The sequence below is a fragment of the Crinia signifera genome, chromosome 3 (assembly GCF_055691185.1).
Source record: "Crinia signifera chromosome 3, ASM5569118v1, whole genome shotgun sequence".
NCBI classification, from domain to species: Eukaryota; Metazoa; Chordata; class Amphibia; order Anura; family Myobatrachidae; genus Crinia; species Crinia signifera.
Window position 1 is genome coordinate 89,802,616 of NC_139219.1, and position 72,089 is coordinate 89,874,704.

The 72,089-nt window shown below is 44.1% G+C and overlaps 1 protein-coding gene across 3 annotated transcripts; it reads right to left on the reverse strand.

The window, feature by feature from the left end:
• Positions 1-40,331: 40,331 nt before the first annotated feature.
• On the reverse strand, positions 40,332-56,531 carry ZBTB2 (zinc finger and BTB domain containing 2). Of its 3 annotated transcripts, none has more exons than XM_083176197.1 (3): positions 56,116-56,531; positions 50,884-51,072; positions 40,332-43,161 (listed from the first exon to the last, which is right to left on the reverse strand). In XM_083176197.1, exons 2-3 carry the CDS (start codon positions 51,054-51,056, stop codon positions 41,793-41,795), a joined length of 1,542 nt encoding a protein of 513 aa, XP_083032323.1. In that variant the 5' UTR covers positions 51,057-51,072; positions 56,116-56,531; the 3' UTR covers positions 40,332-41,792. The 3 variants fall into 3 exon arrangements, with proteins under 3 accessions (XP_083032323.1, XP_083032324.1, XP_083032325.1); XM_083176198.1 differs by lacking the exon at positions 56,116-56,531 and adding an exon at positions 55,259-55,625; XM_083176199.1 differs by lacking the exon at positions 56,116-56,531 and adding an exon at positions 55,201-55,625.
• Positions 56,532-72,089: the final 15,558 nt, after the last annotated feature.

Below are 72,089 nucleotides of genomic sequence, written 5' to 3' on the forward strand. Positions count from 1 at the left end.
TGTATATGAGTATTCCCCATGAAGCCGGTCTAGAAGCTATGAGAGTATACTTGTAGAAGGAAGGTTTACAGAATTTTTATCCCAATTTATTTTTGACCCTGTTGGAAAGGGTTGAAGAGGAATTACTTTCTTTGGAACATTCTACCTCCAAATAAGTGGGTGCGTGATGGGGAGCAATGTATCTTCATCGTTTGCAAATATCTTTGTTCCAGGGGGAACACAACATTTGCTTTAGAGACCGCAATACTTCCAACAATGTCTGGATGTATAGTCATTACATCAACTACGTGTTTTTGGTCTGGACTTATGGAATGGAGTCACTACTTAACATGGTGACAGATATCAACAACAGAGACTCATCCATCAAAGTCACAGTACAAACCAGCACGACAGCTATCAACTACCTAGACGTCTGGGTCTACATAGAGAATGGGAAATTAAACTCCTCAGTTTATTACAAACCCACTGACAAAAATACTCTTCTCAAAGCATCGTCACCACCCAAGGGCATTAAAAATGGGGTTACCCAAGTCACAATTCATCCGTAGTGCCAGGATTACCAGTGACCCATCCAAGTTGGAATCGGAACTGAATCTGGTAGCACATAAATGTATACAGAAAGGCTATGATCCCAAGTTGGTATTCAAACAAAAAGAAGAAGTTCTGCAACTACCTAGGGAGTCATTACTCAAGACTAAAACATAGACTAAGGGAAATGTCCCGTGGGTGAGCAATTACTCTGCTTCTAGCCTAGTTATCCTTAGAGCTACATGAGCACTTTGCCCCATAGTGTCAATAGATCCGAATTTACCAGCAATCAAGAACAAAAGACCCATGTCATGCTTCACCAGAGGCAGAAGTATTAAAGACCTAGAGGTTCATACCGATATTACAAATTTCAAAAGTATCACAGAAGCGACAGGTTCAAGCAGCACATTCTTGAAAAGAACACCAGGCTGCTATAAGTGCCTACATTGCACTATGTGCAAATCCATGATTGTTGGCTCATACTTCAAACACGCTCAATCCACCAAATTCTTTAAGATTAGACATGAACTATCATGTACCTCTAAACATATAGTTTACTTGTTGACAAGTCCATGTGGATTAAGATATGTGGGCAAAGCTGTCCGATCATTACGTGAACGCGTGGCACTTCACCGGTCAGCTATTCGGGCCGCCACAATAAGATGGCCGACCAACCAGTGGCAAGGTGCTTTGCCCTAGCCGGCCATTCACTAAATGATTTGATAGTCATAGACCACATGCCATATGATTGGAAAGGCGGTGACAGAGCAAGTAAACTACTTAATCTTGAAGCCAAGTGGATTTTTGACCTGGGAACAGTACAACCTCAAGGACTAAATGAGAAGATGCCTTGGAGTGTCTTCTAACTACAAGGGAGACTGGTTATAAGGACACCATACTTAATAATTTGTTTACCAATTCCAATGTGTTTTTCTCTTTTCTTTTGTCTTTCCCCTTTTTCTTTCTAGTGGGCAAATGTACAGTATATGGCCATTTTATTAGGTCCAGTATTACTATTTTGTGTTCGGTCCACACAACAATAATGTATGTAGATTGTGACCATGCAATAATCTGGTTTTGCTATACACTTAATATTGTCTGGGACCTGAATTCACTAATTCACTAGTTTTATCTCAGGTTGTCCACAGGGTGCCTCACAAGCTGCTTGCTCACGCATTCTGCCATCACTTTTTGTTATCATTTACTTCAGTTTCCATAACCACGATCTGTCTATCACGTTGCGTCCTTTCTGGGAGGTAGGGCCGGAAGGGAGAGAGCTAGGTCCCAGCCTCCGGCAGTGATGCCACATCATGGGTAACAGGATTCTACACATCTTTCCTCCACTATTTAAGGTAGGAGTCGTAATGTTTTTTTTTTTTCTGCACCTTGATAAAGGGGTTTGTATACCCAGAAACGTTGGGATATCACTGCACCGTTTTATGAATTAACTTTGTTGTAACCTGATGTCCAGTCACTGAATACCGCTATTGCCAGCTTATATATATATATATATATATATATATATATATATATATATATATATATATATATATATAGTGACATAGCCACATAGCCAGCATTCCCCCACATGAAAGTAATGTGTAGGATCCAGACCAGGTTTTGTTAGCAGTAGCAGAATCCCATGTGTAATCAGCAGCACCTGGGATTTCCTGATATAAGGGTTTCCAGGGCAGAGTCACCTTGCCCTGGATGGTGGAATGTCTACCTGAGTGACAGGCCAGGTTTTTTTTTAGCATAGGGCCCATTGGAGCCTTTCAAGAGTCTGCCATGCTAAGAGTGCCTGTTTGCTACTGCCTGTAATACCGACTGCATGAATTTAACCTGCTGTGCTGTAACCTGCTTTTGAAAATAAACACCAAAAGTCTTCATCTGACTCCCCAAGTTTGGGATCCTTGTCAAAATTGCTGGAGACTGCGAGCAAAGATCCATCTCTACAGAACAGGGTGTACAGCATGAGCCATGGGTGAGAATTCAGTGTTTAAACTGTTTAAAGTTTTTCTCTTATCTGGTTATGCATTGTGCTTGTAGCCTTAAAGGGTCATCACATTATAAACAGACTGTTTGCTGTTGTGTGGTGAATAGTCAGCAAAGCAGGCAGCTGTCAGCTTGGTCTGTTTAATAAGCCTTACACATTATATTAAACCTCCTAGGTTTGCTCCTAAAGGGGAAGAGCAGGGCAATATGGAGTACTGTAAACACTAAAAAAGTTAACTGACATGGCTGCTGGCCAGCTAGCCCAGGTCCAGATGATTATATGAGGGGCAGCAGTAGATGGCTGCTGGTCAGCAGCATCTGGCTGCAGGTCAGCAGCAACGAATTCAAATGTTGCAGGATGAGTTAAAAGCTCAAAAAAAAGGCGAGCCAGAGCGGGAAAGGCTACAGAGACTCACCCCAGTTGATTATAAAGGGGGTTCTTCTGGTTCACTCCCCCATAGAGGCTTTCCTTTGCACATTTTAGCACACAGCCACATGGTTGGGATGCCCTGCGGAGGAATGGTCTTACAGGCTGGCTCCCTGTTTAACAGGGGGGCACAGTGAGCGTACATGGATATGACTGTGGCTTAGGCATGCTCCTATCCTAACCTGAAAAAGGCTATACTGGACAGGATTGGAGTGACGGAGCCAGCAAGGTCCAGGAGTTCCATGACTGGTGGCTAGAGGGCTCTGAGCCTCCCAGAATTCAGCTGGCCAAACTAGCCCGACTTGCAGCCAGATAAAAACTCCACAGTGAGGATTGTGGAGGTAGTCCCACTGAACCAGGCTATGCGGGTGTTAGACCACTCGGTGTATGAGTGGGCCCTTCAGGCTGACCCCCAACCAATTGAGGAGTTGGCAGTGGTGATTGATCGGCATCTGACACTGCAAAAGCTGACTAAAGCCAGGTCAGGATACGTACAAATACCTAAGCCCAGAACTCTGGTCCCAATGGTTAAAACAAAGGCTCCACCTCCCTTGGTGTGCTTTGAGTGCAGCAAGTCTGGTCATGTGCGGCAGGACTGCCCGAAACAAGGATTGCAGTGATGGCTTGGCCGTTGGTCAGCATTGCGAGTGCAGGTTTATCCCAAGCAAAGTCCCCCCTGTTCTGGGTGTTGGCTGAGAGATCTGGGTCCTGGCAGATACTGGTAGTGAGCTCACCATTGTCTCTGTCAACGTAGTTCCTCCAGGAAATGTCAAGGTCCTGCCTCCTGTCAGGGTGTTGTGCATCCATGGCGATGTGGATGAGTGCCCATGTGTCGACTTACCCCTGACCATTCAAGACCGGACATTAAAGGTGGTAGTGGCAGTGACCTCCAGACCACCTTATCCACTGATCCTGGACCGTGACTTGCCATTACTGCAGGAGCAGGTGACCTGGCATGATACTAAGAAACCGTCAGCCATTGATGCAACTCAGGAGCCAGAGGCCATAGATTACCAAAGTTTGGCTCCTAAGGAGGGGTTTAAGCGATAGGGGTAAGTGTGCTGTACCGCATACAGATGGCTGCCTTCTGGTAGAGGGATGCCGCCCTCAAATAGGGAGATACAAAAAGGAAAAAACCAGTGGGCGCCTTCTGTACACTAAAACAATTTATTACACAAATAACACACAAAAGAATATATATTGATAACGCAGAGATTTGTTTGATAAGATTAGATATGATTGATAACCCAAACCTTTACTTTATTACCTTTAAATATAACGGCAACGCTGAAATGATTGCACAACCACACAACCTTGTTATAAAATGTATGACAATGCTTTACTTAAAGAATAGCTTCATTACAGGTATTTGCAAATGCAGACTAACACAAGAAACATAAAATTGATTAGCTAATACTTAAACAGTAATTCTAAATCAAATCAAAATGGACACCTTTCAAGGACAGTGATCAGCCATGATTAAACCTCCTTCATAATTACCTCCAGCCCCCTGTGCTTCCTTGTTCTTCCTCAACTGCCTTACCCCTCCTTCTCTCACTCTGATATTTAAACCTTAATCACATTAATTTATTAATTACTCATAAGCATTGAGTCTTATTGGAAAGCTCTGCTTTCAATCATGATGTCATAATTAACCCAACACCCAACTTCAGTGGCCTTGGGGGTCTACGCATGTGTGGCCTTGTTCCCATATTATTCAGTTTGTGGAGACTAGCTTTCTGTCCTTGCTCCATTATACTGTCAACATCACATTCTTAAGCTTCTAAAACCAAAAACAATTCTCTATAAGAAATCACTTTTACAGCACTGTTCTGAATGATCAGCCATTTTATAATGTTATTATGCAAGTCATGCCTAACAAAATGGCCGCCGTTTCTGACATATTATAACTGTTTAGCGCAAAGGGAAGGCCTCATACGCAGTGAATAGTACATTGTGCAACAAGCTAAAGTCATCTGCAGCAATAATAGCAGCAGTCAGGAAAACAGAATATAATAAAAGCATAGATTTATTGATTCGTTGATTTTCTGTCTTATCAGTCCATCCTCAAATTTTTTCATATCTCCGAAGAAAGTTCATATCTCTCGTACTGTGCATCATTTGTTTCTCTCTTAATACATCGGAAAACCTGCTTGAAGCATTTCACTAGTATACAGAAAAATCAATAATATTATCTTGGCAAAAACATTAAACTTCTTAAAGCATATATAACTTTGACTTATGCGAACCAGTTATTGGGGTTCAACCAAATAAACCAACTGTAGGGAATCACATCAATCACACCTGTTTATTAAACTAATTTTTAACCCAAATAATTTCATTCAACTTTCCCTTTAACGTCACCATCAGTTTAGTATTTGTGATGCTTGTACCATATTTTAATTATATTTACAAATTCAAACACAATTTTATAAACTTGGGATAATGTAAATAAGTGTGTTTCTTTAATATACCATGTGTTACTTTCAAATCTTCATGTTGAATCACCACTGTATTAATTAGTAAAAGTAAATTTATTACAATAGATCTGGTTTGTAACCATTTAGAAACCTTATAATCCTTGTGGTAATGTCCATGGCTTATGAGACAGTATGTTTGAGAAAACATCTTAAGAAACAATTTAATGAGTACCTTTTTTTTTTTTTTTATCTAGATTTTATACTAGCACACCCAACTCTGTCACATGATAACTACACGTTTTGTTGTACTCCAAAATATCTCCTGTTATTACACTCTTTACCAATTTTAAACCTAGGGAGAGTCAGTAACCTTATAAGATTCACTTGTGTAAATTCTACATAGAAAATTAAGTGTTGTTTGATTTGACTGCAAATATAAGTAGCCATTAACCCAACATTATCAGAGTGATACCGTAGATGACAATATAACCAACCATCAGTTTACCTTATTGTTCTTTTTATCAGCTCATGATGAGCGTCTAAGGAAGAAATGTCAGTTTGCATATAGATATTATGTTTGCACCATTGTTACCATCCTTACTTAGAATGCCTCTTCTTTACTGATACCTTACTAGATGTATTCTATCAATGGTTCTGGTGTGGGCGTTCTCAGTTACTTTTATGTTATTACTCATATATTTATTTTAAACCTTCTAATTAGTTTAACATATTGGCTATCAGTATTTTATTACCATCCTCTGATGCATACCGAAACCTGGGAGCATCAGTAGTATGATGTATATGTGTGTCTGTTATGATTATACTTGTGGGATTAAATTTAAAAGCAGAAGTAGAATACACCACCATGACTCTAGTAATACCTCTTTGATAACTATACACACTGTCCTTGCCAGCAACCAATCCCTCATTCACTATAAAAAGATGAAAACTTAAAAAAACAAAAATGACTTCTTCAGTTAGTTAAGTTAGTGTATGGGAAACTTGGTCACTCATGGGGATCATTGTTTTACACCTTGTCCACAACCCGCAGGGACACCACTAAGGGTATCCCCCGATTCTGTGAACCTCTTCTTGCCCACAACCCGCAGGGACACCACTAAGGATGCCCCCGATTCCGTGGACCTTGTCTTGGTCTGTGTGGGGGCCCTGGACAGGCCCATCATCAAATAAGTTTATTAAGTTAGAATCAAAGTCACAATATTTATCTGCATCAGTATCTTTTTCCTTCAACTGATATTACCACCAGGTCAGAAACCTTCTTGCAGTGAGACGCATTAATTCAATTGGTTTGTTTCACAGGGACGGGTCTTGCCTTTGATCTACGACATTTAATTGTAAGAATTTTCTCACCATTGCATAGTCTCCAGGCTGGACCTTATAACAACATCCCTTCATAAGCTTGTTTGCTTTTCTGGTAAAGTATTTAGATGATGTGAGAATTAGAGTGACAAGTCTGCTGCTGGATGTTGAATAGGGTTTGCTGGTCTCCCAAAAAATAAAAAAATGTATATATAAATTAAAATAATGATCTTATAAGGGGACAGGTTCAGTGGCTGCTGAGGAGTAGTGTGAATGTTATACAAAACCGAAGACAAAACTTCAAGTCAACTCATGGTAATTTCCACACCCACCCTAAATAATGTGTTCTCAATGTGCATTTGTTAACATGTTCAATTTTGACTAAAACCTTTTAGTGTATGGTGAGTGCAACCAAATTTTCATACCCATATATTGACTTATTCCTTAGAATACCTTTCCTGTCAAAATATGTACCTCTATGATTTTTTTAATACCATATACCTTATGGGATAACATATCTGAACACACATTTCTCAATAAATTTCTTTGCTGTAAAGGATGCTGTACATGGGACAGCTGGGATGTTCCTTATAATCAAGATAACATATCAGATACCATTTAAATATAATGACAATTTTGTATGCATGTAAATTCAATACATTTATTTTTAACCTTAGGAATGGACCAGTGGTAGGAGGGATGTGAGATGGTTCTATAGGAATAATTTTCCTGAGTTCATTCTTCTGCAGATGAGTTTGGGACTCCTTTTCTCTGCATAAGATGAAATCAAAATACATGCCCTCTCTCTTCTTACATGGGTCATCCCATGGGCAGCTTCTGCATATGCCAGGAGGAGGGGTTTGGGGAGCTACTGGTCTGCCCCCACCATCTTTCCATAGGCCATTAGCCTTTTGACTGCATCCATTCATCATCCATTGGCACATTCCTGTTAAATACACAACTCTTGATGCTTTATGAGCTTCTGCTAAAAAAAACATTAAATTGTATAGTGGTGTGATTCACAACAGTGGCCATCTTATTTTTGTTACCAAGTGCAACAAGATCACCTTATAACATGTGAGCTTGACACTTAACAACTACTGCCTTTGCAGGGAGTTGCACAGCCTTAATTAGCTCCTTTACTTGCTGTGATATTAGCGTATTATATCATAGCAAAATCACGATGGAAAATGAGGATCTCTAAATCCAATACTACCGCATATCCCGTATATGGCCATCCTGAGTCTCCTTGTTAGTGACAACTACAATCTTTGTAGATGGTAGTGGCGTGTCAGAGATATCAGGTCTAATTGGAGAAATTTTGCTTTAAATATTCCTCACAATCATGTTCTAAATCCTGCCTCTCATCCATCCTCTGGGACTCCCGGGTCCCACCAGGTAGCAGAGTAGCAGGATTTAGCGTACCACACCTGACAATGGTCAGGTCATGTGGCGCTGGGAGCAAAAGTTCCCAACGAGAGAACCATGCACTGGAAAGTGTCTTGTCCGTGAGGAGTTCTTTAGAAAAAATGTAGCATTAGAGACACATAATGTGCGGTGTTCTTTAATTTCTATATAAAGGCTGCAGCAGCCGCCACAGTCCTTAAACATGTTGGTAAAGCAGATGCCACTCAGTCAAGTGTGCAACTGTTGCACCCAATGGGTCTATGTGAACCCCCATGTATATGTGTTCAAACTCCAAAGGCCGCTGCTTGTTGTTCATTACAGTAAAAACATATGATAAATCTAATATATCCAGTGCTGTGGCTTCTGTTAGTGCGTGTATCAGAGCCTCAAATGAAGCAATGATGTCAGTATATTGTACTTTGTCAGCTCTGTGTCAGTTAGATTTAGTAGTAGTAATAGAAAAGGTGTCTGTAAGAGAATCCTGTAAAGAATTTAAACACATCATTAGATCATAAACATATTGAATCAGCATTGTGGTGGGAATCATGCAACTCATTGTGGGACATAGTGGGGCTGTCCATAAAACTTTGTCTTAATTGAGTCCACGTATATTGGACTGTGCTGTAAATAAATGTAGTAAGTACTGACTATCTGCTATTTGATTGTAAGAACTATGCAGATCATAAATCAATGATTAGATGACTGTATTACTTCCATAACTGTAAAGTGAATTGTTTTCCACTAAAAAAATAATCAGAATAATCGCATTGGGTAGATAACCTGCAATAACGGAGTGTTGCAACTACTATAGGTATTAGATAATATGCTTTGTTGTAAAATCTGGAAAAAAAACTTGTTACAGGATGAGTAGTTGAAAACTCATCAAAATACTAATTGCTTAATGCCCTATGAGCATCACTCGTATCCTCTAACCCCATGAGGGTCCTCATATCGGTTAGTGCCTTCTGACAGCAGTCTCTCATGGATTCCTGTTAATAATACACAATTTCTTCCAAACCACTCTGAGAAAAAAATAATCATTAAATCATTACAAATATTTGAGAGAATATCATGATTAGTTGTGCAGCAAAAGCGATTACTAGTAGCAGTACCCAGTAGTGCTGCACCTAATTGTGACCTCCATTCCTTATTTGTGGGCTCATATGCATGACCAATGGATCTAGTAAAGTGGCAACATGCAATCAGATAAATCAGTAAGCATAAAAATGCAACTCAATATGCATCTTATAATAATCACTATAAAATCTATATTTTTCAATAAGGGCTTTGATAAGGATTCTGCAGATGTACCTGCAGACTCAATATTTTTTCTAAATAATTTCTAGTGGCTCAGTAATAATAATAATAATAATATTTTTTTAAAACACTTGCTTTTTCTGTGCAAAATTAAATGCCTCAATTTGTAAATTAATCTTTTCTCTGTAATGGTCACGCCTCTATTGGCTGGGATTTAATTTAAATAAAACAAGCAAAAGCAATAGCATTATTAAGCTCAGACATCATATTAGCATTTGTCATTTGGAAAAAAAATGGCAGTTTTTAAACAGATATTGACAAAACAACATTATCATTCGAGGGAAGCAATGGGGAGGGGGCTGGAGGTCATCCTTGGGTATGGCTGATCACTGTCCCATACAAACATTGCAATAACTTTAATCTATTCATTGTGCTTTTTCAAAAGGGTAAACAATATCTTCAATTCTAAGATCTTTCAACACATAATTGTTTAAATGTCCTTGTTATGGAAAACAGTTCTGTAACACTCCTTGGATATTTCACATCATTTAGGAATAAAACTTTACTCTCTTATCAATCTCATTAACCATGTCCTGTCTTTAATCTCCTACAGAGTTATTTTTGATGTTACTCTCACCTCATCACTGAAAAAAACTTCTTCCCTTCTGCTTTTTCAAAAATAAACAAAAATTTCGGTACTTGTTTCCTAGCACGGCCACAAATTTTGGCCATCGGGGGTAATTTTAGTGGCCTGCGACGCGACCGACGCGATGCCCCCGATTTTTCCATTGAAATGCATTGAAAACAGTGAAAAATCGGGTCGGTCGCGTTGTGTGCGCCTAAAAATGCTTAAATGGTCCACCCGCGATGGCCGCGATTTCCCCATAGGGAACAATGTTAAATGCCTCAATTTACCCGCGATGACCCCGATTTCCCATAGGAAACAATGTTAAATGGGTCAATTTACCCAAATCATCATAGGGAAGAATGGTAAATGGGCCAGAAAGCCCAAAAAACCCCCCTGACCAGTGAAATGTCCCCCCAAAAGTAGTTCACGCCACCCCGCGATGAACGTGAACCCGAAGCGTGGTGAGCGCAGCGAGTCCGCGAGGGGCGGCGGTACGCGTCCTCCGACCTTTTCATACCCCCACTATCCACTAGGGCGTGGAGTGAGAATAGAATAGTGTGGCGAGCGCAGCGAGCCACCGAGCCCGAAGCGTGGCGAGCGGACGCGGATACCTTCACAGGTAAACGCGTCCCTTCGCGGGCTTCACAGGTATCCGCGTGCGCTCGCCACGCTTCGGGCTCGGTGGCTCGCTGCGCTCGCCACACTATTCTATTCTCACTCCACGCCCTAGTGGATTGTAGGGGTATGAAAAGGTCGGAGGACGCGTACCGCCGCCCCTCGCGGGCTCGCTGCGCTCGCCACGCTTCGGGTTCACGTTGATCACGTGGTGGCGTAAACTACTTTTGGGGGGACATTTCAATGTTCAGGGGTGTTTTTGGCCCATTTACCATTGTTCCTATGATAATTTGGGAAAATTGAGCCATTTCACATTGTTTCCTATGGGAAATCGTGGTCATCGCGGGTAAATTAAGGCATTTAACATTGTTCTCTATGGGGAAATCGCGGGCATCGCGTCTGGCCCATTGCACCCGATTTTTTTGCGCATGCGATGCCCGCGATGGCCCCGATTTTACCCCCCGATGACCGCGATTATGATCGTTGTGGCCGTGCTAGGAAACAAGTACCAAAATTTCAAAATTATTCTTTTTTTTCCCCCATTTTTCTTTTTTCTTCCCTAGGGCTCTAAAAGAGACATCACCTCTCCTCACTTCTCACTGAACAGAATTAACCCCTCAGTGGGACAGTACAATCTTTCCAAACATATGTGGGTTAGTGGGATATACTATCTCAATTCTTGAAGCTTTCACCACCTGTCACCAGACCATTGCACGTTCACTCTCATCAAATAATCATTACCTCACAGGTGCATCATCATCACCAATTCCAACTAACTATGACCAGCATAGTATTTTCTATTCCTTCTCACTTGCTCACACCAGTCACATACTCAGAGAACTTTCTGTGATCCCATACAAATGCTTAAAAAGGTGTTACCTCTTTCAAAGACAAAAATGTAAATAAAATAAATGAAAAATTTTCCCAAAAAACCTAACCTAGCGTTATGTGTCGCCCAATGTTATCACACCTACGCTGCGTTATGTGTCGCCCAATGTTATCACACCTACGCTTTCCACGCTGCGTTATGTGTCACCCAATGTTATCACACCTACGCTTCCACGTGTCCCACCCCCACCCTGTCTTCTCTTATTATTTTTCCCCATATATTCTACCTTGTACGTAGGTGGCAGATACCCCCTGTAAATCTCGCTACCGGTCAGCACTCTCACAGGAAAAAATCAACTCATCAAATTAGAAAAAAATTATATGCAATATGTCATTCTTTGTTACCATATCTGCACATTGTCTAAGTGATCATTACACGATTAGATCACTATCTCCCCTGGTTATCTAGCTTACTGTGGCCACAGTATTAACCCCTTAAGATACTCTATCAATTTAGTACCCTCCCCCTTTCAAAACAAACAAAATTAAATTAACACAAATCAAAAACAAAAAAAAATTGGCTTAAAGAAGAAACCCACAGCCTTAAGTCAGTTATCACTGCTTACCTTCCATTCATAAAAATAAAAATAAACCCAGGATTTATCTGCGCATTACTCAAGGTATATCTGATTCAATATATGTATCCAGATCAAGCAAATAAGCAATAGAAATTGCCAACAGAAAACACGGTCTAATATGTCAATATGAACCTTTAAGAATAGATGTTATATTGGACTTATATCTCATCGATATATATCGCTTTTCTTATCCAAAATATATTACTCATTAAATGAAAAAAAACATTGAATTCACATGATCATTTCCTGTTTCTTTACCTAACATGGACAACTCCTTATCTCGCATTACATCAACTGAATCCATCACTTTAGAGTTTCCAACTCACAGCTGCTTTGTTTAATAAACCAAAAAAAATTAAATCAAAAACCCATAGCAGAAAAACAGCAGTCCTACATTACGGACTTCATCTCCGCAAGACAAGAGACCAAAAAAACTTTACAATGAGATAAAGTCTATCTTACTTTGTTATAAACAATATTCCAATTAACTTTATTTATTCTGGTGGTAAAAATGAACTGTTACTTGGCTTACAATATTAGCGTCTACTCCTTTAAACTCTGTATTTTAACGGACCTCTGTCTATGGATATAAAGAAATTAGCTCAAACTGTTATTGTAATCCAACTGCTTGCTAGCTCTAACAATGCAACGTATACTTAATTATTTATTAACATTTTCTTATATAACCATATACAGTAGACAATCCGGGGGTTTCCAAACAATACAGATTATGGATAAATCATGCATTCCATTTCTTCCACATGTTGCTGGCCAGTCAACCAAAAAGAAATGTAAATGCACAACCTCCTATCTCTAATCACCAAATTATAAGCACGGGAAAACCTACAACAAATATATGCAACTTCTTTAAAATTTATAGATTGGACAAACAAAGAAACTCTAATAATCAAAACAACCGCTACAGATTAGTTACTTCAGCAATATCCTCAGTAGACAATATACACCAAACAATCCAACCGCGGTCAAAAAATAAAAACAAACAAAAAAATACTGTCATTTAAAGAAATATTTTTTTCCTTTTTTTTTTTTAAAGTAGAAAATCATTGCCAGCATAACCTTTAAATCAAAATGCCTACTATAGTCTGCACGCTTTGCAAATAAACTAAAGAAACAAGCAAGGTTGTTTAAAACTTCCTGCCAAGTTTCTCGCTGCTCTCCTTATCTATTCTCTGACACAGAGAAGAAATGGGCGATGCGGGGGGGGGGGGGGGGGGGGGTTTAGCAAGCTGACAGTCTGCAAAATGCAGCGTTGTCTTTACATATGTTAAATTACGATCTATTTCTTTTATAATTAAAGAGCGAAGTTGTTTCAAGTAATATGGATTACCACACTTTACAGATATTGAGAAAGATAAGGGTACAAAAATTTACCGACTTTACAATTTTTCTACACATTTTTTTTTTTTTAAATAGCTAATTTTTTTCAAACTTTGATTTTCTCAATTACTGATAAAATGTAAAAAACAACATCATTGAATCTTGCTGGGGCCTCCAACTGATAACGCAGAGATTTGTTTGATAAGATTAGATATGATTGATAACCCAAACCTTTACTTTATTACCTTTAAATATAATGGCAACTCTGAAATGATTGCACAACCACACAACCTTGTTATAAAATGTATGACAATGCTTTACTTAAAGAATAGCTTCATTACAGGTATTTGCAAATGCAGACTAACACAAGAAACATCAAATTGATTAGCTAATACTTAAACAGTAATTCTAAATCAAATCAAAATAGACACCTTTCAAGGACAATGATCAGCCATGATTAAACCTCCTTCATAATTACCTCCAGCCCCCTGTGCTTCCTTGTTCTTCCTCAACTGCCTTACCCCTCCTTCTCTCACTCTGATATTTAAACCTTAATCACATTAATTAATTAATTACTCATAAGCATTGAGTCTTATTGGAAAGCTCTGCTTTCAATCATGATGTCATAATTAACCCAACACCCAACTTCAGTGGCCTTGGGGGTCTACGCATGTGTGGCCTTGTTCCCATATTATTCAGTTTGTGGAGACTAGCTTTCTGTCCTTGCTCCATTATACAGTCAACATCACATTCTTAAGCTTCTAAAACCAAAAACAATTCTCTATAAGAAATCACTTTTACAGCACTGTTCTGAATGATCAGCCATTTTATAATGTTATTATGCAAGTCATGCCTAACAAAATGGCCGCCGTTTCTGACATATTATAACTGTTTAGCGCAAAGGGAAGGCCTCATACGCAGTGAATAGTACATTGTGCAACAAGCTAAAGTCATCTGCAGCAATAATAGCAGCAGTCAGGAAAACAGAATATAATAAAAGCATAGATTTATTGATTCGTTGATTTTCTGTATTAATATTAAACATAAAACAATAATTTGCATGCATGCAATACCTCAATAAAATATTAAAAAGCCATTTCAAAGTATTTACTTTGTGGTGTAACCAATAGTTACCAGTTCCTGGTTGGATGGATAAGTCCCTGGGTGTAGACAGATGTTACAGTCTCGTACAATAATGGTGTGGGCAAATTTATTTGTAAATCCTTCCAGATGAAATCAGGTTTTCCAGGATAAGTATACAGCGGTGGGAATGGTAAAAGGTGCAAATTCCTTATTGATGATCGGCGCTGTCTCCTTCAATCATACAGGTATGCGCAAGATTGCCTGGTGTGTAGGCTCAGCCAGATCCGTTGTGTTGTTTAAGCACTTATCCAGACTCTGTCCTGGCCAGCTGCACCACTGTGGGCTAGGATAGACAGTGCTCAGATAGGCTAGGATCAGCCCAACACTTAAATGTGTTGCCGTCTGCGCAGACCTTTTTTGACAGGCAGTGGCTGCTGGATTTTACTCACAGCCGGCTGCACGTGTGTGCAGTGGGGACCGGACTGCCGGGGGTATGGTTCAGTCAGGCGGCAGGCAGAGAGTATTGGTCAATTGCCGTAGTGTGTCCCGCAGGTCCCCAGCTGTCAATCCTCAAAGTACTCCTCACAAAAGACGCGTTTAGCCGCCCTCAGGCGGCTTTGTCAATTTCAGGAATGGGGAGTTGGGTTTGTGGGATGGTCTTATACCCATCGGTTGATTGAACACAGATGTGTTCCACCTTTGCAGGTCATTCTATGGTAATTTCATGGCTAAAATATGTTAATAAAGGCAGGAATTGTACGTGGATAGTGGGAGTATGAAAAAGTCGTAGTACGCGTAACGACGCCCCTCGCAGGCTCGCTGTGCTCGCCACGCTTCGGGTTCACATTTATTCTTGGGAGGGGGGTGGCGTGGGGGTGCATTTAACATTGTAAGCACCCATTAGGGTGCTTATACAAGTTATAATCGCATCCCATCGCATTGTATGGCATTGTACATCACTTGTATACTGCAGTCCAAATTTGGAAGGCTAAGGACCAGGGCACCCAGCTCATACTGCCACAAGGAATTTTACCTACAGCCAGCAGCACATCTAGCTGAAGTCCTCAGCTATACATTAGGGAACCAAATGACCCACAAACAGGAGTACGTGGTATCCCTATCACGCCTGTTGGGGAAATCCTATCATTCTCAGAAGATGAGGCAACCCAATACTGTTTGCAGAAGAAGCCCAAACGTCGGTAGAGGCAGAGGATCTGTACCACACCATGCTAAAACTGGGCCGACGGGAGATTACCAACTTCATGGTCAATCACTCTCCGACTATTATCAGAAAAAATTCATCCCAAGGGGGTTCCGAGTCCGCAATGTCCCCACCATAGGCAGATCAAGTCCAGAGTTCTGCAGGCGTTGGGTGGCCGTGCTCAACAAGTGCAGCCTGGACCTGATGCTGCTTGTGGTGGAGGAGGCGGGTAAAGAGCTAACAAAAACCAAACAGAAAATTGAGAGCATCAAGATTGAGCATCGGGATACTTTGGCAGCATCTGAGTTCGACTCAGGGTCCACTAAATTGAAACAACAATGTGATCTATACCGCAAAAGGATCCGATACGTAATGCCGGCGGTCGGAATCCCGACACTGGAATCCCGACCGCCGAAATCCCGACATGGGGGGGACGTGGATCGCCCCCCCTTGCGGGCTCGCTGCGCTCGCCACGCAGCGGGCCTGGTGCCTCGCTACGCTATTTTATTCTCCCTCTATGGGTGTCGTGGACACCCACGGAGGGAGAAAGTTTCGGGATTTCGGCGGTCGGGATTCCAGTGTCGGGATTCTGAACGCCGGGATCCCGACCGCCGGCAAATTGACCGCAAAAACCTGTTGAAGTTTAAAAAGACCAAACTAACAACGGTAGAAAATGACTATGAGACCAACCAGGTCTACCGTGGCTCACGGGTAACGAACCGCAGACCAGATATGCCAGACCTCCATCCCGTAGCAACTGGCGGAACAAGAGGGTGAATACCCCGCGGACAGCGGCATCTTCACAATCTAACAGTGACTTCGTACCCAATGATGAAAGCCTATCTAGTCAACGTCCCCCTTTAGGGGTGACTACCAGAATAACTTACAACTTTATTTGTCACATAAAAAAGAATCAGGCGTCAACGTTTCGGTTTGTCTTGCAGACCTTTGTCAAAACATCAGGCAATAGGTAACAAGAGATCCTACTCCATCAGAGACCTAACTCCAAATGGCCCAGGGTCTGTCTTATATACCCTGACAGACAGGAAGCTCACATATGGACCAATCAGGATGCAGAAAAAACGCCACTGTTAAAACAGTGGTAATAATCATTTAAAGAGCCTTAAATCAATCTCACAATGCCCCAAACTAATACTGGCCAGAATTATACCATAAGTGTACATACGCAAGAAAAAATGAAATGAAAGAAAAAATTAACAAACGAGCCGCGCACCCGGAAGAAGCGTGCGCTCCATTGTAATGGAACGCACCGCCATTCCTCAATTTGTGCGTCACATCCGGCAAATCAAAACACTGCAGCCGCCGGCTTTGTATCGGCGGCAGACTAGCAACAAGCTGATATTCTTTCAACGCTGACCCGCACCATAATGTAAGTGGATAGCGTGGTACACTAGAGGCGGCCGCCCCTAGTGACATCACCAGGCTTGCGTTCCAAACGAATGGAACGCAGGGCCATGTTTCTTATTCAAAGCAGGAATGAAGAAAAAAAGGGGAATTTCTATATAAGCACTGTGGGTACCATATGTGAGCCTTCAATCAGGGCCATATAACAGCCCCTGAGCTGACAATTAACAGAATCAAAATACAAGACAATGCATAACATGTATGCACATAAAAATAAATATAAATAATAATATTACGGAAGCATGTGTTAAATTACCCATACCACCTAAAGATATACTTCATCATGGGGATTACATTGATCGATCCCCATCCCACTCCACTTTAGCCTACCTGAAAAAAATATATTTAGAGGCCAAATACTTCAGGATTAGAGAGAATTTGGAACAAGGGAGCTCTCGGTCAGAGAAATACATTAAATGAAAAATGCTCATTTAAGCCCCTAGGAGAGCCAGTGTCCAGCAGCTGAATCCATTTAAGTTCCTTTTGGTGCAACAATTTGTCCCTGTCGCCTCCACATACTGGAGGAGGAATAAAATCAATGATCATACTTTTGAGACTGGCGACCAAATGGCCCACTAATAAGCAATGTCTTGCCACAGGTTTGTCTGGCGCTTTTTTCTCCAGTGCTTCGCGAATTGAGCGCCTGTGATTCGCCATTCTCTTGCGAAATGGCCTCTTCCTCAGTCCCACATAGTAAAGACTGCACGGCCAAATCAGCAGATAAATTACAAACTTGGACATGCAGGATACCCTATGCTGGATCGGTATCCTCCGGCCACTGTGAGGGTGCGCAAATGATGAACCCACCATCATGGACCGACATGTGGTACAGTCCGCACAGCGGAAACATCCCACCCGAGCGGGGGGGGTAGCCAAGTCGATGGGCCCTGTTTAGGCTGTAAAGTGGGACTCATTAATAGTTGTTTCAAATTTGGGCCACGCTTGAATGACATTAGTGGAGGGGCTTTATTGATACTGCTTAGTTTGGGATCTCTAGTAATCAACGGCCAATGTTGTTTGACAGATCTTTGTAATGCATGTGATGCTGTGTTGAAAGTAGGGGTGGCCGTCTCTAGTGTACCACGCTATCCACTTACGTTATGGTGTGGCTCGGCGTTGAAAGAATATCAGCCCGATGTGACGCACGAATTGAGGAATGGCGGTGCGTTCCATTACAAGGAAGTGCACGCTACTTGCGGGTGCGCGGCTCGTTTGTTCATTTTTTCTTTCATTTCATTTTTTCTTGCGTATGTACACTTATGGTATAATTCTGCCGTGGACAGTATTAGTTTGGGGCATTTTGAGATTGATTTAAGGCTCTTTAAACGATTATTACCACTGTTTTAACAGTGGCGTTTTTTCTGCATCCTGATTGGTCCATATGTGAGCTTCCTGTCTGTCAGGGTATATAAGACAGACCCAGGGCCATTTGGAGTTAGGTCTCTGATGGATCTCTTGTTACCTATGGCCTGATGTCTTGACAAAGGTCTGCAAAGACAGACCGAAACATTGACGCCTGATTCTTTTTTATGTGACAAATAAAGTTGTAAGTAATTCTTAAAAGACGGCTGCAAATTGGTGAGTGCTCTCCCTATCTTTTCTATTTTTGGACCTTGTTGTACCCTGGATTGGAGCACAACCGTGCTGAACTCTACCTAATTTGTGTCGAATAACCTGTTGATATATATATATATATATATATATATATATATTAGACACAATATAACCGCACTCCAAGCCAGCAATTGATAGATAGGGGGTGCTCCTTTATAGTAGCAACATGTGCTCCTTCAATATGGTATACGACGGGCCCCTCAGGGTCCAATCAGGGCACTCACCAGACAGTAAGGTAGTAGAAGATTTTTGAATACATCACCACACAGTGTATAGGACCAAAGTCCAAGTCGACGTTTTGGCCGTGACCCGGCCTTTATCAAGATGACAACAGCCCAACCAAATAGCTTCCGTTTGGTGGAAGCCACACAGAGTTACAGCTCAAAGCCAGGAACTGGCCTATTATTGTTGGGAAATCTTGAGTCCCCTTGTTCATAGAAAAGTTCCATTCTGAGGGTCGAACATCGTGAGGCGGTTTCCGTCTGGCACACGGCTCTCCACCTATTTTTAATTGTTTCAAGTGGGGAATTGAAAGGACCTATCCCCTGTATCATGGTGATAGGATGTTCTGCTGATCTAGATTGTGGGATGTCTGACTAAGACCGCCATTATACACAAGTGTCTGACCTTTCAGTATTCTTTCTGTGTATACCCTAAAAAAAACCCTGAGGAAGCCTTTGTAAAAGGGTGAAACACGTTGGTTTAATACGGCGACTTGAAATAAAGTATTGAATACAACAAAATAAATTTTAAAGAAAAACCTTTTAATAAAAAGTATTTCTTCTACCTCCCCATGGCAGCCATTACATCATGGGTTCCTCCCCCGTGGGTAGTGACAGGAAAGGGAAAAAAAGACACCATCCCCCTATATAAGGGCACCTCCTCCTTGGCTCAGTGTCTTTTTTTTCCTTTCCGGGGTAGTGAAGGTGTGTGGCTTACCCTGTGAAGTGCAGATAGTACCCTGGGCCACCGCTGCGGCGTTCTGGCAGGGGGAAAAGAGGTGGAGCCGGCCTCTGGGAGCATCGGCTACGGGTGCTGCATGCGACCCCTAGGGCGAGCTACAGGCGGCGGCGTCCCCGGCGTGGCGCAGGAGGCAGCGTGGTAGCGTGTGCGCATCACGCTGGGCCTGCGTTCATCCATAGGGAGAGCGGGCGGACGTCATCAGGTGGCGGCGGCGCATAAGAATGACGGCTTTCGCCGGAGTGTGGCGGAAGTCGGGGACAGCGTTCTGCAGTGAACGCGGCGGAGGTGGAAACGCTGGTAAGCACTATACCACCAACGATATAAACGTGATTTATTTTTTATGTCCCTCCTGCTGTACCACCTGTTTAGGAGCGTTCTGCTCCGATACTGGCTTTTTATTTTTGGTTTAATTAGGTATGTACTTAATGCGGTTTTTTGTATGCGTTTTTAGTGCAAAGCCTGATTGCTTAAGGAGCTGTGTTGATCTGGTTGTTGCGAGGTGGTACAGGTAGGATCATTTCTTGTGCAGAAAATAGTGAAATAAGTGTTGTTCTTCTTTCTTGGGAATTCACTCTGGTTTTTATTATTATTAGTGCTGCACCCATGTTACCATGGAAGAGGAGAAACGGCAGTCTGTTAAAAAGTCAGGGTAAGCCATATCCCTGTGGGGGTGTTTTAGCTAGACAGGGATTTTGTTCAGAGGGTAAGATATATTTTTGTTGTTGTTGTAGATCAGAGTCAAGCAAGGACAAGGAGGCTAAGGCTAAGCCTAAGAAAGCTAATGTGCCTAAATGCAGTTTATTTGATCTTCAGCTGCCAGAAAAGCATGTGGGCAGTATTTGTGATGGATGTAAATCTCCTCAGATCCTACCTCCAGCACAGATGGCAAGTCTGGTGGAGATGCTCAGAAGTGCACTCTCGGATTCTTTTGTAACCAAGGAGGAGTTGGTTAAAATGACTGCCAAAAGAAAACATGCAGTAATGAGTGAGGACTCAGATGACTCTAAGGAGGGGTCAAATCAAGGGCCTATACTAAGCCAAGGTGTTGACGATGATGATGACCCAGGGCAGGATAAATCTGAGGAAGATTTTAATCCGGATATGGTGGACAGTTTGCTGATCTTGATCCATACAGCCCTTAATATTGAGGACCCGCAAGAAGATTTAAATCTTCAGGAATTGTTATTTAAATATAAGAAAAAAAAGGGGAAAACATTTCCTTTGTCCCAATCTTTAAAAGATGTGATAGCAGAAGAGTGGAAGGTGCCTGACAAAAGGGTCACGGTTCCTTTAAAAGTGGGAAAGATGTACCCTTTCCAGAAGGACCAAGTCCAATCGTGGGATGAAACTCCAAAGGTCGATGCAGCGGTAGCGCGCTTATCTAAAAAGACTACGCTTCCACTGGAGGAAGCAAATATTTTTAAGGACCCCATGGACAGAAAGATAGAATTGGGGTTAAGGAAATGGCATTTGATGATGGGTGCATCCCTGAAGCCTGCGGCTGCTATGGCAGTCACGTCTCGAGTAGCAAGGGGATGGTGCCATCAGTTAGAGGCAGACCTGTTGGACGGAATCAGAAGGTCTGATTTGCTGAAAAGTGTTCAGGACATTCAGCTGGCTATTGAGTTCATGTGCGAGGCCTCCATGGATTCAATACGACTGGCGGCCAGGGCAGCAGCGACTACAGCCGTGGTTAGACAGGCGCTATGGCTGAAGCCTTGGGCAGCCGATGTCCAGTCGAAAAACAAATTACTGTCATTACCGTTCCAAGGGAGCTACCTTTTTGGAAAACAACTAGATGAGTTGATTACAAAGATCTCGGGGGGTAAGTCAGTATGGCTGCCCCAAGACAAGGTGGCGAAAAAGAATACCGCCGGCAGATTCGGCAGGTTTCAGCCACAGGAGTATAGAGATACAAGAGCTTATAGGCCGGGAAGAGCTTTCAGGAGTGGGACTTGGAATTTGAGAACGAATTTTCGAGGCCAAAGAGGAAAGGACGTCAAGTCCTCCTTCCAGAAGGACAGTCAATGACGCCAGGTCTCCGGTGGTAGGAGCCAGACTGCTACAATTTCACCAGGTCTGGCAGCAAACCACCACAGATCGGTGGGTGTTAGAAATTACACACACCGGTTACAAAATAGAATTTTCAAGGTATCCAGGAAGGTGTTTTCTGGAATCACCAGTCCCCAGAGAAAAAGAAGAACGGGAAGCGCTGTTATCAAGCTTAGAACTCATGTTACAGCAAAAGGTGGTAGAATTTGTGCCAAAGGATCAGAAACAGATCGGCTGGTTCTCCAGATTCTTCATAGTAAGGAAGGCCACGGGGGGTTTTCGGACCATATTGGACTTAAGAAAGTTAAACGAGTTTGTGACAGTCAAACCATTCAAGATGGAGTCAATCAGGTCAATTCTGCCGGTTCTAAGACAGGGCGATTACATGACGTCCATAGACCTAAAAGATGCCTATTTGCACGTCCCAATTTACTGGAAGCATCAAAAATTCCTAAGGTTCTGTATACAGGGCATTTGCTACCAGTTCACGGCACTGCCGTTTGGCCTGGCAACATCCCCAAGAACTTTTTTCAATGGTTCTGATAGTTATTGTAGCAAAACTAAGGAAAGAAGGGATCACCCTTTGGCCGTATCTAGACGATATACTAGTGGTGGCAAAATCAGAGGAAGCAGCAAGGAGGGACACAGAGAGGGTTATTCTGTGTCTGAAAGAGCATGGATGGCTAATCAATGGAGAAAAAAGTCATTTGGCTCCCACTCAGCAAATAAAGTATCTAGGGGTAGTAATAAACACCCAAAATATGACCGTAAAATTAACAGACGACAGAAGGAAAAAAATCCTACACCAGGTAAAGGAGTTGTCCAAGAGAATAGTGGTGTCATCAAAGGACTGTATGACGGTGTTAGGCCTCATGGCAGCGGCACTAGATACAGTACAGTGGGTCAGGTGGCACAGAAGGAAACTCCAAAATGCATTCCTAGCGCAATGGGACGGGAAGAGCAAGGATCTGTCACAAAGGATTGTCTTGACAAGAGCCGCAAGGTCAGACCTAGAATGGTGGGCAGACGAGAACCGCCTAAAAGAAGGAAAGTCGTTTGCGACAATAGAGCAAGTCATAGTGACCACGGACACCAGTCAGTCAGGATGGGGAGCAACCTGCGGGCAAAAGGTGGCTCAAGGAGAGTGGTCACGAGACTGGCAAAAAGCACATTCAAATTTAAGGGAGATGAAGGCAGTAGTACTAGCCTGCCAGTACTTCCAGGAAGAATTGGTCGGAAAAGAAGTGGTTGTAGGATCCGCCAATCGGTCAGTGGTGTCATACGTCAATCGGCAAGGCGGCACAATGAGAGGGGTAACAGAGTTATTCGAATGGGCGGAAGTCAAAGTTCCCGCGATTATAGCAGTTTTTCTAGCAGGAAAAGAGAATCAGGTGGCGGACGAGCTGAGCAGGAAAAGGTGTCAGCCAGGCGAATGGAAACTAAACGACGAAGTGTTTCTAGCACTGACAAACAGGTGGTGGGTACCACAAGTGGACCTTATGGCAACAGCAGCCAACAGAAAGATTCCAATTTTCTTTTCAAGATTCCAGGATCCTCAGGCATCACAGATAGATGCATTGACAGCTACTTGGGACATGACGAGGGCTTATGTGTTCCCACCATTTCCGATCATTGCAAGGTTACTGAGGAAATTCCAAAGGGAAAGGACAGAGGTCCTGGCAATACTGCCTTTCTGGCCGAGGAGAGCTTGGTTCAACAAGGTTCTCCAGATGGCGGTGGACGAACCATGGACACTCCCGTCGACGCCGGACCTACTGATACAAGGTCGAGTGCGTCAGGCACAGCCACAGGCCTGGAGGCTGACGGCCTGGCGGTAGAGATCAACTGTTTAAATAGCGAAGGTTTCTCAAAAAATGTCATAAACACGCTTCTGAAAGCAAGGAAAGTCTCGACTTCGAAGTCTAACACTTAAGGTGTGGAGAAAATACATATATTGGTGTCGTGAGAATTAGTTGATTCCAAAGAAAATTTCCTCTATTTTAGAGTTTTTACAAAAAGGATTACAAATGAAACTGGCGGTTAATACATTAAAGGTGCAGGTGGCAGCCCTAGGAGCAATGTTGGATCGAAGGGTTGCTGACAATAAATATGTACGTCAGTTTTTTCAGGCTGCAAAAAGAATAAGACCGAGAGTCAAGGCGGCAATGGCGCCATGGGACTTGAATTTGGTACTGGGCGTGTTGGTAGATGAACCATTCGAACCATTGGAAGAAATTAATTTGAGTCTTCTTACTTGGAAAGTCATTTTTCTAGTGGCAATTACCTCAGCGAGGAGAATATCCGAGCTGCAGGCGTTATGGGCAGAAGAGCCTTTTTTGAACTTTTTTAGTGATAAAGTGGTGTTACGCACAAATCCCAAGTTTCTGCCAAAGGTGGTGTCAGAGTTCCATCTTAATCAAGAGATAGTATTGCCTTCGTTATGTATGAATCCAGGAAATGAGAAAGAAGAACGTTTGAATAAACTAGACTTAGTAAGGGCGTTGAGTATATATACGGAAAGAGTTAAAGAGTTTTGTAAGGCAAAGAATTTATTTGTGCTTACAAGTGGAAAGAACAAAGATCATATGGCTTCAAAGGCCACAATTGCAAGATGGATCAGGCTATGTATAATTAAAGCATATGAGATCAAAGGAAAGGAGCCGCCCAAGGGGCTCAAAGCACATTCTACTAGGGCAGTAGCCGCGTCGTGGGCAGAGAAGGAATCAGCCTCGGCAGTAGATCTGTGTAAAGCAGCAGGGTGGGCGTCCATCCATACGTTTACCAAGCACTATCGGATTGATGTCTTATCTTCGGCAGATGCGAAGTTTGGTAGAAAGGTCCTCAGTGCGGTAATATAAAAAAAAAAAAAAAAGCATATGTGTATATATATGAATAATTTTATGTTATTTATTAACCTATGGTTTTTCCCACCCAAGTGATGTAACTGCTGGGATAGAACCCATGATGGGATAGAACCCATGATGTAATGGCTGCCATGGGGAGGTAGAAGAAATATCAGATTCTTACCTGATAATGTGTTTTCTTCTACTCCACCATGGCAGCATATATTCCCGACCCGTTGTGTTGGTTGTGTTGGTATGTACTAACTGTGTTTTATTTAAGCTGGAAAAGTCAAAAGACACTGAGCCAAGGAGGAGGTGCCCTAATATAGGGGGATGGTGTCTTTTTTTCCCTTTCCTGTCACTACCCATGATGTAATGGCTGCCATGGGGAGGTAGAAGAAATACTTTTTATTAAAAGGTTTTTCTTTAAAATTTATTTTGTTGTATTCAATACTTTCTTTCAAGTCGCCGTATTAAACCAATGTGTTTTACCCTTTTACAAAGGCTTCCTCAGGGTTTTTTTTAGGGTATACACAGAAAGAATACTGAAAGGTCAGACACTTGTGTATAATGGAGGTCTTAGTCAGACATCCCACAATCTAGATCAGCAGAACATCCTATCACCATGATACAGGGGATAGGTCCTTTCAATTCCCCACTTGAAACAATTAAAAATAGGTGGAGTAGAAGAAAACACATTATCAGGTAAGAATCTGATATTTGTTTTAAAACATATAATTGTATTGAATATGATTACAATTTGAAACACTGCATTCCAATCAGCATTCCATCAGCACTCTCTATATCTCAGTGTATTCATTTCTTTTTCTGTCTCCCGCTAACAGGGGTGACTTATAGAGTAGCCGCTCACCTGTGGCGCAGTTGGGGTCACTGTCCTTTTCTGTCCTCTTTTATATATATATTGTGACAAGGATCACAAACACGGGCACTCAGATGAAAACTTTTGGTGTTTATTTTATCCCGGTCCACCTCCATAAAGGTCATTGCACGACTGCCGTTTCAGTGCTACTGAGCACCTTAGTCCTGTGCTATAGACCTGTGAACAAACCCAGGTATTTATACCAAAGATGGGGAACAGTGATTGACTCCAAGAACACACTCCCACGTTGGCCAAGAAATATTTGCCTACTAACCAGCTTCTCTGTGACCTAATTTCTGGTGGATCCCTTATACTAAGTTTAAATCTGGGGGCGCGGAACCGCAAAAAGGCAAGCATAAGCCAGTCAACCCAGGGCAGCACACAAGTGAAAAAATAGGCTATAAGTGTGTGAAACAAATACAAAGTTCAATTTATTAATCAAGTTTATTTATTATTTTTACAGTTCCCTACCAGCGTGAAGGAGTGGCAAGACATTGCTGCAGAGTTTGAAGAGACGTGGAACTTCCCAAATTGTGGAGGAGCCCTTGATGGAAAACACGTCCGCATCAACCAGCCTGCCCACAGTGGTTCCTACTACTTCAGTTACAAGGGATACTTTAGTATCGTACTGATGGCTGTGATTAATGCAAACTACGAGTTCATCTTCCCAGGAATGGGCGTGCTTCGGATGGTGGAACTTTGAAGGATACCAAGTTCTACCAGAGGCTCACCTCCAACACCCTTCACTTGCCGTCGGTCCAGGAAACCAAACATGGGCTCAATTTTGTGTTCGTGGCAGACGAGGCATTTGCCCTTCATGAGCACATCATGAAGCCATATGCCAAAAGGGGCCTGGATCACGACAAAAGAATCTTCAATTACAGGCTCTCCAGGGCACGGCGGCTTGTGGAGAGTGCGTTTGATATCCTGGCAAGCCGTTTCCACATATTCCATACTGCCATTAACCTGAGGGTGGGCAAGATAGACTGGTTCATCATGGCGTGCTGTGTCCTGCACAATCTACTGCGCCGCAAGGAAAGACCACAAAGGCCTACAGGACCAGCACCACCAGAGGTCCCAGAGGAGCCAAAGGAGGTAGCGCAGATATCCTCATTGGAAACGCCGGCGCAACAGTATAGGGGGACTGCATGCGACAGACAGGTCAGAGACCAGTACAAGGACTATTTTAATTGAGTGGGTGCTGTCCATTGGCAGGAGAACCACATTTAAGAAATGTGTGGACTGCACCTATTCTCCAGGCCCAAAAAAACTACTGAGGCAGGACATGTGTCAATACTGGGTCTGTACTTACCGACAATGGCTGGGAACTTTCATCCACAGTCGCCAACACGTCATCCGCCTGGCTCTCCACCATGAGGTACAGTCCGGTCCTCTGTGCCTCCTGACTCAGGGTGAATGTTAAGAGATTGTAGTACCACAGGGAGGTCTCATACAGGTTGCCAGGTCCGGCACCAGATCTCTTGGAGGTCTGATTTTTTGTGTTTTTTTAGGAACACAGTGCCGAGATTTTGTAATTTTTTCCGCACCCAGTCCGCATTGGCTTCAGGGTGATACAAACGGCTGAAATCAGCAAACTCTTTTAATTGTGTTACTATAGTCAGGGCCAGTGCTAGGGGGTTCGGCGCCCTCCTGCAAACTATACATTTGCGCCCACCCAAGCTTTACAAAGGGACAGCGCACACCAAAAGAAAAACGAGTGATCTCACAAGGAAGGGGAATGGGCACACAATAGTACTCCCACTCCAAATTACACCACATAGTAGCACAATATTATTCACCTTACACAGCTGTAACTAGCCATTTTGGTGCCATGAGTTAAAAAATGGAGAGTTTGCACCGTAGGAGCGTGCATCAATGTAGGAGCGTGACTTCATGGGGAAGGGGCATGGTCACATAAAAATACCAATTACACCGTAATCCCCATAACACATTATGCTTCACACCTCAATGCCCATTACACATTTTATCACACAAAGTAATGCAAATTATACATTATGCCACACATCATGATGCCCCTTACACAATATGCAGCACACCATAATGCCCAAATATACCATGCACCATAACGCCCATATGACATTGACACACATTATGCGACACATAATGCCCCGAGTACTCCTGGATATGCCCAAATTTGAAGGACTGCTTATTCATAACGCCCACACCAGTTGACAAAAGTAGTTGCTCTACTTATACGTAGTGCTCACACCAGTTGCCGACATTAGTAGCACTGTGTAACCATATGACCACACCAGTTGCCGACATTAGTAGCACTGTGTAACCATATGCCCACACCAGTTGCCAACAGCAGTAGCACTGCCTATACACGTGCCCACACCAGTTGCCGACATTAGTAGTGCTGCCTATACACGTGCCCACACCAGTTGCCAACAGTAGTAGCACTGCCTGTTGGAGAAAGTGCGCTATATAAATAAAACTTACTTACTAACTTACTATACACGTGCCCACACCCGTTGCCTACATTAGTAGCGCTAATTTAGTTTTTTTTTTTCCTTATTGTGTATTATTTTTAAATGTGTATTGCTCTTCATATATTGCTCTTTATATTACTTATTGAATTTATAAAAACAATGTAATCTTACGGTGTGTCCAGTATACATTTTGTTCAGGGGTATATTCTCAGAGCAATATATCCACAAAGCAGCGCAAGGTGTCTCTATCTCCATACTACATTAGTATCGCTGCCTATACATGTGCCCACACCAGTTGTCGACATTAGTAGCACTGGCTATACATAATGCCCACACCAGTTGCCGACATTAGTAGCACTGACAATACACGTGCCCACATCAGTTGCCAACATTAGTAGCGCTGACTATACATAACACCCACAAGAGTTGCCGACATTAGTAGAGCTGACTATACATGTGCCCACACCAGTTGCCGACATTATTAGCGCTGACTATACACGTGCCCACACCAGTTGCCAACATTAGTAGTGCTGACTATACATAACGCCCACACCAGTATCCAACATTAGTAGTGCTGACTATACATAACGCCCATACCAGTTTCCAACATTAGTAGTGCTGACTATACACGTGCACACATCAGTTGCCGACATTAGTAGTGCTGATTATACACATGCCCACACCTATTGCCAACATTAGTAGCACTGACTATACATAACGCCCACGCCATTTGCCGACATTAGTAGCGCTGACTATACACGTGCCCACACCAGTTGCCTACATTAGTAGCGCTGTCTACACACATGCTCACACCAGTTGCCGGCATTACTAGCAGTACCTATACACATGCCCACATCAGTTGCCGACATAGTACACTCCTACTTTAGTCTCCTGGCAATGGCAGCTCAGCCTCTCCTGTGTCTTCAGCCTTGCTCCCTCGTAGCCCCGCCCCCTCTGTTCGTGTAGCCCCGCCCCCTCCATCCGTATCTTAAGACACTTCTTTTATTTCATGTACTCTTTTGTTAATATCACAATAAAGTTTAAAGTTTCATCAACCAGTTTCCTTTTTATTGTAAACAAGGTGATACTGTATACAGCTTCACCTATACCAATGATGGGCAACCTTGACACTCCAGCTTTTGCTATTTACCAATGCTAAAACTGTACCAGGGCATGCTGGGATGTATAGTTCAACAACAGCTGGAGTGTCAAGTTTGCCCATCACTGACCTATACGGTATCATACACATAAATAACTTTCTTCTACACACACAGATATATCACTGCACTGGCCAAGAGCATTGGTGGATAGGGGTGGGCAGCTACCGCACAGAGGAGCATTGCCAGAGGAGCTACAAATGACCACCAGTACAGGGAATTTTTTAAGGACTGTGGCAATCTAACGGTATGTGATTCTTGGTATATTTGGGTAGATGCCACTGCAACACCCTCATATTACACCTGGCCCAAGGAACGACCTCCAGTGTAGACACCTTTATTCCTAGTAAACTCATCCCCAATCTGAGCGGCACTCTTCCATCCTCTTGCTCCCTGAAAACCAGTTGTTGAATCTTCTCGCACCTCTGTTCGGTCAGGTAAATCTGAAATCTCACTGTGTCTATGACTATACCTAAGTATTGGATTCTTTGAGTGGGGACCAGATGTTTTTTTCCCCAATTGACTAACCAGCCATGGTCTTGGAGAAACTGAATAACGGCTTCTGTTGCCAAGATAGCTTTGCTTCCTTAAGCACTCAATTAGTACTACCAGAACCTTCGTAAACACTCTTGGCGAGGACGCGAGTCCAAACGGAAGGCAGGTAAATTGAAAATGACTTCTTCCCATGCAAAACCTTAAATATTTCCTGTCTTGCACTCCAATAGGGACATGGAAATAAGCGTCTCTGAGTTCTATTGAAATTAGATAGTTGTTCCTTCTTAGACCCATTAGAATGGACTTGGCTGTTTCCATGTGAAACTTTCGCTTCAAAATTCTGTCGTTCAAATATCTTAAGTCTAGGATGGTTCTGAGTCCTCAAGAACTTTTCCTTATGACAAATAGGCGTGAGTAGAAGCCTAGACCTCTCTCTGCTTCTGAGACCACTTCGACTGCTCCTGAGTCTACTAGATACTTTATGCTTGACTTTAAAGCTGGGGTGGCCAACTCCAGTCCTCAAGAGCTACCAACAGTTAAGATTTTCCAGATCTCCTCACAGAATCACAAGTGAAGTAATTAGCTCCACCTGTGTATCTTTTAAAATGTGTCACTGAGTAATGAGTGCACCTTTGCAGCATCTAGGTTGTCTGGAAAATGTGAACTGTTGGTAGCTCTCGAGGACTGGAGTTGGCTACCACTGCTTTAAAGCTTCCCTCTCTGCCCCTGGGCTGGGTAGCCTTGAAACTAAAATATTTTCCCATCTGGGTTTTGAAAGGAATTCCAACTGATACCCTGTGGAGACCACCTCCAACACCCATCTGTCCTGAACAGTCTGCTTCCACTTCTGAGCAAACTTTAGCAGCCTCCCTGCTACTGGACAGAAACAAACCAATAGCAAATTGGAAACAGTGCTAGTTGTGACACAATTACTGACACAATTAGTTAGCAAAATTTAAAATAATTTTGCTAACTAATTGAGTCAGCTTATATTAGTTCTGCTTGCAGCACTACTAGCGCTGTTTCCAATTTGCTATTGGTTTGTTTCTGTCTGGGTTACAGTGAGTGAGTAATTCCCTTGAGACAGCAGCTGCAGTGACTGCCCCTTAGCGCTTTGAATAAACCCCCCATTGTTTTCCCTGCTACTGGAACCTTTTCCACGGGATATAGATTGTCACAGTTTTTGGGTGCCTTGTTTAACAGATTGGCAAAAAAAACGCCCTGGATGTCCCAGGCACGTACCTCTCCTGAAATGAACTACCAGACCTATACGACCTAGCTTGTCTAAAGCTTTGTCTTGGTAAATAATTCACCAAACTTCCTCTGCTGTCTTGTGGCAATCTTACAGATTTGCCCCCAGACATCCTCTTTATCATCTGGTTCAAACGGGAGAGTAGTGAGCTTGTTCCTAGTGTGGGAATCCGCTGCCCAGGACTTGAGCCACAAGGCCCTCCTTGCCACCACTCCTGAAGTTAAAGACTTAGCTGAATAATCCAGCACGTCTAGTGAAGCCTCGCAGATATAATCTACCGCCAACTGTATCTGAGCTAGATTTTTGCTAATCTGCTCCCTGGTCATCTTCTCTTGTAGATCTTCTTGTAGAGAGGCGCACCAAATTCTAAGCGCTCTAGCAGAAGAAGCAGTAGCCACTCCTGATTTAATGGATACTGAGCTGGAGATTTGTAATCTTTTTAATGCACTCTCCATCCTCTTATCCATGGCCTCCTTCAGTGAGGCGCCATCCTCCAAAGGAATGGTCGTCCTGGTGGTGACTTCTGACACTGCTGCATCAATTTTAGGGATATTACACCACTTTAGGAATTCCTGGTCATCAATAGGGTACATGCAGTCTACACGTTTAAAGGAACCAATATGTTTATCTGTATTGGCCGACTCCTTAGTCAGGATTTACTTAACCACCTTATGTACCAGAAAACATCTCCCCTTTTTAGACCTATCTTCAAATAGGGCAACATATTCAGACTTAACCGGCTGTTTGTAATTTAAAGTCTTCTATAGATCTTTAAGAACAACTTCAACAAGCTCCAAATTAATGTTTTAGCCGTCTTTTTCTTAGCTTTCTTCTTAGTAGCAGAAGGCACACTACAATAAATAAGAGAAATTACTAACTAACTAATCTAACTGAAAAATAAAGTAAAACCAGTTCTCAACAGAGGACTTACCTGGGCAGCGATATAGTTGCCTTTTGAGAGGCTTCTTTCATGGCCACCAGCACTAGGAATCGAATGAATTGCTGCCAAAATCACACCAGCATAGGCAGAGCTGCAGGCGACTCTAACACTGGCCAGGCGCATTATATAAGGCAGTTCCGCCCTGCTGGAATGCTTGCCACTGTGGAACACACAACACACACCCCCTTGTGCCAGAAGGAGTTAGCGCCGCATACACAGTGTGCCAGCCCCACCTTCCAGCACCCGGCTCTCGCATGTGTTAGGACAGACACACACATACCCCCCGCGAGCACCATGCTGCAGCAAAGATGCAGGCCGTCAGACACTCACCGGCACCCGGCCGTACAGTGGGGAACAGCCACGAACCGGGATACAGACTGCCCATCCCTAACAGCATAACGCCTACTGGTAAGAAAAAATAACAAACCTACACTACCTATCTTTACAAGAAGACAGGAAAAAGACTAGTGTCGAGAGGGAGGAGCTGGTTCATATAGGGGAGTGAGAAGAGAGGGGCATGTCCTAGGGAAAAACTACCTGTCTACTATACAAGGGAGAGATGGATGAACCCATTGTGTGGCTGCCATGAAGTAAGAAGAAGAAATTAATTTTTCCAAACCTACAGCAGTTAACCTTACAACTCCTTCGCACTAGTAGGAATTTGGAGAGATTTCTTCCCCTTTTCTTGGCATCCCTTAAAACTTACATATTTAGGGATTTTGCTAAACTGAGATCTATTTCAACTGTTAGGTAGATTGTGTGTAATTAAAATGAATGTACTTCCCCAAATATTATACCAGCTCCAGGCTCAACTGAAACATGTTGCTGAAAATACATAATTTGAAAAGGGATTTTGTTTGGGCAAGAGGCAGACCTTGCTTTTGGGATGATGTGTTTTACTAACGCAGACATCTAGATGGTATAGTTACCATACTTCATCTACTATGAGAAGATATCTCTCAGTAGAGTCCTGGAATGGCCTCGGTTAGTCTCCTGTAACAGTGGGTTACAGTCCACCTTAGACTTGCAGCTTGGCTTAAGGTCCTTTCCTCGGTCCCCCACCAACACTGGCTCTTTGAAAGTCCGTGAGAAAAAGACCATGTATTTCTTCTCCACGCTCTCCCTCGACCCACTCGTAATCCCAATTTTCCACCAGGAATGATTCCTACCCCTTTTCATTGGTGGATACGGGCTGGGGTGGCATGTATTGGCCAGCTGGCATCTTACTTTGGTCGGTATACAGTAGTTAGGTCGACTGCACTAAGGTTGACATGCATTGGGTCGATCACTACAGGTCGACATGCATCAAGGTCGACATGGGCTAGGTCGACAGTGCAAAGGTCGAAATGGGGCTTTTCACTGCAGAGAAATTCAGGTGCAGGGCAGTGCTATAATATCATCAAGACCTGCATCATCTCAGGGTAATGCCACCATTTACGGGTCCATAGAAAGGGGAGCGGCTGAAATGATGGGGATTATCTTTCAGTTCTAAGCACAGAACACTGCCCGCACACATCGCTGGTGTATAGGATGTGTGTCAGCGATCTGTGCTAAGCTACATCGCTCAGCACGGCCTTTGGCCAACATTGGTGAAAAAATATATGGTCAGAAGTGACTGGAAATGAATATTATTGAGGTCAATAATACTGTGTTAAAAAATATATATTATGTTATAAGCAAATGTAAACCCTTCTCCTGTACTAAATCTCCAAGTGGATTGTTTTCTCATCACGACAGTATGTCAGACTTGTGAGCAGGTCCACATTCAGCTGTGACTTCACATTTCAGACTAGCACTGTACTTCATGAACCAAAGGGTCTGAACATTAAATGGGTATGGGTCCTAGGGTCGATCACTAATGGCCGACACTTTAAAAAGGTTGACATGGTCAATAGAGAAAGAAGGTTGACACAACCAATAGGTCAAAATACAAATTGTAGACATGGATAAAGTCAACATGAGTTTTTCCACAGTTTTTTGGCTGTCATTGTTGACATCCATTGACACGAAGTGTTCCTCTTCGCTCGCCATGCTTCGGGCATGGTGCCCCGCTACGTTCTGCACACTACTATATTCTCCCTCTATGTCCACGTGGACAGTTAAGTATGAAAAAAACCCGTTCTGGAAAAAAAATACACATTAAATAATAGGGATAATTAAATGTATGACCCCCAACAAATAGCTCCATGTTGTAGATTGTTACTTCCTCTGACCGGTTAATATGTGTACAAAATAAATAAATGAAAATAGATTGTCAGGTAGATTATGAGCCATTCAATATACTGTAGCATGAGATGTATTTACAGCTGTCTAAATACCTGTACAATGGTCTTACAAAGCAGTCTGACTTTTTCCTGTTTGCAAATAGATACCACATAGCAGAGTTTCAGATACTGTTAAATCACCTCCGGAAATGTCAAAAACTGAAAACGCATGTAGCAATTGTTTTCTTTATTTCCTGAGCTGTTTTTCTAGTTAGCATGAAGAAATATTTAACTTTCTTACAGCGGTCAGAGAAGGAAACATGCACAGATCCTCCCCCTAGGTATAATCTATTCTGCAGAATAAGCTCCAGTAAAACCTGCTTAGGCAGAAACATTCCTCTCTATTAAGCTGCACATATGGCAGCCACTGCTCTGTAAATGCAATACCTGCAGCAGGCAATAGGTAATTGTAGGATAGACCACTGGACCTAATTCAGGAGAACAATGCCGATGTTCATGCAGGTGAGCGCTTATGGCAGACAGCGTGTATGTTCTGCAAATGAACGAACAGGTGTTGGGGGGCCGTGCCTTTACTATTGCGCTTGCAGTGTGATTGACAGGAAGCGATTGTATGAAGGTGGTAACGGGGAGCGGCAACAAAACCACAGGCATGACATAGCAGTTTGCTGGGTATGTATATGACATCAGCTGCAATCAGTTGGGGACAAAAACATGGCATCTTCTCAGGGCCGGCGCCACCACTAGGCAGCTCTAGGCATTTGCCTAGGGCGCCGGCCACTGGAGGGCGGTACTGAGCCACCGTGGAGACCAGGAAGAAAGCTGCAGCAGCATGCGGGACACCCAGCCAGGAATTCAACCAAGCAGGAAACTGCCAGGTGAGTCTGTACGCTCCCCGCCCCCCCTGCATGGAGCCCGCCATTGCGGGACAGCAGCAATGTGCTGCCCCCCCTGCTGCTCAGCCGCAGAGTGCCCCAGGTGACCCTCCCCGCCCGCACACCCCCCCCCAATCACCACTACCGCAATCCCCCTCCCCCGGCTGGGTGTCCTGTACTTGCCAGCTGCTGCAGGTGCAGCAGTAGCTTTCTTCCTGGTCTCCCCTCTGCAGTGTCAGAGCGTGGAGGGTCTGGTGCCCACTAGACAACCCCCCCCAGTGAGCGGAGGGGGGTCGGCGATTTGGGGGTCGCCTAGGGAGCTGGCAGGGCTTGCACCTGCCCTGCATCTTCTGTGTCCAGTCTGCATAGCCATAGAACTACTCAAGCAGTAGATGTTCCATGTAATTGCACATAAGACTGCATTTGTGTATGCAGTTGGAAATAATACCCCTTATACACGGAGGCAAAAACCCTGTGTACCGTACGGTCTAGCACATTCGTGTTACCTGGGGCTAATGAACACTAAATAAAGTAGTCTCACGTGACAACTCTGAGATTTAGTTGCTTTGACAGGGCTATTAATAAAGCTGAATAACTAAATTGTCCTCCATTTTGACATGAGCACTGTTACACAGTTGATGGTGTACATTATAAAGATAACAAATAAACAAAAAAAAATGGCAGTAAGCAGAATTTTACATAGCGGACAGCAGAGTGCTGCAACAGTCGCGACCGATGATGATCAGAAGCCGCATCTTTGGACGCAGCACTTGGATCGCACTTCCTGTGAGGTGGTCTCTATTTCCTAGAGGTAGCTCCACGGCATTTCCATATTAGTTGTACGGTATTGCACAACCACTTTCCTGCACCTCTGCAGGACAGTACAGCTATGAATCAGGCCCGATATATTTTATTATTATTAAGGGGCTTTAACACTGGGATGTTAAGCCAATATCAAGCAAAAATAAAAATTACAAAATAATCTTGCCTATGTGCAAATCTGGCAATAACAGGAAAAAAAATTGGCTATTATAATTAGGATTCAACTTGTATCAATAAGCAGCTGCGCACATCTCACAGGATTACAGAAGTACAACATTTCCTAGGCATTGCTATGGCGGGTGTGTGACAAAATGAGCGATGCTGCAGTGGCCATCTGCTGCCATTATACAGAGTGTTCCTTTAATGTTCTGCCAGCACATTTCTTACATCACCGCCTCAAATCCCCTCCTCACTTTCTCCCCTTCACCTTGCCACCTACATCAGATCCAAAATGTACTGCATATGTCAGAACTTCACGTCTTATTAAACCCTCCGCAAACTATCCCCTCCCTATCTATCTTACTAGCAGGAACTTCTTTTTCCCCTGGGCATGTGTTCAGAGTAGCAGAGAGAAGATTTTATACTCTGCCTTATTACGGTCAGGGCAGTAAAAGTATGGAACGCTTTGCCAGAAGAGGTGGTGCTGGCAGACAAAAAAAATCAGAGATACAAACTATAATCATTTAGCCCAAAGTTTAACCAAAGTAAATAATTCAAATGGGGACATCACATTTAGACCATACCTTCTAAGGGTCCTGTAAAAGGTTAAACTGCTATAAGGTGCCCATTCACGCACCGATTTTGTGTGCTGTGCTTTTTGTACTTCAAACTGCCATGTAATTTTGGCACTTGAAGTGGATGCGATATTTTTTTATTTAATAGGTACTACTGGACATCGCATGTACTCCTGTACTGTTGCGATGCAATGTAATGAAGGACAAAAAACTGCCTGCAGATACTTTTTGTGCTTTACAATATTGTACCTGCGGGGTGCGATTATCGCACATGCGATGCGTTTTGTACTTTAAAAGTACAAACGCATGCGATAATCGCAGCTTGTATGGGCACCTTTAGACATACATCATTATTCAAATTTAAACTACTATGTTATCTGGAGAGGAATTTATATCCTTCATAAAGCCCTTGTGAACGATATTGGTCAAAATATCTTTGTGTGTGTATGTAATGAATGATGATGCACATACCCACCACTTATTCAAAGTTGTTCGTCAACTATGCATGCAGCTCAATTTGGATATCTTTCATCAACATTTTTCGTCCAGGGCACTGGGTTTAAGAAAAAAACTGATCAGTGTATTTCCGTGTACACACTGAAAGATATTTTGACCAATATTGTTCAGAAGGGTCAAAATGAAAAAAATTGTAAAAAAAAAAAATTTGTACAGTGTGTATGCAACTTTAGGCCATCATTCTATTTCATACGCTCCTCCGCGCACAGGGTAGCAATGTTTTTGTGCTGCGCATAAGCATTTATGCACATGTGCAGCCGCTTTGTGTGAGCGAAATTTACAGCTATGTTAGTCAATCAGAATGACCTCCTTAATCTTCCTTTGACCACTACTGCTATCTGTCCGTTACTATCTTGCTCACCTCCAGAAACTCTCCTCATAAGGCCATGTCCTCACTGCCTTCAAGCATTCCCCAGACTCCCCCATTCTTTAAAAAAAAAAAAAACCACACACTTGATCCTAACACTTTTTTTCAACTACCGACTCACTTAGACCAGCTCAGACCAGCTACGGGGGCCGCATACTGCCCCCGGGCCTGAGGTTCCCCACCACTGGTCTACAACCTCCTTTTTTCCCCTCCCACTCACTACTTGATCCATTTCATCCTGGCTTCCTTCCTCTCCACTGAAACTGCCCTGCAAAATTCAGCAATGACCTCCATAATACCAAATCCAAGGACCAGTACTCTGCTGCTTTTTACACTATAGATTACCCTAGTCTCCTGCAAACCCTCCACTACCTTGGACTGCATGATACTGCCCTCTCCTAGCTTTACTTCAACCTCTCTGGCCATTTCTTCTTATTACTTTACTTACATTAGCAGCAAGTGTCCTCCAATGCACAGCTTTTGGACCTCTCCTACTCTCCCTCTATAGATTCTCTTTAGGTGAGCATATTAGCTCTTTTGACCTCCAATATCTATCTTCTTATGACTAGATCATAGACTATCATTACTTAAGGGGTGTACACATGGGCTGCAGCTGGGCAATTTCGACAAAGTGAGTTTGCTTAGTCAAAAAATCGCCCAGTGGCTACCTCAGATAAGCCAGCGGCCATCCTCAGCAGCAGTCCGTGCGTAAAAACCGAATAGACACTGTAGGGTCTAGCAAAATATTTTTTCCTGCGGTGTCTATTTGGCCAGGTGATAGAGACGTTGTAGGGCCATGCATCGCTACTGCCCGCTGTGAACCCATTGGATGATTTATGGAAACATTCTAAGCGATTGACAATGTAGCCAAAATCGCTTAGATCAATGTTTGTGTACACGGCTTTATATACAGACACAGTCAGTATCTCCTAGCATATATAGACTGTGCAGGCAATGCAATTTACAGGACCATAAGGTGCCCAAACACGGAGAGATGTTTTTTTGTACAGGATTGCATGGCATCTAGTACAAAAGCACATGATGTGCTACAGCAGCGTGCTTTTTGCACTAAGCTTAGATGCGATGTGATCTAGTACAGAAAATACGTACCGCACATACTTTGTGTTGTGCGATGGAGCACGCTTCGCACTGAACATAGCTCTGTGTATTGGCAGCTATAGACTATCATTAGTTAGGCAACATCCATCGCTTATTTAAAATCTCCAGTGGATCTAGCGCAATCTCGAATTCGGCTGTCGGGATGTTCCCAAAAGTCTCATTCACGGGCGTTCCAACTGTAACTCGACCATTTCCGACAATTCAGATTTGACTTCAAAAGAAGCCGAATATGAAAGCCTTTAATGCTGTCGGAAACTGTAGCACTGAATAGGTAAATGTGGCTATATCTGGAGCACAGATTGAATACCCCCCAAAATCTCCTGTGCACCTATTCAAATTTACTAAATCAAAATTCCCCATTAGCCAATATCTAACTGTGTGTACAGGGCCACACTCCTGCATAACCTACCTCTCACAATCTCATTCGATAACGACAGCTTAGCTATCTCAACAAGGAAAAATAGAGAAGTACGCAATAAGCTGCCATGCCGTGGGTACATCCAAAGTGGTGACCCCACACCACCAATAATATTGTAGAAAGAAAATGGATGGGTGTGCCCTCCACCAGCGGTGAAAGTATCAATTATACATCCCTATGTGGTAGGTAAAGATTCTCTTCTCCGACCACGCAATATGTAAATTGTAGGTAGTGAGCACCGGGTAAATACCGCATGTTCCTCCTGTAAACGATCTTCTCCTCCTTACATTGACCACAGAAAAAACACCATACGATGTAAATGGATCCTAGACACCGATCAGGCTCAGTATAGGTAGATCAGCAGTTGATCACGAGGACCCCAAGAAATAGTGACAGGATTGTATATAGTGTAATACAATTTAATTCACAAAATAATAATACAGAATAAAATATAAATACAGAATTTGAGAACTGAAGCTTCCCCAGTTCTCCACCATCTTTGGTAATTGGCCATTGCCCTATAATCTCCAGCCTCTGTATTTATATTTAATGCTATATTGTTATTTTATGAATTAAATGGTATTAATGCCATACCAAGAAAATGCTTTCCTCACAACTATAAATGTCATCTCAAAACTTTTACAAATTGACTAATGTTTTGCTCTTGTAATGGAAATGGTACTTTAAAAAACTCTGAATGGCAAGTGCTACTATGTTGTGACTTAAATTAGCTTGGTTCAAAAGAAAGAATGATAAACCAGCCATTTTAAAACATTTTACCGTTAAACTGGAGAAACAGACCAGGATGAATAAAGCTGTAAAACGAAAATGTACTTAATGAAAAAAACTATTTGCCTTCTTTTAAAGAAAAAAAATAGATAAAAATGGAAGCGACACCGACATCAACCCATAGACTATGTTAAAATAAAATTGAGGAACTATACATAATTTCAGTCAATAAAAGCTATGTTGCATTAGAGGACTGCAAATATGCAATTAGCAAAATGGTGCTAACAAGTAAGTAACCAAACAAGAACATAAAATAATTTGTATAGGTACTTGATTAAATAGACCAGCGGTTCGCAAACTGTAGGTCCTGACCCAAAAGTGGGTCCCAACCTTCTCATCATGGGGTTGCGACTCCATGTTGCTGCCCATCAGGCTGATTACTTTTCTAATCTCAGTCAGTGATTCAAGGAGTCTGAAAAATCTTTCTGAATTGTCTGTTATTTTAGACTCATCCCATCATTTTGTGCCTTCACAATGCTGCCATGTATGTGCTGTCTGCTGACTACACATGATGCGAAACACTTATCTGGGGTCCTGTAATTATTTTAATTGTCTGATAGAGTCCCAGAGCAAAATGGTTTGAGGACCCCTGAAATAGACAATATTAAAAAATAATATCCCCCCAAAAAACTCCACTTTTCTACCTCAGGTTTTAACTATGAAAATCACTGCAAAACAACGTTAACAAATATTTCTTGATGAACACTGTGTAAAAGGAAAGGTTTTATTTCAGCTATTACAAAGCACAAAAGTATCATATACTTGCACATACCGGTATATAAAAGGGCACATCTTTGTGCTATCAATGGTACGTAAAAAGTGAATAGTTTAGGAAGAAGAAAATGTTCCTGCTAGTCACAGTTAAGATATGGGCTAAATCCATCTCCATTCAGGTGTAAGTTAAATTCCTTCTTTAGTCAACCTTGGGGATTATCACCTCTGTAAGCAGTAAGGCACAGAAAGTTGCTAGGTTTATTTTAATGTAAAATTCGAGAGGATGGGGGAAAGAATTAAATGAATGCAACAATTCATTGAACTGCAAAGAAAATTAAAAAAATAAAGAACTTTAAAATTCCCAAAAGGTGTGTGTACACAGTATATATTAAAAAAAAATTACAGTGTTAAAATGCTTTTAAGCATGCACTCTTAATGTTGGTTATTTAATGACAGGCCATATCCTACTTATTAGGAATTACGGGTGGGATTTATCAAGACCAAAAGAGAGATAAATTACCAACCAATCAGTTCCAGTCATGTTACAGGATGTGTTTGAAATATAACGGAAAGAAAATACCAACCAATCAACTTCTAAGTTTAGATAAATCTCATTTGGTGGCTTTTTTTTAACCACTAAAACACTGGACTTATTACCAAGCAGTGCCCACAGTGTTTAGTAGTTTTCTCAACATGTTTCAAGCACCTAAATAGAACATGGTGTTATTTCTATTATTTAAAGTAGGCTGTAAATGCAGTTCATCCTGCTATTTATTCCTACTTAATAGATACATAAGCAGAAGAGGTTGTTTAGGATATGTAAATAAAAATGTCGAAAAGGAGAAAATATAAGCCAAAATAAAAGTACCAAAGCGTGCTAAACAGCAGGAAATCCTATAAAAGAAAAATAACAGAAAAACTCTCTCAAAAGATATAACCACATATAATCACATGACCGTTGATTATCCATTGTTATAAGTGTCAGTCAATGCCCTGCATCCTATAATCAAGGACATAGAACGTGAGGAAAACCAAACATGATATATTAAACATGTATGCATTATATTTATTTAAATTTCTCTTACCCAAAATACTTGCTTCCCAAATATGCACAAATACACTTTAAACATTTCTCATCTACAAAATGCATTTTATCTAAACTTCAGTAGTTCTACTGACATTATGGAGGCCATTTCAATGTTCCAGTTTAGTTAGGACCAAAAAAAAAGTAAAAAATGAAAAACAAAATAAAGGGATATATGCATAATAGAACCCTGGATAAAAGGGATTTTTTGTCTCTTTGCCAAACAAGTCCTCAGGGTTTTGCATTATATCCCAAACCAACACTGCAGAAGAAAAAAGTTAAAAAGGACGGAAGAAACAGAAGTTTGATTTTCTATGTAAGAAAAAAAAAAAAAAAGTACACAGTAGGAAATGAATATATGAAGTTATCAAAATTAATCTAGAGCCGATTCTTGCTCTTTTTTAATGGTTGTTAGCATAGAGTTCTCATTTTCTGCAGATTCAGAGTCCCCACTACTCAGCAAGATGGACTTCCCTTCGTCTTCAAGAGCAAAGACGTCTGAGTTTTGACCTTGGCACGTATGTTTGACCACCTCATTGGGCGTAGAGAATGTTTTGTCGCAGAGGTTGCACTTATAACGTTTATTTGTTTGAACTAGCATGTTGTCCATTTGGCTGCCTTCATCAAACGAACACAACTCCAGAGTCTGCCTATCCACCACTGTGTAGGTATCAGAGCTCTTTAGGCACACATGCCTAGCAGCCTGGTTTGCCCTGCAGAAGCTCTTGTCGCAGGTGCTGCACTTGAATGGCTTGCCTGTGTGGATGTACATGTGCTCCCTCCAATGGCTTTTCTGGATAAACTTACGCCCGCAGATCGTGCACTCATACTTCCTACGTTTCACTTCTCTTTCCTGGTCGGCTTGCTCCAAATTATCTATGTCAGCAATATCTGTAGGTGGCGGTGTCTCAGCTTGCTGTTGCCCATCAATTATTGGCGAGTCTGAGATCTGTGGCATATCACTGTCACTGATCATTCCAGTTTCAGTTGTCTCCATGGATTCTTTTCCCATCTCTGATCCATTGTTACAGAAGGAAGGGGAAATGCTGGTTTCTGCCTGCCCGGTTGGGGTGCTAAACGGCATCCCAGTGTGAAGTTGGAGGTGTTCCCGCAGACTACTCCTCAAGTTAAAGCGACGACCACACAAGTGACAAGCGTAGTATTTGGGGAAGCTTCCATTCCTCTTCATAATGCTTGGCTTGACATGAGCGATGGTCAGGGATGTGTTCTGCTCCTCATTTGGTGACTCTTCCATGCTATTTTCCTCCATAGATGCTGCAGGAAGAACAGAAGAAGTTGGCTCAGGAGACAAAGGAGCATTTACAGGTTCAGAGAAAGATAAATTTGTCCTGTTTGCTGCCGGCAGTGACGGTGGGAGTGGCGTTAACTGCACAGTATCTGAAGATGTATCCTGATTTAACCTGGAAGATTGTGTTCGAGGTTCACGACTGGGCTTCTCAGCTGCTGGGGTGACTTTTGGTGGCTGCCTTATCTGATGATCTGCTATCTGAATCCCATAAAGAGAAGATGCAAGTGGAAAAACCTGATCTGGGTGAGAAAACCCACCATGACTTGCAAGGCTGGCCTCTTGGATTAAAGGAAAGGCATGCAAAAACTTTATTCCTTGCTCGAGGCGTACAGGATCGATAAGTTGAGGTGCCATCTTTCCAGTGTACATCAGATGTAAGAGATAGCTAAAGATGTCAGGCTGGATGTCTGTTGATTTCAAGCGAACACATTCACTGTAGGCAGGAAACAAAAGAAATATATCATTATAAAGAAGGAAAGAAGATAAACAAAAGCAATATATACATAGGAATGCACAAGTTTTAAGATCCCCAATGTAAAATAATCACTGACCTAAAATAAAATTGCAACATTTAAAAAGACCTACTGATAACAAATATAATTGCGATTATAATTGCGATAGTTTCCATACATTAAACAGAAGTAGACATGTTTACTCTGCAACTAGTAATGTATGTAAAACAAATGCAGAGAGATTTACAGACTACAGAATCCCTGAATGGGGTTACTGGCAAGCACTGAAAGAAAATTCCTTATATACGATTACAAAACCATCACATATTGATCCATTATTAATATTTTGATGGTACAAAGCATTTTCTACTTTAGATTTAGTGTTTGTATTTTGCGCTTCGTGTTTAAATTAATTTGAAATAGTTACCATACACTAGCAAATTTTACAGATTTGGACCCTCATCCTAATTACATCGGTCCCCCAGCGGGTAGGCACAGGGGGCCGATGTTTGTGCCATGTGCATAGCTTCTGTGGGGCGGGACAGGGCAAGTGGCAACGCTCTGACATGGGAACTCCCAGCATTTCATAAGCGTCCACATGCAAAAGCTGGACATTCCCATGTAAATCCGGCCCGGATGCAGTGTTCCGGGGGTGGGCGACTGGTGTCACAGGACGTCAGCTGCCTGCCCTTTCTTCGGTCCGGAGCCTGCAAATATGTCAGTCTTCACACACTTACATTTGCGAGCCCAGGAGAAATCATTAGATGGTCGCTGTTTTCATAACATATCCCCTCGCATGGTTGCGAGGAGATATGGCAGCGGCAGGGGGCGTTCTTTTCGGTGGGGTGGGCACTCTGGGACTCGAAAAACTGTGAGCTTCGCAGCTTACCGAGTCAACCAGAATCCGGCTCTCAGATCATTGCTGCTGTAAAAGGGTTGTGTAGTCCCTGGGTTGACAGTCACTAGGTCCACCAGTTTTGACAGAATGTCAACACAAGCTTAAGGTCGACATACTGTTTTTACTTATTTTTTTGTGTAGACCAACTTGGTTCATACTTGGTATCTAAGTGGGCATAAAGTGAGAATTTAATAGTGTGCCGTACCCGCAGCATGGCGAGTCATACGAGAGGACGCGGTACACTTATACGGTGCCCATGTCAGGTGTCGAGGTAGACATAGTCTACCCACTATACTGTAACGAGGACATACCAGTATACTGTATTTGCTGCCCATACTAGAGATGTAAGAGGTGGGAGGCAAACACACACTGGACTCACCTTCACTGATGCAACAGTTAATATAAAGACAGAAACATCTCTCGTATTAAATATTTGAAATTAACTTGTAGTTACTAATTCCCATATTGCAGAAGAACTCGTTACTAAAGCTAATCTAGCAAAGTCCATGCATTGCTAATATTTAACCAGGTGGGGTCAGTGTTTTCCCAAACTTCTAGTAGAATGCTCATCATAGAGAATAAAAATAAAAGTACATTTTACCGTAATGAGAAACTATGCAAAATGCCTGTACACATGACTGATTTGAGTATAAGAGGCCCTTTTTTAAAAAAGCATAGGTTTCTTTTGTTTTTCTCTCCCTGCTATAAAAGGAGAGGGATGCATACATATTCCAAATATTTGTTAATCAGATGACAAAAATAATATATGCCACTGATATGTTTTTAAGCCTATGTCCCCATTTTGGAAACTAGGTTTTTGTATATTTCACCGTATATTATCTTTCTGCTGCTGAAATGTGCTTCTGTTGCAATGGTTTTCTCGGTCCTCAATAAAAAAAAAAAAAAAAAAAAATGCAAAATTTGAATTACTGGTAATAAACAGCATTAGGGATTAACTCACGCGGCCTGGCCTGGCCTGGTATGGAGTAGGCAGCAGGGTGCTGTAGCTCCCAACGTCCATCCGCTCTACACCCTATTTGCCTGATGCCAGTGGTGAACTCCCACTGGTGTTTGCCCTTCTACCACTGGGGGACCCCCTGATACCTTTAGCCCTGGTGTAAAGGGTGAAGTGTAGCGACAGTGCCTAGTCTGCAGTGTGTCCGATCCACAGCTTGCTGTGGGGACTCTGCCGGGTCGTCTCCTCCTGCGCTCCTCTGCAGTGGTCCCATCCTCTGCCACGTGCTCTGTCTCTGGCCCCAGCGAGTGAGTATGTGTCGGGACAGAGTGGACTCCTGGTGCGGCAATGACCCCACTGCGGCCTCGCTGGACTTCAGCGCCAACTTTAGTGGGGTGGGCGGGCTGTTTTGGTGCCCTGTACGCGGGAAAGGCTGACTTTAGAGGCCCCCTGGGAGAAGCCTGCTTTACTGAGGTCCCTGGCTGTCACTGCGCATATATTGAGCTTCTGTTAGGGGGGCTCTGTTATTTGCCACTGGTGCCCCTGCACACAGAACTGTACTTGTGAGGCAGCTGTGGCTCCCATCCCCTTACTGATATCTTATCCTGCTACTGGGAGAAATACTTTATCTATATTGCATTCTGTGCTTATATTAACAGGACCTTCTTTGTGCTGGTCTTTTAGTTTTATTTACAGACTGCCTACTCTCCTATTTCTTGCTGTTTGTATATAACACTCCTAGGATACCGCTTCTCCTTGCTGGAGTTAAACTCTTATAATCTGGACGGTCTATAATAATTTCTGCGCCTCCAGCTGACATCCTACCATTTCCATGTGTGTGATTGCTGGATAGCGCTGTGCCTAAATACGACCTCTTCCCCATCTGGTTCAAGCTTTGCATCATTGTAGCCAATTTGGCTGCAGCGGCCAGTCTCCTTTACAGGTTTGGTGGTGTACTAGGCACCACAACCTACACTTGAGATCCTCCATGCAGCAAATCTGCACTCCTACATATTTGGAATTCTGGCTGTGTCTACTCTGCATATAAATATGGAAGCTTCTCTTCAATTAATCCTACAGGCTGTACATGCCTCGGCTGACAGGCTTCGTAGCAAGCTCACTGTTGTACAAGGTAATGATCTCTCTGCCTCCATGATGAATGTGTTGTGGAAGATAAAGAAATTATGCCTCAAGGCCATGATATTGCAGTCCCTAAAGCTTCTGTGTCCGATCATACCCTGGATGATACACTTGGTTTCCCGTAGCTATGTGTTTAGTTCAGTGGTTCCCAAACTATGCGCCGTGGCTCCCTGGGGTGCCACAGCACTGTCACAGGGGAGCCGCGGCTGACGTGACTAATAAGGCACCCTGCTGGCAGCCAGCCACGTTTCTCAGTGGAGAGACAGTCTGTGTATTGTGCGGGCTGGATGCGATGCGCTTAGGACAGATCAATGGGCCGGCAGATGTGAGTGTAATCAGCTGGTGGCAGGAGGGAGAGGGCTGATTATCGGGTGAATGGAGTAGGAGGAAGGGGGGGGGGCTTGCATTCCCAGTGACAAGGGGCATCAAAAGGGACAGCCAACTAGTGCCTGCTGATCTGAGGTTGCCCAAAGCAGCCCTCTCCCCCCCTCCTCCTGCCCAGTACCTCCAGTAGTCTCCCTTCCCCCTCAGCCAGCGGAACACCCAGCGAGCGGGGTAAGGAAGGAGCTGCACCGTCGGGCTTTTGCTACATGTGGGCGGAGTTTCACGGGATGACAGGGGGCGGAGCTAAAGGAGAATCAGGCAGCTTCTGCTTTATGCAAAATGGGAGAGGAGAAGCTGCTGCATTTCCTGCCCTACCCAGCCAGACTCCAATGTAATTTTTATGGTAAGAGTGGTGTGTGTGTGTGTGTGTGTGTGTGTGTTTGTATGTATGTAGCTCAGGATTAGGCTGCAGGGGGGGGGGGGGGTTTGGCAGCGCGTCAGTGTGATAGAGCACAGGTCACATGGTGATGGATTGCGGCAGTGTGATAGAGCGCAGACTATGTGGTAAGGGATTGCGGCAGTGTAATAGCAAGCCATGGGGTGAGAGCGCAGCAGTGTGATAGAGCACAGGCTACACATTGAGGGATTGCGTCAGTGTGATAATACTCAGGCTGCATGGTGAGGGATTAGGTCAGTGTGATAGACAGGGCCGGATTTGCCACACAGCCTGTGAGGCACCTATTAAAAGGCGGCAAAATTAGAGTTAACAGGCCCATACCGCTGTTTGCCCGTGTCAGTGTTTGTCCGCCCCGGCAGCGGCCATGACAGAGGGAGTCACACAGTGATCATGCCGCGGAACGGCTCTGCTGAGAGCCGAGGACAGTGACATGGACGCACTATGTGAGCGCGCAGCCGCCTGAAGCCAGCCCGGGCGTGCCGTGCCTGTGCACACTGCCGATCCCAGCTTAAGGGTACCTTGATTAAATCATGGAGACCCAAAGGGTGCCTTAAACCAAAAAAGTTTGGGAACCACTGGTTTAGATGATGATGTGGTCCGCTTAACAATTCTTCCATTGCTCCTAAGGGAAGCTCTATGACCCTTTTTGTTGTATGAATATTCTGGACTTATACCCAAGTATTCCCGTATGACTAGAAACAAGTTACTTATTACACTTTGAGCCTTTCAAGAGCTCAAGAACTGGCCAGACGAGAATCTCAAACAATATAGCAGTTTAAGATGCATTTTTCACAGTTTTACAGTATATGGTCTATACCAGGGGTAGCCCACTCCAGTCCTCGAGAGCTACCAACAGTTAATGTTTTCCAGCTCACCTTGCAGGTGCACTCATTACAGACTAACCCATTTTAAAGATCCACAGGTGGAGCTAATTACTTCACTTGTGATTCTGTGAGGAGACATGGAAAACGTTAACTGTTGGTAGCTCTCGAGGACTAGAGTTGACTACCCCTGGTCTATACTCTTATGATTCTAGCATTATATGCTCTTTGTACCTGTATTTCTTGAGGGGAGCTGGGTCTTGTTTAACCTAGTTTTAGGGTCATAAATCTAATTCCTGTGTCAATTATTCATTGGGCAGTATTCAATGAAAATATTCACAGCGTGCAGCGATTCCTGTTTAGGATTTGCTGCACAGTCGCTGTGTTCCGGAGCCTCACTGTACCACTGCTATCCCCGTATTCAACAAGGCAGGGGGCTCGCTGCTCCTGACGGCGAGTGTGAACCGCCGCAGGGAGCCTGAGGACGGCGGCAGGCAGGGAGATGGAAGTCTCCCTGCCTGCCACAGAATGTATGGGGGGTAGGGGGGGGGGGCTCCCCGGGAGTCAGGCAGCACAAGCTGCCCCCCGGGAGAGTTAGCAGGGGACCAAATATGCACTGCTCCCGATCGTGCATATATAATGATCGGGAGCAGTGAATATATGAATATGTAATGAGCAGCTCTCTGCTCCCGGCCCCCTGCTGGCTGCTATGTGTAAAAATAAAAATATATATTCATGTGCTATATAAGCACATGAATAAAAATAGCATGCCCCTTCACAGAATAAAATTCCTGATTTTTTTACACCAAATGTAAAACAACAACAACTTTATTTTAAAAGTTCACTTTCCACTTCTCCATGAAAAGATGGCTATTTGCTACACAGCGAAAATCACTTAGAAAGACGGCGAGAAGTGCACGTTGAATAGGGTGATTCGCTTTCTGACCCCCCCCCCCCCCACCAAAAAAAATCACCTTCCAACGCGAAAATAGCACAAATTCGCTGTGAAACAGGGCGAATTATCCTCATTGAATACTGCCCATTGTGTTATCCTGTACTTCTGGTTGGGGGGGGAATAGTTTCTTTGAGGGTGGGTGAGGGACGTGTTTTGTTACTTTTTTGAGGCTATTTGCTTTGGGATGTTTATTTATTTTTGTTAGTTTTAGGTGGGAAGTTTGATATACTATATTCTGTTTTCGTTAATTGCACTTTTGGCTAGCTGCAAGGCTTTAACAAATATCTGTATATAAATTTTGCAGTACAATTTCTTTTTTTTCTTCTTTTTAATATTTGAATGGGTTGGGTTTTTTGCTCTACACTTGTCTTTCAAATTTTTATTACTGTCTGAAGAGCACCTTTGGGTACTAGAGATGCTTCGATCCTGTTTTAGCATTATTATACCCTTCCATACCTAAGCTTCATGGGTTAAATATGTTTATATATTTTGCTGTATGTTTGTTGTACTGCATGTAATATTTGCCAACTGTACTACTACCTTTGTTTAGGGGAGTGTATTTTTGTTTAAAAAAAAAAAAGAAAAAAAAAATGTATAAAAAAAACTCAATTCAAAAAGAAAAAAAAAAAGAAATCACAACAGCACTAACTGATAAAGTCAGGCACAAATAAAGATTAATAAATATGTATTTCTAACTGTTCACATGGAAATCTATTGATTTATGTATATGATCATTAATCTATTTGATATTGCTCGATATTGCTCGTGTGGTGCAGCTGTCTTAGCGACTGGAATAAATGTTACAGCAACCGTTCCCTATGCCGCTATAAACTTGTATTTTATTCCAGTTGCCAGGACTACTGCTTCACACAAGCGCAATCTATTCTGTGTGGGCACACAATGCAATTTGATTTATTACAGTGAGAGCCATACCACACAAGAGCCTATTTCCATATATGTTTGGACACCCAGGACTATAATAACTTCCGGAAGAGGCCGGCCTCAGAAGCAGCGTTCAGCGAGTGGCGGAGGGTGGACGGGGACAGGCAGATGAGGCGGCCAGGCAGCGGAGGCTGAGGAGAAGTGTGCGCCCCCGGAGAAAGGAGGAGGCTGAGCGCCGTGTACGCTGGGAGGCACCCGGCTTTGAAAAGCAGTGCACCGCAGCCCCTGGAAACACCATCAGCCGGGAGACACCCGGCCATTTAAAGCAGCGCAACGCAGCCCCCCGCAAAACACCATCAGCCGGGGGACCCAGGACGCCAGAGAGGCACCCGGCCGTGGAAAGCAGTGCGCCGCAGCCCCCGGCAACACCATCAGCCGGGGGACACCCAGGACACCAGAGAGGGGGCACCCTGGGAAGGCAGATCACCTCCCCTTCCCTATGGTCACAAAGGGCTGAGCACAAGGCACAACCACAAGCAGACCCTGTGAGAAGGGCTCCAGCTCACTCTGCGAACCATCACAACCCTCCGCCCGGCTAGGACAGGAGGGGGACCTTCGGCAATTACCCAGAGGCTGAAGGACAACACCCCCCCCCCAACAGGCCACATCAGCCCCAGGTAATTCTGCGGCGGCGCCACCCCCACCCCCCACTGACTCTCCCCCAGCCTCGCTGACTGACTCTTTCTTCCCCCGCCCCCACCACCACCCACACTGCCCTACAGGAAGATTTAAGATGGCGCCGCAATGGCTGCCTAGGAACTGTGCACTCAGCCATATGTGTTTCCAGTGTCTCCTGTGTGATAACTGTACTGTCTCTGCTGTAACTTTGCTGTCTTTGCTCATACTAGTCCTCATACCGTGCTCATAATGTTACCCACCTGGCTGCTGCAACGACCATGATGGTCAGCTTATGGCTGCCTAGGCGCTGCGCAGCTCGGCGGGCATGTGCCCCCTGCATGTAATGTCTTAATGTAATGTATGTAATGTCCCCCCCCCCTTCATCCCCTGCTTGATGCTGCACTGTAATCTGCAAAAAATTCCTAGTGCGCGCAAGCACACATGGCCAATAAAGTTGATTCTATTCTATACATTTTTAGATTGGTTTCTTAATGTGGTAGAGTCTGAACACTCTTAACAGGAGTAGAACTCAATCTGGATTACAGAATGTTTGCAATCTACTCATTAAAATGTACAGAATTTGTTTTAATTACCTTGTCTGGTGCACAAATAGCATTTTGAAATAGTTAGAGAATGATGCAAGAACGGACTTGTGGGCCTTAAAGTAGACATCTCCAATAGCAACAGTGCAGTCACACAGGAACCCAAATTCTCTCTGTGCATTTAATTGCTGCAAGAGTATAAGCCCATGGTTTGCCAAATCCATCTTTTCTCAATGAAGCCTGCAAAGAAAAGAAAAAAAATTCAAATTATTCTTACCTGTCAAAAAGTGTTCTTGTAACACAAATTTAGATGGTCTTACAGTAAAAGGCAATGATTTTTTTTCTCTCGGTGGCTAACAGAGCAACCAGAATTCTCAAAGGCATGACTTCAACAAGATGCTGGAAACACTCCTTTGAGATTCTGATTCATGTTAGCATGCTGGCACCAGGTAGTTCCACACATCACAAAGGTGCTCTATTGAATTGTGATACAATGACAGTGGGGGCCACTGGATAGTAGAATCACTTTGAGAGGATGGTCCATACACACTGAGTGATTTTTCCGGGGGTGGACAACTTTCCCTAGTAGGAAGCTATGGAAATCTGTCCACCCCGTTGCTTTTCAGCTAGTAATACCAGATGAGCGGCAAGGCCATCGATGACGCAGTAGTGCGCACCACTGGTCATCGTTGCCCCGTACACATTGGGCGGCTTTTGAGCCGCCCAACGACAAAACTGAGCTGCTTTCAGCTCATCACCCAGTGTGTAAATGGAAGTAGACTTTTAAATAAAAGTAGATTATAGCCACACACAGATTAACATAATTAAGAACAATACTCAGGTAGTAAGTTCTATTTAAATTATTCTAAACTGGTATTAAGAGGCATAGACTGTGCCAAGAAAACATGATCTGCACCATAATACTGTACCACCAGTCTAAACAATTGACATAAGGGAGGATGGATCACTTTTCACTACATTATGTAAAAGCTCCCGAAGAAATTTAAAATGATCATACTAGGCAAAGCTTCTATGATCTTCAGCGGTCCTGTCCTTCTGTGCCTGTGATTACAGTAATCTTAGCTTTCTGTCCTTGGCAGACAGTATGGAACCCACTTTAGTCTTCTGATGCAGCCCATACACTTGTAACAGAAGATTATGTAAAGCAGTATGGTCATTCTCCTCTGACCCCTCTATTTACAGACATTTTCTGAACCACCTGTCACTGGAAAATGTTGGTTTGGTCAACATATTGTATACTCTAGAGACTATTGCATTAAATCCATAGGGTATCGTCAGTTAATGAGCTACTAAAAGCACCATTAATAAGCCACCAACAATCATGCCAAGGTCAAAGTTACTTAGATTACTTTACTTCTCAATTCTGATGACTGATCTGAACTAAACCCCTTTTCCAGGACTGTGTGTGTTTACAAAGAAATAGCTTCAGCACAAATGTATTAAGAACTGTTGTCCTTCCCCACTTTTTATCCACTTATTCAAATATTTTATCTAATTAGTCAGGGGTAGGTGCACATAGGACTATAACTAGATCCCTGAACATAAAGAAACATATTGGGGCATACACAAACTAACAATTTATGTGTTTCACATCCACACTTATTACAAAGATCCCTTTCATACTTGCAGGACTTTCAAGAGTTCCCTGAAACCCCCCCCCCCCTTTTCAGGCAACCTTACATTCCAGAACCCCCACATAACCACCAGTAGCATTTATATTTAATTGCATCCCATCAGGACAGTCTTGCAATCTCTTGGGACTGCTATGCTATAGATTCCTATCCTTATGTATCCCTCCTATTATTCCTATAGATTGTAAACTTACGAGCAGGGCCCTCCTACCTCTATATCAGTCTGATACTACCCAGATAAGCCCTGTACAGACACATCAATTTGCTTTAAATTCAATTTAATATTAGATTTTTCCATTCGATTTGGCATTAGATCTGTACTTTTGCATTAGATATCGAATTCAATATACATTCATGGCACATTGTACACATTCGATTTACTAGATCAAATTCGATATTTCCTTGGATGCACAGTAGATTTTTCAGTCCTAGTTTGTGAAAACGGGAGTGCGCATCGAATGGAATGTAGATTGAGGGGGACACAAAACCCATTCGATTTCGTTTAGGATTCGATTCAATTTTGCTTCTATGAGCAAAACCGAATTGAAAATCGGGAAAAATCGATACATGTGTACAGGGCTTTAGTTTTATCACTGTTTTCAATTGTAAAGCACAACAGAAAATGCTACGCTATATAAAAAAACTGTAAATAAATGGGTGATTCAATCAGCACAAGGGGGAAGAGTTGCTATTACAAGGGGACCATATCTCAGTGGAGTCATGGATTATTCTATGCAGCGCTATCTGTCTGTAAGCATGTGCTACAGCCTGTACAGTATCACTAAGGACATGCACATGCCAGGTGCACTCATTTGAGACCGATCTCATTCTGGTTTTATGTATCCCCACTAGTAGACTGGCACCAGGATGCCAAGTGAAAGTATGCTGGGACAAGTTAAGGTATGCACATAGAAGGGAGGGGAGGGGGGGGGGGGGGGGGGGAGGGTTAAGGAGCCCATACACGGTCCGTTGTGGACCGGCTCCGTTCTGTACTATGCGATGCGCGCTCCCACACATCACATAGTACGGTACAAAAAGTATGTGCTGCACATACTTTTTGTACTAGGTAAACATCGTATCGGATCGCAATGCATGCACAAGGGATGCGATCCGATACGATGTGTGCTGTTTAAGCACAGAACGGATCCAATGAACAGACCGTTCTTTAGGCTGTGGGACAGAAGGGTAATTATACTTACCTGACTCCTGTTGGGATTCTTTTGATATGCTGGCATCTGTTCTGAATGTTGGGATCCAACTCACTGGTCATCCCTACAAGTACACTTTAGGGCTGACTTGTGAAATGCTGGAGTCAATTCTATTCTCCACGCTGTCAATAGCTTCTAATAAGCATTTTGCAAATGCCAGCTAGTGGATTTCTGCTTGCACCCGTCCTGGAAAACGCTGGTACTCACGACTAAACACCTGCGAGTCTGCATTCTCCAATTTAGCAGCATGCTGATTAGATTAGCTCCGGGAGCTCTCTCCCGGTGCTAGTCACAGCATAGAGAATAGAACTGAGATTATTAGCCCTTTATGACCCCTTGACCCAGTGAAATAGACATTATATAAAAAAAAAAAAAAGTATTACATAGACAGTATTGTGATTTCGATTGCCATTCAAATCCCAATGTCCATTTAAATGTATGAAAATACTGTGATATTTTTCTGGCAAATGCTACAGTACCAATATATGTTTTGGTGTACAAGCTACAATGCTTTCTGCACTTAAAATGAGAATTACCGAAGCATACCTTTTGAGGTTACTTAGGGCCTCATTTGTCTACTTTACCAGAGGTGCCGGACGACTCACCGACAGTCGGGATTCCGACAGTCATTACTCCGAAGTCGGAATCCTGACTGCTCCCTCGTGGGGGTCCACGACCCCCATAGAGGGAGAATAAAATAGGTGGCGAGCGCAGCTCGCCATCATGCCTGCAGCGTGGCGAGCCCGCAAGGGGCTTCATTGCGCTCCCCCCGCTGTGCAGTCGGGATTCCGACGTCGGGCTAAGGACTCTCGGAATCCCGACTGTCGGTGTGTTATAACACACCCTTACCAGAGTCATCCCTAGGATACACAGGAAACATGTAATGGGCCATAATGGGTTAAGCATACGTGGGTTGTATTAAATATGTTGCCAATCACAATGTCAATATTTAAAACAGTAACAGCATAATGTTGAATGCTACAGAACCACATATTTTACTTGCAGGTAGGAAATATATTTTTGAATTTAAAAGTAGGAACTTGTTCCCATCTTCTGTCTATGAAGAGGTTAGTCAATACATGAAGAAACAGAACTTTCAACAATAGGTGACAATTGTCATTTTAAATTGTAACCTTGATTGAAAATAGCAAGCTTAGTTATTCTTTAATCCCCTTTCACCCCAATGTTGTACGATGTGTTTTTAGGCAATTTATCAAGTTATAAATGGACCTTAACAGAACATTAAGAAACAGTGGCCATCGAAATGAACAATACAAGATTACAAAATAGCCAATACGAGGTTTATCATAATCCACACTAAACATTTTTTGACATTTCAGAATATGGGACCCCCTGGGTTAGCATAACAAGCTGCCTCAGAACACGATCCACATGGGCATCTACTGTGAATAGCAACCTGTGGTAAGTACTTGAACAAGTTTAATGAAGCAGTGTAGTTTAATGGAGCAGTGCTAACCCGGGAGCCCATGTTCTGAACTTCCACCTACATTGTATTACGAGGTGTTCTCAAACTCTCCAGAACTGCTTTTGCTGCTCACAGGTTACCTCATTATATGTGTGCAGCAGTGTCACCAAACACAGGGAGCCAGGTACACTACACTGTGTCTCACTATGAGAATGTGGTACAGGAATAAGTGCAGATACACATACACACAGCAGCACTGTAACCAGTCATTGCAGTAGTGTAATCAGTGCTGCAGGCAGTGAGTGTGTACAACTATATAGCCCTCACGTTCTGCTGAGTGCTATGGCCTGTGCAGCAGCTGGTGTCTGTGCGTATAAACGTGTGCATATGTAGGATACTATGTGTGTGTATAATGTATATGTGAGATGCAGGCAGCAGTGCATATAGCCACAGACCAGGGCCATGTGCGGCTCCCGTCCAACAGCCGGATGCACACAGGCAGCAAGGAGGGAGCCGGGGGCGGGGCGCAGCCATTTCCGCGCAGCTGTGGGGAGGAGGGGGTGGGGCAGGCGGCAGATGGGGGAGGGGAGACGAGACACATAACGAACAAAGATGGCTGCGGCTTGGGCTGAGCGGCGGTGGGGAAGAGGCGGGGTGTGGCGTGGAGGCGCACACACATGGCGGCGACAGGGAGGAGGTGGGGGAAGGGACATGGCGGACGCTCTTTGTCCGTCCGGATCCCCCGACGTTCTAGAACGTTACATGGAGCGCTCTCTCCTCTCAGGCCGCCGCCGGGCGCATCCTCCCCGCCGATCCGCCGCCTACGTGCCGCCGTGGCTGTCCGGGCCTTGCGCGACCCCTCCATGTCGCGGCAGGCTGCACCACGGAGTGACCCGCTGTCGGTGCGCGGGTCTCCGTCCGGGGCATCCCGGTGCGGGGAGCGGGCGGCTATACCGCTGAATAAGGGCGCACACGTGGTGTGACCCGCTGCACTCACCTCCGCGTCACGTCTGCTGGGAACACCAGGAGCCCGTCCGTGCTCCGTGACCGTAGCCGCCGCTGCTGCTGCCACCTCCTTCTCTTCCTCTCCGAGAGGAGGGAGTGAAACAAGGGGGGGGAGAATCCCGTCGGTGCTTTCCTGTCCGGTTACGTTAAGGTCACATGACCGGCAGCGGGGGGCAGTCGTGCAGTGAGGCTGGCAGAGCTCTCCCGCCGGGAGTATGAGGCGAGAGCCGCCTTCCCCTCCCCCCATACACTGAGTGAGTGTGTGTGCAGCCCACAGCACGGCCCCGCCGCCACCGCTGCCGCCATCTCGGTCTCCTCCCGCCGAGCTCCATGTCTAAGGCCTATGCTCTGCCCTGTGCGGGGAACAGGCAGGAGTCACGGCAGTACCGCACCAGCGGCAGCTCATGGTGTCTCCTTTATTGGCTTATGACAGAGTTTCATGGCTGAATTTGGCCAACCACAACAAGGGTCACGTCAAAAAAATAATTGTTGAATAATAAAGGCAACCAATACGATAATCGCATCTCATAACACGTTCTTAGTACATCTCACTGTGGGCTGCTACACTTCTTCTCTCCTACCAAAATAAGTTTACAGCATGACATCCTCAGCACCTGGTAACCACATGTCACCTGTGTGCACAATACACAGCATCCACACACCATGGCCCTTATTCTGATTGATGCGGACTTTACCGCGTTCTTACGGATTGCGTCTTTACGGCGTCTGCGCATGCGTAGAGAACGCAACGCGCATGTGCCACGCCTTGACTCGGTACCAGTTCGGACAAAGCCCGTCCAAAACTGGTCACCGCAATCAGTCGGGAAATAGGGGCGTATTATGGGCGTCATGCGGAATGACACATGGGCGTAGTTTCAAAGTGGGCAAAACGGGGCGGAAACATGGGCGGACACGGGGGAGTACACTTATGTTGGGGGGCGTACATTCGGAAACCACTCCGAATGCACGCGAGCAAAAAGGGCTGAAATGTGCGGTGTCCACAAGTGTACTATTGCTTTGCGGACACCACTCGTTCATGCGGTAGGCGAACGTACGCCTAATGACTACAACCATTAACACCTGAACCCAATACAATCTACTCCTTTACTCATTACTCACTAATAGGACGCTTGTCAGTGCTTTAATTGAAACGATTGCTGCTTCAAGGAAACCTTACTCATCAGCCACATATGCTGTACTTCTCAGACACTTAAAAACTGCTAACAATTGACATGACAGAATATTAATACTAGCAATACACATGTGTATTCGACATGTACTCATGAAACCACACATTTTGGGTAAAGTAAACACATTTATTTATATTCATGTCACACTCAATGCCACTGTCATGCAATGACCATAAAATTAAACATCACAACTATAAACAACATGGCAGGAATGCAGCAAAATAAATAATAATAAAACAAAAATATAATAGCACACAGATGGACAGTGGGTCATGTGATGTCTTGCAGAAGATACTTCATAGTGGGTTGTTTGGCGTAAATACTCCGCTTACGTGCGGTAGCACCGCTTGGCTCCCGGTCGGATGCGGTATTCCCGAGCATACTCTGTAATACTCTGTAATACCGTGCCGAATCGGAGTGTTTCTCCCGCACACGCATGGTTTGTATGTCGTCCGTAAACACGCCCTGTTCTTAAAGAGTGAGTCCGTCCGAATGCGGAGGACACGTGGGCGTTTCTACGGACGATGGCCGCATGCGGAAAAACACCGTGGCGTGCGGACCGCTCCGTAAGAATGCGGGAATTTCCGCACAGATCAGAATAAGGGCCCATGTATGTAGCAATACAGGATGATAGCGTGTCGCACGGTGTGCCAGGTCACTAACGATGTTAGCATTATATATATATATATATATATATATATATATATATATATATATATATATATATATATATATATAATCTGTCACATTACACATGGGGTTGATTCAATCAGCACAAGTAGGGTGAATTGCTATTACACCATATTGTACCACATCTCACCCTGGCGTCATAATATTCAGCCCTATGTGTTCGGTAAGCACTGAGCAGGATCAGCTAGTCCACATGTACAGTAGATGTGGTATATATAGCCGTGGGGTTCTTCACTGTTTTTTTTTTTTTACCTAAATTTCGACACAGTTGGATGGTAGGGCATGAAATACCACGTCGGCTCAAATAAACAGTGAAAAACCACGTCGACCTTGCCCATGTCGACATAATGCTTGTGTCGACCTGTTGACCTAATGACCGTATCCCACTGAGATAGTGACACCTTTGTTTTCTTATGGTTTAATGTACAAAAAATGTGTTACAAATATTGTATACAATTACCGTCAGGCTATGTGTACATGCTGTATATGAAACAAAAACATTACATCTTTGGTCATATCAATAAGATGTCTCATTATGGTATGCAAATATTCTAAAATATGGAAACATCCACAATATTTCTGGTCAAAAATTCAAAACTTCTGGTCTCCAAGCAGACATGGGAGACTTAAACTGCATTTACAACACTTTATAAATCTGTAGGCACATTTTTAAGGGTTTTGTCACATTTATCCATTTGCTGGTGATTGTAAAATAATTTTTAATAACTATAGATATTTTGTAGAATACATATTTACCATTACTATAAATTAGTTTGTGTGTCCTTAGTTTGAGGATGTTACAACCTTGTGTATGAGATATATATTTGTGTGTGTGATGCAGTCAGCATCCTGACATCACACACCTGCGTTCGCATGGGGAGTCCGTTTTTCTGGGTGCATCTTTGTGGGCACCCCCACTAAACGCTGAGCATCTCCAGGTGCTATTCCCCTGTCTGCCCACTGCCTGCCCCCCTGTGCAAACACCACAGCGGCCTTGCACATGCCTATAATCGCCTACCCAGAGCCGTACCAACGTCCCCGCTGCGAATACACTGGGACAGAGTGATGTCGAATCATCCGCATCTAATTCTGATGTGCATGCTGCTGCAACCGCTCTAGTGACTTTGGCCACAGTTGCGTCTTCGACTTTAAGCTAATGCTAGTAAAAGCCATGGCCAGCTGTACAAGCTTTCATCTAAATGTACACTGATTGGGACCCAATTTATATTCTCAACTTACTTTTTATTACTTTTCCCATTTTTTTTTTTTTTTTAGTTTAGTTTCTAATAATCTTATTTTTCTTTTCTTTTTTCCATCTATAGTATTCATTCTAAAAACTTAAACTGTTAATGTAAGAGTAAATATGTTTGTAATACTTTTGAAAGATTCGAAGAACATGTCTCAAAAGATAAAGTTTAGTACAACACTTGTGTCATTTCGCAATTTTAGTTTAGAAGTTAAGTTTGAGTTAATAATGGAATTCGCATTGAATGTGACATAGTTTTCTTTGGAAAATCTGAAAGGTGATTATTCTGCCTTATGTATGTTTGTATGTTTTTCTTGAAACTTGAATATTGTAAGTTGTATATCTAAAGTTTACTAAAATATATTGATTAAAAAAATGGGTTCCGTGCATGTGCAGTACCCCGGAATCTGAATATGCCTCTGGGGCTGCTGCAAAAGAGACTGGGGGCCAGCACATGCGAAGTACCGAAGATGCTACTGCGCAGCCCCGCAGCAGGGACCGACTGCTGGGACAGGGACCGGGATAGGCTGTGGCGGCAGCAGTGGGGACCACAAGCACAGCGGCGTCAGTATTGGAGGGGGGCCCGCATCGCCACAGAGGCAAGAGCCGCCACTGCTCTCAACTATCCTGATTACAGCAGGACAGTCCCGCTATTTGGAGACTGTTTCACTGTCCCTCCCATGGGTGGCAGTGTCCCACGAATTGTAGGGGAGGGGGGAATCGGAGATCACGGAATCTCTTAAGTGCATAGAGGAAGCCGGGGGCTGCCCGCCTGCTAGGGGAGTGCTGGGTACGCCCCTGAAAATGATGTAAATGGCAGATGTGGAGATAGGCCACGCCCCCTCTGCACAAGGCCGTGCCCACCTGTTAGCCCCACCTCTTTTTCAGGCCTGGCACACCTTTGGCATGGCAGGTCCCGAGTTAGGGCTGACAAATGTTAGGAGATATGCAACACAGAGACATCTATACAAATAATAAAGATAGTAGATAATGTGCTATACACTTTCCTGCATCTAATAAATTATGCTTGAACCCGAAGCGTGGCGAGCGCAGCGAGCCCGCGAGGGGCGGCAGTACGTGTCCTCCGACCTTTTCATACCCCCACTATCCACGTCGACGTGGAGTTTAATTTATATAGTTTGGCGAGCCCGAAGCGTGGCAAGCCCCGCGAGGGGACGCGCATTATTTCAGACGTATTACGCGTCTGCTCGCCACGCTTCGGGCTCGGTGGCTCGCTGCGCTCGCCACACTATATAGTTTCAACTCCACGCCGATGTGGATAGTGGTGGTATGAAAAGGTCGGAGGACGCGTACCGCCGCCCCTCGCGGGCTCGCTGCGCTCGCCACGCTTCGGGTTGGCGTTCATCGTGGGGTGAAGTTAACAATGGGGGGGCATCTGACATAGAAATTACCCATCAGGGTGGGTATACAATCAAAAATTGGGTATGGGGGGCCATTTAACATTGGTTCCTATGTAAAATCGAGTCCATCACATTGGTCGCATTGTATGGCATACAATGGACCCGATTTTACATAGTATTTAACATTACATACAATGCTTACAATGTAAAATCGGGTCGGTCGCATCGCATGCCATTATAATGGCATGCGATGGACCCGATTTTACATTTGTTGGGAAACCTCAAAAAAAGCCCGAAATCGGGTCTGTCGGGTCCCATCGCATACTTTAAGTTAAGGTATGCAATGGGACCCGATGGGCGCCGTGCTAGGAAACAAGTACCATAATTTAAAATGATGTTAATTTCTATTTTCCTTACCACATTGTAATGGATGGCAGTGTTTATTTTATGATAATATATATACTTACAAAGTATTGAGCACTGTGTTACAAAAAAAAAGTTTTTTAGGTGCCACCATTACTAGAAGTGATGTGAGTTGCAGTGAGTAAAAAAACACATAAAACTCCCCCCAAAAACTTGTGTGCGTTCAATTTCAGGCACTGAGCCAGATGTTCTAAGCTTCAAAAGTGATAAAATGGAGAGTGATAAACAGCCAGCCAATCGGCTCCTAACTTCCATTACCGCCAAGTCTGTCTGTTTGTTTTATCACTGTCTACTATTGTAAAGCGGAACAGAATCTGCTGCGCTAAATAACATAACTCACAACTTTCAGGGCACTGGAGTCGGGACATAGCTGATGCGCGCCGCAGGCGTGACAACATTTTTGGGGGGCGTGGCCTAATTTTGACGCTATGGGGGCATGACCCAGAGGCTCTGTGAGCCTCTAGCCATGCCCCCAGCCCCCTGGCTGCGGGAATAGACGCTGTGCGCATGCACACAGCGTTTATTCCCCGCTGCTTAGCAGCCGACAGGGGGGACTCCCAACAGCCCCCCTCACCGCGGGACACTGCCGGCCGCGGGTGGGACAGCGGGACAGGCCCTAATAATCGGGACTGGCCCGCTAAAATTGGGACTGTTGGGAGGTATGAAATAAGAAACTGTAAATAAATAAATAAAATAATGTCATAGACTGTGTTTAAAAAATGTCAGGCAGGAGCTGATTGGTTGGTTGTTTATCACTCTCCATTTTATCACTTTTGAAGCTTAGTGCATCTGGCCCACTGTGTTGTAAAATTCAGCTCATTTGGTTCCACCACAACCGCTGTGAGTTGCAATGTGTAAAAAAATCCCCATAAACCTTGCGCGTTGTTTGTTATTTTACAACACAATGCCTGAACCCATTCAATAGGTACCACAAATACTAAGCACTGTATAGCTCAGTCGATGTGCAGCCATCCAGTACTAGTGCCTTGCAGGGCCGCATTAAGGCTGGTGGGGGCCCTGGGCAACAAATGTGTGGGGGCCCCCACCATTCATATTTTTTGTTGATATTTGTTAAAAAAACATATTTTTTTCCCCCAAACATCGGTCGGGAACATCGCAATCATTGGAACATCGCACAGAAACAAACAAGCAAGAAAGCATGAAAGGATGCCTTTTCCCCTTTGGCATTGTTGGAATGGTAACTAAAGGCGATTGTCGCCCCTTGGATAATCCGGCCCTGGTGCCTTGGCTACTGCCAGCCATGATACTAATTTAACATCTACTAAAGTTGGCCTAGGGCTACAGGACTTGCAATCTTGAAATCAAAACAATATTTCACAATTATAAAAAAATAGTGATGGTCATTTTTACATAGATGTAGTGAATACGTTCCAGGCAATATTCACTGCGTGACATCTGATCCGATGCACGGTCCCGTGGGCATCAGACGGGCTGCATTAAAGATAAGTCGTACGTGCAACCATCAGCAGCATATCGCAGGTGCTTTTTAGCACTTGCGATGTATCGCATCTGATACTCAGTGTGTGCCTAGCTGCAATACAGATAGGTGCTCTCCCTGCTCTGCAATTCCAGCGAGCGACGGGTGGTGGTAAGGCAAATTTTATAAAATCCTTACAAAAAGCATGGGTGGCCCCCGAGAGAGCTCTCATTCATCTGAATAAGTTTTTTTACATTCTCCTGCCCCCCTAGTGCAGCTCTCCAGGAGTTACATACAATAAGTCGCATGCGATTTAATCGCATGTAATAATGGCACATCAAGTGCCAAATCATAAGTGAGCTCTCCTGGGGAGCTGCCAGAGGAAATCAGGTAATTGGGTCCGACTTGTCCCTAGGACAAGGACTAGTCCGATTTGTCTTTAGGACAAATCAGACTAGTGTATGGGGGAATTTAAGTATTTCAAACAAGTAGGCTTTTATTCAGACTGAATTATATAAAGGAAATGCCACCACTGAAATAATGTATAAAGACGGTCTCGAAATTACTTATTTATTATCTAAAAATCTTATTTATACAACAACATAATAAATAAATAAATAAATAATATAATAAATAATACACATATGATATAAAAGTAGCAATCTGTGCAGCTAATGTCACTGAGTAAAGATATGCATATTTTTAAGAGGATAAATGACCTTTATAATTAGATGTTAGGCAGTGCGGTTGATCTGCAGTACTTTTCCAGTGTTCTCCTATGAGAACACTGGCCCTGACCGATTATTATTCGTCATGCTGGATATTAGTCACCAGGTTATAGTGACCTACGGGGCTGCACATCACTATCACTATGGTCCCTACACACATAGTGGTGTAGGGGCATTTTCTAAGCAATCTAGGCCCTTATTCTGATCGGTGCGGATATTCCCGAATTCTTACGGTGCGGTCCGCACGCCACGGTGTGCTGCCGCCTGCGGCCATCGTCCGTAGAAACGCCCACGTGTCCTCCGCATTCGGACGGACTCACTCTTTAAGAACAGGGCGTGTTTACGGACGACATACAAACCATGCGTGTGCGGGAGAAACACTCCGATTCTGCACGGTATTACAGAGTATTACAGAGTATGCACGGGAATACCGCATCCAAACGGGAGTCAAGCGGTGCTTCCGCACGTAAGCGGAGTATTTACGCCAAACAACCCAACTATTATGTCTATTCTGCAATACATCACATGACCCACTTATTCAATTACCTATCCTCATACAAAAATGCTTATTTGGAATTGGAATCAATTAGATGCCAATATATCCTTACAAGCATGCCTAACACATGCATTGCACACATTAACCCTTACAGCAATTGAAGTGCAATGGTTTGTATTAGACCCTGTGTAAAATATTATAAACAATCTACACATATACTGTTTAATGTGCAAATAAAACCAACAACTGTGAACTTGCATAAACCATTTATTTGCATGAAAAATTAACATTTAAATATAAAACTATAAAATAATAAATTACAGTAGTAAATCTCGCAGGTCCTGGAGATCGGCTATTAATAGGCGCAAATGGTGGCCCATCCGCAGGAGGGCCCCACGAACCCCCTCATCTGCCGGTGTTGTGGCATCTGTGGGCATGTCAAAGGGGCAAAAATTAGTCATGATATTCATGCATACATTTCACATACTGCTACATAAATTGCAGAAATGCTAGGTGACATGTGTATATATATATATATATATATATATATATATATATATATATGTAGAGAGATAGAGACACACATAGATAAATAGATATGACACATACATATATACATACATGCAAACTTATTTACTACATACTGTGTTTTTTTCCCTCTACCCTTTACTCTGCAGAAGACATAACAGTCATAGTGTTTCTTCTCATTCACAACCCACCCATGACTAACCAATGACAAGCATGTCATGGCCTCCGTCAATAAGAACTTGTCACAATCTCCTCAGTCTAAGTTCAGTGATGGTTCGTGGCATGGGAGTTATGCAAATGTCAGGAATGCACAGTACACATCCTCAAAATCATAATTCAGTCTAAACCAACCTACAATTCTGTGAGGGCCAAAAAACAATCTGAACTACAGGGGGTGTTTAGGTAGAGGAGGCTCCAGGGACACTGGCAACTTGTGACTCCATTCCAAGGTAGGCCGGCCCATACTCCATTTATAGCATACATCCTATTGTTTATAAATAACATTCAACAAAAAGATAGATTCCACTATATGATGGGTCAGAATCGACGCTTGCAGCAGGTGAATTTAATCCACAAATGATCCACTCATCCCTTTACTCCAGGATCCTGTTTAACTACAACGGTTATGTGGCAGTCAAAATGGAGCTCCAAGCCATCCCACAAACCTGTGTAATTCAGAGGTGTCCTGGATGAAAGGGATGCCTTGGACACCCCATCTAACCCGTACCTGTATCTGTAGCTACCCACTTTGGGTTCTGTATTAATAGTATTGTAACAAAATTTATCATCACCAGTGCTACATAACAAATACCAGTACAACTACTTCATGAATGATGCATTATGTATACATACCGATTTCTTGGGCCTCCGGCGCCTCACACGCCTCCTCCCCCTCGGATTCGGCCAACTCCGGGGCAACCGTGGCCTCCTCAGCCCCCTCCTCCGCCACCTCCTCCGCCACCATCAGCTCCTCCACCTCCTCCTCCGCCACCACCACCTCCTCCACCACCACCACCTCCTCCACCACCACCACCTCCTCCACCTCCTCCACCTCCTCCTCCGCCACCAACACCTCCTCCACCTCCTCCTCCGCCACCAACTCCTCTTCCACCTCCTCCACCACCACCTCCTCAGGCACCTCCTCCTCCTCCACCACCTCCTCCACCACATCCTCCTCCTCCACCATCTCCTCCACCTCCTCCACCATCTCCTCCACCTCCTCCACCATCTGCTCCTCCTCCTCCTCCACTTGCTCCTCCTCCACCATCGGCGGCACCTCCTCATCAGGCTCTTGCCCCTCCTCCTCGGCCTGGCCTGCCTCGGCCTGTTCACGTGCCTGTCGTGCTCTGGCTCGTGCTGTGTGGAAGAAACCAAAATCATGGTCAATGTAGGGTCATTGGGGCACATGTATTAATCCATAACAAGACATACATGGAAGGGTGATAATGTTGGCAAACGATGTTTGAAAGTAGCTCCTTACTGTTAATGGACTCCAAAGTGTGACATTTAAGTTATGATGTGATTGTTAGTAATTTGTTCAATCATTACAACTAGGGAAGCCAATCCCGGGGCATTTTTTCAATCCCGGGATTCGGGATTGAAAAATGCTCAATCCCGGGATTCCCGGGATCCCGGGATTGGCTTTCCTAATAAAAAAACGCCCTGGCCGCCCCGCATTTACTTACATTTGCAGGGGCGGCCGGCGGCCGGGTTGTTGGGTGGGAGCCGGGATGCCGGGTGGGCAGCTTCATCCGGCCGGCGGCAGGGTGGGAGCCGGAATACCGGGTGGGCAGCTTCCTACTTCGGGAGCCGGGTTGCTGGGTCGGCTGGTGACTTCATAATGCGGAGTTGCTTGCTTGCTGGGTGGGCTGGCTAGGTGGACGGGCAGCTTCATCTCTGCCTGCCTGCCTGCGCAGCGTGACCTCTCGTCACTCTGAGAGGTCACGCTGCGCAGGGTTGCTCTGCCGGGTATGGGAGTATCCGGGCAGCGGCTGAGCGAGTGCTCAGACGCTGCCCGGCATTAGACTGCGCATGCGCAGTCTAATCCCGAAAATCCCGGGATTGGAAACTCCAATCCCGGGATTGAAATCCCGGCGTTTTGGGGGCCAAATCCCGGGATCCTGCCGATCCCGATCCCGGGATTGGCCACCCTAATTACAACCCTGGCATTTATCAATGTTTAACACATATTAGATCTGGCACATTGTATGCATCAGAATCATGAATGCTATGTCATTACATATAAAAGCCACATGACTGCATGTTAACCAGGAAGAAGCACACATAACAGTCTATGGACTTTTAAACCCATGGACACCCACTTATCATGAGACACATTTTATTGTTTTTATATGCTATGATGTAAGTGCGAAATTTCATAGCTAAAATACTCACAATCAGCTATCTCGCTCCTAATCTGCTGTAGAAGCTGGGGCTGGCGCCTGCGGAGGTCCGACCACCGCCTCTCTAGCTGTCCGATGGTCCTCCGCACCCGAGTGCGGGCGAAAATCCGGCGCCCTGCCGCAGCATAGGCCCGCCGCTTCTGGCCATTAGTTATAAAGGGCCCAGCACGGCCCAGCCTTGTCTCCATGACGGAGACCAGAGCCCTCAGTTCCGCAGGCGAAAACGGCTCTGCCCTGCGTGTCTCCGCCATGTTAACAATGGCATCAATCAACCAATCATGTGGTGGCATTGGTTTATCACAGTTATTTGTGTTAATAACTTTATTGTTCATCTTTACATGAACAGCGTCTCTGCGCCAACACAAATGGTGACAAATTCGCATGCCTTAAAAACAGTAGGGCTGATGTATGGCAATGAACAAATCTGATATATATAAAACACAGTGTGTATGCACTTAGCAAATCCAATAACGCCTCGCTCCGCCAAGCAACGCGTGCTATAGCTTAGCAACGCATAGCTGTACTTAGCATTACTTACTCTATGCATCTATGTGTATGCGTACATTTATGTTTAAAAGACACATACACATACTTGCAGGTATCCTGAGTCCAGCATTATACAGCAGCGCTGGCTGCCTGGCTGCCTGCCTGCCTGCCTGCCTGCCTGCTCCTTGAAATGTTTAAACATGTTAATAAATTCAAATATCATATATATATATATATATATATATATATATATATATATATATATATATATATCTGCAAACAAATCATACATCAACACAGACAAAAGTCCCCACCACATTAGAGAATAAATCAATGTACTCACCAGACATCAGGGATAGTATCAACTACAATAATGAAGATATAACAAACACATAAGATCCCTTGTACAAGGTATAGTAATGAGCACCTATATTGTACTTCCCCCAAAACTAAGCACATATGATAAATATCTACTATTTCTTTGCCATTAGGAGGGCAGGCTGGCTAATTGTCGTTTTGTAACACTGACAACTACCACACTGTACTTATTTGAAGGGGTGATTTTTACAACAATTGGTGTGTTCTGGTCAACTAGATAAAATGTACCTGAAGAATCTTTGCGCCACAGAGTCCCGCAGCTGGTATCCCCTCCGGCATTCAGGGGCGCGGGATGGGCGCATGGGCGGATCTTGCGGCTCAGATGGAACCTCCCACTCATCAAAGGGTATCTCACGCCGCACAGCAATGTTATGGAAAAATATACACAGGCCCACGATCCTCGACACCATTTCAGGCGCATACTGTAAGTCACCACCAGTGCGGTGGAGCACTCTAAATCGACCCTTTAAAAGGCCAATTGAGCGCTCCACCACTTGCCTGGTGGCAACATGCGCCCGATTGAATGCCTCCTGTGGGCCCGGTGCTGGGTAGCTGTACGGCGTAAGTAGCCAGGGCGTACATGGGTAACCGGAGTCACCCAGAACCCACGCATCACGGCCTTCAAGCTCTTGTAGTCTTTGCCATATCCCGGTTTGTCGGATGACATGAGAGTCATGGGCACTTCCGGGAAACTTCGAGTTGAAGGCGAGAATTTCCATGGATGGGCCACATACCACCATCACGTTCAGTGAGTGGAACAATTTGCGGTTCCTATATATCTTCTCACTTCGAGATGGAGGCACAAATGGTACATGGGTGCCATCCACAGCCCCTATCACATTAGGGAAGCCAGCAATTTGATGGAAGGCCTGCTGGCTTCTGCGCAGGGTCTCGGTGGCAAATGTCATGGCCATGACGTGCCCCTTGCGCCTGAACATGGCCGACGCCACACGCCTCAGGATTCGGCAGAAGGCCGGCTGAGATATTCCAGCAAGTACTGCCACTACTTGTTGGAATGATCCTGAGGCGCAGAAATGCAACACCGCCAGCAGCTGTGTGTGAGGCGGAATTGCTGTCGTGATCCCGTGTAGAGGTTCCAGATCACTCTCAATTAACGAGAGCAGATCCAGAATGACATGTGGCGGTAACCGGTACCTAGTAAGTACCTCATCATCGGGCATAGCAAACAGAGTCACCCGTGTGCGATAGATTCTAGCACGTCCTGGCCTCCTTGGGCGACGAGTGGGGAGAGCCGCAAGTGCCCTTAGCCTCCTTTCCATGTACGCCATCATTGCTTCAGCAACCTATAAAGAAATGAACATAAATACTGATGCACCTATGCACATAATGGCCATATCCGACTACAAATAGATTTGTAGCCTTCAATACGTACAATAGATGGGCGCCCCGTCAAATCGCGAAGATCCATTTGACTCTATAATGATGTAACAATAATATGAACTCAATACACACCGTCATAAACACACAGATGCTTACAACATCGAACTACTAAACACTACTTGAGTATCAAAGGTGTCTGCATTTGTTGCCGACATCATGTACTATGAGACATTTCAGCTATTGCTGGGACATGTTGTCCTGCAATAGATGAACACACACAGGTTTAAGACCTGTGAGTGAAATAGTGAACATGTGACATGTTGCAATAATGCTACAAAGACTTTGCTGGCCCAACAATCTGTAGTCAGTAAGGCAATGGTGCATACATTCATACACTTACATTGTTAATGGATATCATATCTACAAGGACCATGGAAGAGCTTACCTTAGACCCTGACAAGTCCAGATCTGGAGACAAATGATTCTAGCAGCAACTCACTATTTATAGGCCTCTCACATGTGTGGTCTATAACAGTAGTGATGAGTATTGCATGACTTGTGGCCTGGATTTTCTAAGGGATTGGGCTACTTTTAGCTTGCAATCAAACTCCACAATACCACAGTAGTCATGAACCAAATGTCATGTCATGCTAGCAAATAGCATGTGTATTGTGCGATAGTCACAGGTGTATCAGAAGATTCTATGCAATGTTAGAATTGGTGACCAGTATTTCATGTCGAAGTTTCGCCAGGTTTTACACAATGGAATTTCCGCCACGTATGCGGCGCGAAAAAACAGCGACGTACGCTCGCGCACGGAACGCAGCTGCCGCTGATGTCCGCCAAACAGGATACACAAACAGTATATAAAGGTGTATTAGAATGTGACAATGTTGTTGCTAACATGTCTGGATCACAATCAGAGGTGGACCAGGAGCTGCAGCAACTATTTGACCACATGGACTCCAGCACCTCCTATGTGCCACTGCACATGCAGCCAGTGGGAAATGAGGAGGCTGCTGGCCCTTCTACAGCAGGGCAACCTGCACCTGACCATTCTACAGCAGGGCAACCTGCACCTGGCCCTTCTGCAGCAGGGCAACCTGCAGCTGCCTCATATGCACCATCAGCAGAATCATTTGGAACACAACCGGGGACTTCACAAGATAGTACCATGGCCAGCACTTCAAGTACAGCGACACGTGCCAGTAGGCGTGGGCGTGGCAAGGGGAGAACGAGGGCAACAGAGGAACCAAGTACAAGAAATAAGGCATATGAAGCACAGGAGCTTGCCATCCTGGTTCCCCGAGCACGTGATTGGATTGAGTGTCCATCGGAGAGGCTGACACACACACGCAGATGGAAGATTTGGGAAGACATAACGGCAGAGATTAATGAAGTTGCGCCACAAGTTCGTGAGGCGGACCATGTCAAGAAGAGGCAAGTTGTTTTGTGATACCTGTGCCCAGTAATAGACAAGTAATGATTGAATTCATGCTTAGATGGATTTTGCAAATGGCCGGTGAGGTTGTTACGATACACAGACATTATTGACATGTTATTTAGTTGAGAGTTAGAGTAGGGTGATTGTGAATGTGTATTGTAACGGTTGATATCATAGTTGCATGTAATGTTATCTTTTTGACATTAAGCACATGTCGTAATATGGAGCACAGAGCAATGGCTGCAACAGCAAACATCTGGAGTGACATGTATTAATATGTCAACTTACATTGCAGGTGGCAGGACTTCAAAACCAACCTGAAGAGGAAGATGACCAAGCGGTGGGAACACAGCCAGAGATCTGGGGCCGGGCCCATGCCATCAGGGCTAGAGTTCACCCCCCTGGAGTTGATGGCCGAGAGCTGTGTATCAGTTGAGGAGGTCAGGGGGGTGAGCACGATGGATAGCGAGGCCCCAGCTGAAGTGTTTGCGTCTTTTATTGAAGGTAAATATTTGTCATGCCATAAGCTTGTGCAAGTAATTATCTTAGAATGTGTCCTAATTGTGTTTATCATTTTCCACAGACACCCCACTGCTTGGTGACGACTCTGCTCAGGAGGTGGAGGAGTCCGTGCCACCTGGCCCCAGTGGTAGGCCTGTGCAGCAGCAGCCATCGGCCCAAGCCGATTTTGCCACCTTGGCCCAGATGCTTGGGGACATAAACCAGCAGGGAGAGTTGGCATCAGAACGGATGCGTAGGACCGAGGAGATCATAGCGAGCTTGGTCAGCACCCAGCAGGCCATCGCTGGGAGCATGCAGGCCATGGCTGAGGCGCATCAGGCCATGGCTGCAAGTGCTCAGGTGCTGGCCGAGCAAGCCACCCGCCAAAATGATCTCCTCCTCCACCATAATGAGCTTATGGTGGAGCTAGTTAACAGCAACAGGGTCCTAATGTCATCCGTTTCTGGTGCATTACCACCAGCAACACTCCCTGCTGGCAGGAGGGGTAGACCAGCCAACCCCTCACCAGCATCTGCTCCACCTGCCCCAGCATCTGTCCGTGGCCGAAGAGCTGCTGCACAGGCCAAGGAGCCTACCAAGGCCAAACGTGGTCGCAAATGAACTTGTGGCTGCATTAATCTCCACCGTTATGTCATCCCAACTCTTCCATTGTGCTGTGTGTGTCAGCTTCTTGTGTCCAATCACGTGCTGAGGGTAACCAGATGAGCCCTTGCTTCAAATGTCCTTTTTGGTTCCCCTGTTGCCCTCTTTTGCCTGCCATTACTGTCAGCTGTACTTGAAGTGATGTTGCTAAGTCCCCGGTTGTGTTCCAAATGATTCTGCTGATGGTGCATATGAGGCAGCTGCAGGTTGCCCTGCTGCAGAAGGGCCAGGTGCAGGTTGCCCTGCTGTAGAATGGTCAGGTGCAGGTTGCCCTGCTGTAGAAGGGCCAGCAGCCTCCTCATTTCCCACTGGCTGCATGTGCAGTGGCACATAGGAGGTGCTGGAGTCCATCTGTGTGCAATTATATTTGTTTTGTATTATAATTTATTTTGGTACATTCCTGCCATGGTTTTTTTTTTGGTTTTTTTTTATTTTTTTGTCATTGCATCACAGTGGCATTGACTGTGAAATGTATATAAATAAATTTATTTACTTTACAAAAATTGTGTGGTTTCATTAGTACATGTCAAATACACATGTGTATTGCTAGTATTAATATTCAGTCATGTCCATTGTTAGCAGGTTTAAAGTGTGTGACAAGTACAGCATATGTGGGTGATTAGTAAGGTTTCCTTGAAGCAGCAATGTTTT

Coding starts and splice junctions, on each gene's coding strand:
- ZBTB2 (XM_083176197.1), bottom strand. CDS start 51,056: ATGGATTTGGCAAACCATGGGCTTATACTCTTGCAGCAATTAAATGCA. Junction 43,162..50,883: donor CTATTTGTGCACCAGACAAG/GTAATTAAAACA, acceptor TCCTGCCTACAG/TGAATGTGTTCGCTTGAAAT.